Below are 72,089 nucleotides of genomic sequence, written 5' to 3'. Positions count from 1 at the left end.
TGTGATTTATCCCAGAGATGCAAGGATGGTACAACATATGCAAATCAACAAATGTATACATAGTATTATTAACAAAACAAAGGACAAAAATCATATGATTATCTTATAAATGCAGAAAAAGCATTTAATAAAATTCAACAATTTTATTACAATACTCTCAACAAACTAGGTATAGAAGGAGTATACCTCAACATAATAAAGGATATATATGAAAAACTCACCATTAACCTCATCATCAATGGGGAAAAGCTGAAAGTCCTTCCTCTAAGAAGTGGAACAAGACAAGGATGCCCACTTTCACCACTCTTATTCAACATAGTACTGGAAGTCCTACAGAGCAATCAGGCAACCGAAGGAAATAAAAGGCATCCAAATAGAAAAAGAGAAAGTGAAATTGTCCCTCTTTGCAGATAACATAATCTTATGTATAGAAAAACCTAAAGACTCCACCAAAAACTGTTAGAACTGACAAACGAATTTAGTAAAGTTTCAGGATATAAAATCAGCATACTAAACTAAGCAATGTTTTTATACATCAATAACAAGCTATCTGAAAAAGAAATCAAGAAACAATCCCATTTACAATAGCTACATAAAATACCTAGAAATAAATTATACCAAGGAGGTGAAAGACCTCTGCAACAAAAACTACAAAACACTGATGACAAAAAATGAAGAGGATGCAAACAAATCAAAAGATATCTCAGATTGTTATAATAACCACATTATCTAGAGCAACCTATAGATTCAATGCATTCCCTAAGAAAATACTGAGACATTCTTCACAGAAATAGAATAAATAATCCTAAAATTTATATGGAACCACAAAAGACTCCAAATAGCTCAAGAAATACTTACCAAAAAGAATAAAGCTGGAAGCATCACACTCACTACCCAACTTCAAAATATACTACAAGGCTATAGTAACCAAAACAGCATGGTATTGGTATAAAAATATACACATCAACCTATGGCACATAATATAGAACCGATAAATAAATTCATGTGTTTACAACTAAGATTTTTGACAAAGGCACCAAAATCATATGTGGGGAATGGAGACCCTCTTCAATAAATGGTGCTGGGAAAACTGGATATCTATGTGCAGAAGAATTAAACTGGACCTCTATCTCTCATTACATACAAAAATCAACCCAAGATGGATTAAAGACTTAAACATAAAACCTGAAACTATAAAACTACCAAAAGAAAACACAGAAGAAATACTTCAGGACATTGGTCTAGGCAAAGATTTTATGGCTAAGACTTCAAAAGCACAGGCAACAAAAACAAAAATAGACAAATGGGACTATACTAAACTAAAAAGCTTCTGTGCAGTAAAGGAAACATTCAACAGAGTGAAGAGACAACCTGTTAAATGGGAGAAAATATTTGCAAACGATTCATCTGACAAGGAACTAATATCTAGAAGATACAGGGAACTCAAACAACTCAACAGCAAAAAAACAAATAATTCCATTAAAAAGTGGGTAAAGGATCTCAATAGACATTTCTCAGAAGTTATACAAATGGCCAACACATATATGAAAAAATGCTCAACATCACTAATTATCAAGAAAATGCAAATCTAAACCGCAATGAGATCATCCCAGCCCCATTAGAATGGCTATTATGAAAAATGCAAAGAATAACAGTATAGAAAAGAGAACTGTTATAGACTTTGGGGAATGTAAATTAGTATAGCCATTATGAAAAAACAGTATGGGGATTTCTCAAAAAGTGGAAGATAGAGCTACAATATGATCTTGCAATCCATCCACTGCGTATTTATCCAAAAGAGGGGAAATCAGTATGTCAACTGGATATATGCACTGTCATGTTTATTGCAGCACTATTCACAGTAGCCAAGATATGGAATCAACCTAAGTGTTCATCAACAGATGGATGGACAAAGAAAACGGTTTATAGATACATAATAGAATTTAGCCATAAAAAGAATGAAATCTCATTTGCAGTAACATGTCACCTGGGCTGGAGTGCAGTAATGCAATCGTAGTTCACTGTAGCCTTGAATTCCTGGGCTCAGCCTCCCAAGTAGCTGGGATTACAGGCATGAGCCACCATGCCCAACTAATTTTTTTTTTTTTTTGAGACATAGTTTTGCTCTGTCACCCAGGCTGGAGTGCAGTGGCACGATCTTGGCTCACTGCCACCGCAACCTCCATCTCCTGGGTTCAAGCAATTCTCCTGTCTCAGCCTCCTGAGTAGCTGGGATTACAGGAGTGTGCCACCACGCCCAGCTAGTTTTTTTCGTATTTTTAGTAGAGACGGGGTTTCATCATGATGGCCAAGCTGGCCTCAAACTCCTGACCCCAGGTGATCCTCCTGCTTTGGCCTCCCAACGTGCTGGGATTACAGGTGTGAGCCACTATCCCCTGCCTTATTTTTATTTTTATTTTTTTGAGACAGGGTCTCACTATGTTGCCCAGGCTGGTCCTGAACTGCTGGCCTCAAGTGATCCTCCCACATCAGCCTCTCAAAGGACTAGGACTGTCATTTTGTTAAGTGAAATAATCCAGGCATAGAAAGACAGATATTGCATATTCTCACTCACATGTGGGAGCTTAACAAATTTATTTTATTGAGATAGAGAGTGGAATTATGGTTACCAGAGGCTGAGAAGGATAGAAGTGGGGGGTTGAGGAAAGGTTGGTTAATAGTTAGAAATACACAGTTAGATAAAAGGAATAAGTTCTAGTGTTTGATAGCACAGTGGGGTGACTATAGTCAACAATAACTTGTTATATATTTCAAAATAGCTGCAAGAGAATAAATGAAATGTTCTCAATACAAAGAAATGATAAAAGTTTGAGGTGATGGATATCCTAAATACCCTGATATGATCACTACACATTGCATGCATGTATCACATGGACCCCATAAATATGTTCAGTTATTTATGAATTTAAAAAGAATATTTATATAGGTAATACCAAAAAAGTAAAAATTATAACAGTGTAAAAGAGTGTTTAAATAAAAAGAGAAGGCCTCTTTTATTTCCTTCACACCTCCAATCCTAAAACCCAGATTTACCCACTATTTAGTTTTAAATTATTTTTACTGTGTATGAATATAAGTATATATGGATCATACTACTCTCTAGTTACCTTTTATATTGTAGTAATGTATATATATAACATGAAATTTACCATTTTAACCATATTAAGTACATTCACAATGTTGTGCACCAACATCCGTTAACACCATCCGTCTCCAGAATTTTTCTCCATCTCAGACAAACTTTCTGCCCATTAAACAATAACTCTCCATTTGCCTTCCCCCCACCTCTGTAACATCCATTGTACTTTTTGTCTCTATGAATTTGACTACTTCAGGTACCTCATGTAAGGGGAATTATACAATATTTGTCCTTAAGTGTGTGACTTATTTCTCCTACCATAATGTTTTCAAGGTTCATCTATGTTGTAGCATGTATCAGAAATTCATTTTCTGTGACTGAATAATATTCCATTTTATGGATATACTATATTTTGTTTATCCATTCATGTTTGCGGACACTTGGATTGCTTCCATCTTTTGGCTATTGTGAATAATGGTGCTATGAACGTTGGTGTCCAAGTATCTGTTTGAGGACTTGCTTTGAATTCTTTTGGGTCTATGCCCAGGAGTAGAATTGTTGGATCATATGATAATTCTATATTTACCTTTATGAAGAACTACCAAACTATTTTGCATTCCCCCAAGCAATGTACCAGGGTTCTCATTTATCTACCACCTCCCACACCTGTTATTTTCCTTTTTTAAAACAATAGTCATCTTAATGGGTATGAAGAGGTATCTCATTGTAGATATGTCTGTCCCTAAGCCAGTTTTACACTGTTTTAATTACTGTACCTTTTTAGTAAGTTTTGAAATCCGGAAGTGTGTATACTCCAACTTTGTTCTTTTTCAAGATTGTTTTGGCTATCGAGGGTCCTTGAAATGCCATGTAAGTGTTATTTTTTCTACTTCTGCACAAAATGCTGTTGGAATTTTGATAGGGATTGCATCTAATCTGTAGATCACTTTGGGTAGTATTGTCATCCTAACAATATTAAGTGTAGCAGTCTATGAATACAGGATGTCATTCCATTTACTCAGATCTTGTTTAGTTCCTTTCAGCAATGTTTTATGATTTTCAGTGTATAAGTCTTTCTTTTCTTTGGTTAAATTTATTTCTAAGTTTTGGTTTTTTTTTTTTTTTTTTTAGACGGAGTCTCGCTCTGTAGCCCAGGCTGGACTGCAGTGGTGCTATCTAGGCTCACTGCAAGCTCCGTCTCCAGGGTTCACGCCATTCTCCTGCTTCAGCCTCCAGAGTAGCTGGGACTACAGGCGCCCGCCACCATGCCCGGCTAATTTTTTTGTATTTTTAGTACAGACGGGGTTTCACCGTGTTAGCCAGGATGGTCTCGATCTCGTGACCTCGTGATCTGCCCGCCTCCGCCTCCCAAAGTGCTGGGATTACAGGTGTAAGCCAACACGCCCCGCCCATTTCTAAGTATTTTTTATGTTATTGTAAATGAAATTATTTTCTTAATTTCCTTTTTGGATTGTTCGTTGCTAATATATAGAAATGCAACAGATTTTTGTGTTTTGTGCAATTGCCTTTCGCATTCCCTCATTTCTTTTACTAGAAAACCATAATATGGCAGGGCGCAGTGGCTCAAGCCTGTAATCCCAGCACTTTAGGAGCCCAAAGCAGGCGGATCACCTGAGGTCAGGAGTTTGAGACCAACCTGGCCAACATATAGTGAAACCCTGTCTCTACTAAAAAATACAAAAATTAGCTGGGCATGGTGGCACATGCCTGTAGTCCCAGCTACTTGGGAAGCTGAGGCAGGAGAATTGCTTGAACCTGGGAGGTAGAGGTTGCAGTGAGCCAAGATTGCACCACTCTACTCCAGCTCCAGCGACAGAGAGTGAGACTCGGTCTCTAAAAAAAAAAAAAAGAAAAAGAAAAAGAAAAGAAAACCATAATATGGTTGTTCACCTGTCTAATTTATTAGACTGTCTACCGATTTTTATAGTGACCATATGTTTTATCATACAAGCCATAAGACTTTCCAGAGAGAAAGAGTGCTATCACACAGTGACAATAGGTGTTAATTTGAATTTTCCAGGGAAACCAAAATGTATGATCATCTTACCTACTATTGAAAGGATATGTATATAGCTTGGCTTTTTTGTTAACTTTCCTATATCACTAACACACTTTTACCTTAGTTCTATAGTAATTTATAAACACGTTTTATATCCTGAATCAGTTTGCCAGCTCCTTGAAGATAAAAATTGATTTCCCATTGCCTTTGTATTACCCAGTATCTAGAACATTGCCTTATGTCTGTTGGATGAATGATGACTCTTGTTTACCTCTACAGAAATTCTTGATTTTCTACCCACAGAGTCCCTCTGACTCAGTGAGAGCTTTCCACACAAAACCACTAAGAATAAATAAGGGGATGTGACCTAGGACCTACAGTAAACAAAACAATTAATCATAGAGTTTATAAGATCATCTTCAAACTACAGAACGCAGCAAGTCATACAATGGGATCCATCAAGGTGGCATAATCATTTCCAATTTTCACAAAGATTATAGAATGCTATTACTTTACATTAAAATTTGAATAAATGACTGGCTAAGATTCATAGACTCTGAAATCACTTCCAAAAGCAATGATTTATTTGGAAATTTGGGCTAATAGGCGAGTTCCACAGAAAATGTGATGTGTCCTCACGCATTTTAAAATATATCCAGGAATTATTCTAAATGGTAACCCACTTTAGATGCTCCATTGTCCTATTAGATCTCAAACAACGTACTATATGTGTTTTTATCCTTTGGATAACGAATAAAGAATACAGTTGGACTTCTATCTCACACCGTATGCAGAAAATTAACTAAAATAGATCGATAAACTAAATGTAACAACTAAAACTAAAAATCCCTTGGAAGAAAACAGAGGTAAATATGCATGGGCAGGGCGCGGTCACTCACACCTGTAATCCCAGGACTTTGGGAGGCTGAGGCTTGCAGATCACTTGAGGCCAGGAGTTTGAGGCCAGCCTGGGCAACATGGTGAAACCCTGTCTCTACTAAAAATACAAAAATTAGTTGGGCGTGTGGTGTGCACCTGTAATCCCAGCTACTTGGGAGGCTGAGGGAAGAGAATCGCTTGAACCCAGGAGGTGGAGATTGCAGTGAGCTGAGATAGCACCACTGCACTCCAGCCAGGGTGACAGAACAATATATATAATTTATATTATATTATAGTATATATTTAATATAAAATAAAATATATTTTATATATCAAATATATATATTTGATATATATCAAATGTATATCAAAAATATACTTTTTTGTGGAAGCAATAGACCAGGGCGAGGATCCCAATATACCTGCCCAGAGAAAACTTACATTATTCAAAGAGTATGCTCTTAGAACGTGTCCTTTAAAAGGGAAAACAGGTTTAATAGGGTTTGATATTTTTTATCAAAAATAAATAAATATGCATGGCCTTGGATTTCACATATCCATACTCAGCTGATGGAAAGTGAAACATTGCGGCCATTTGTAGAATATCATCTCAAGTTACAAGTGTGAAGCTCACTCATGATCACAATTTTCCTGGATGAACACCATACCAGTTTTTCTTTATAAGTCTTACTAGGAATAAATCTGGCTTTTCGTCTGTTCAGTGTATGACACTGTTAATTGGTATGCTTCTCAATTCCTGATGTTTTCTTCTATAGGAGGGAGTTTAATTAATGTGACACTCCTAGAAGATTCTTTCTACTTCTTTACAAACCCCATTAAAGCGTAGGTGGGGTGAAATCTGTTTAACGCATCTGAGGCGAATAAGCCAGGTCTATTAGGCCCAGAGCTTTTCTCTTTTCCCTTTTAAAGGAAACGTTCTAAGAGCACACTCTTTGAATAATGTAAGTTTTCTCTGGGCAGGCATATTGGGATCCTCGCCCTGGTCTATTGCTTCCACAAATGAGCAGATAAGTATATAGTTTATCTTTTACTATGTAAGAAACCACTCCAAAATTTAATGGCCGTATTACTTTCCTGTGGCTGCTGTAACACAGTAGCACAAACTAGTTGGCTTAAAACATCAGAAATTTATTTTATCACAGTTCAGGAGGTTAGAATTTCGAAATTAAAATTCTGTGTTCCCTTTGAAGGCTTCCGGGAAGAATCTGTTGCATGCCTTTTAGCTTCTGATGTCACCAGCAATCCTTGGTTTTCCTTGTAAACTCATCACTCCAATCTCAGCCTCTATTGTTACATGGCATTCTCCCTGTGTGTTTGTCTCTATCCCTCCTCTCCTTTTATTTTATAATGACATCAGTTGTGTTGGATTAAGGGCCCAACTTACTACAGTATGACATCATCTTAACTTACATATTAATTACATTTACAAAGACTCAATTTCCAAATAAGTTCACATTCACAGGTACCAGAGGCACCAGGGGTTATGATGTCGATATATCTGTTTAAGAAACACAATTCAACCCACAACAATGGCTTAAACAGCAAACATTATTTCTTATGATTCTGCTGGTTAGCTGGACAGGATATTCCAGTCTAGGGTGGCTCAACTGGGACTGGACGGTGTAATAAAGCCTCATTCACATTTCTGGAGTCTCATCTGGGACAGCTAAGATGACTTCCATAGCTAGGGCCTCTGTCCACATGATCTCTCACCTTTTCAAAGTCTAGCACAGGATTGTTCTCACAGTGATGGATAGTTTCCTAGAAGTGGGAGGCAGAGAGTGTCAATGTGCAATAATTTTCCGAATGTTTGCTTATACCACATTTTCTAATGTTTCACTGACCAAAGCAAGCCACAAGGCTAAGCCAAGATTCAGCGCAGAAATGGACTACCCAGGAAGGGATGAACAAATTGGGGCTACTGCTACAATTATCTAGCACAGTGGCTACATCTAGTTCTGAGGTTTGGCATTCCATAGTTCCATGCACCTTCAGATATAAGCCATGTCTTCTGACTTCACCATTTGTGAGAAATAAAGGTGACATTTTAATCTCTAAATGGAACTTCTTCATCTTTTTGCTCACTTTTTTTCAAAAATAACATGAATGATTTATTGGAGCCCCCACAACTTCATTCTCCTTTTTATATAACTTTGAATAAGTGATAACATCATTTATTCATTCAACAAACATTTATTGCAAATCTATTTTATGGCAGGCACAAGAGATATTGTGGTAAGCTAGTAAAACATAGTCCCTACCCAAAACAAGCTTATATTCCAACTCCCAGTTTAGAGGTCAGGTGATGGTGAAGACGAACTGCAGCTGGGGATAGAGAAGGGCCTAATCTTTTCATAATGTCTTTCAGTCAGTCTTCCCTCAGTGCCAATAGAAGAAAAGACAGAGTCTGGCCGGGCGCAGTGGCTCACACCTGTAATCCCAGCACTTTGGGAGGCCGAGGCAGGCGGATCACCTGAGGTCTGGAGTTTAAGGCTAGCCTCACTAACATGGTGAAAACCCATCTCTACTAAAAATACAAAAATTAGCCGGGCGTGGTGGCACATCCCTATAATCCCAGCTACTTGGGAGGCTGAGGCAGGAGGATCACGTGAACCCGGGAGGTGGAGGTTGCAGTGAGTTAAGATTGTGCCATTGCACTCCAGCCTGGGCAATATAGTGAGACACTGTCTCAAAAATAAAATAAAATAAAATAAAATAAAATAAAATAAATAAAAGACAGAATCTATGAAAAAATGTGCATAATTCTAGAGTGGTCAACAAATTCAGTATTTCCTGAACTGTTTTTATGCCCAAATTACTTTGGAGGCCATGCAACTGCCCAAATTGTACCAGTGATCTGGTTTCACCACAACTTGAAATGCTGGCCACAGGGTAATGCCACAAAGTCACGATTACTTTTTATTTTCCATTTTTTTGCAACAGCTTTATTGAAATATAATTCACATACCATATACTTCAAACATTTAAAGTTTGCAATCCAGTGTTTTTTGTATATTCATGAAGTTGTGCAACCAAAGCCCAATCAATTTTAGAATATTTTCATCACCCTAAAATGAAGTACCATGCTCATAAACAGTCACTCTCCATTCTTGCCCCCCAGCAATAAGCAACAACTCATCTATAATACTTTCTGTCAGTATGAATTTTTCTATTCTGGAAAATTCATACAAATGGAATCATACAATATGTGGCCTTTTCTGTTACTGACTTCTTTCACTTAGCATTATGATTTTAAGGATCATTCATGTCGTGGCATAAATCACTACTTCTTAACTTTTTATTACTGAATATTGTGCTGAATAGATAGTTAACATTTTGTTTATTCATTCATCATTTGATGGGCATTTAAGTTGTTTTCACTTTTTGGCCATTATGAATAATGCTGCTATAAGCATTCACATAAAGTTTTTGTGTGAATATGTGTTTTCATTTCTCTTGAGTATATACCTAGGAGTGGAATTACTGGGTCATATGGTAACTCTATGTTAAACTTTTTGAAGAACTGATAAACTCTTCTCCAAATGTCTGTAACATTTTACTTTCCCAGCAGCAGAGTATAAGGGTTCTAATTTCTCCACATCTTCAACAACTCTTGTTGCTATTATATGCTTTTTGATTATAGTCATCCTAGTGGGTGTTTGCCTTTAATTTTTACTATGTACTGGCACCTAAATTATGGTCATTAACTTAAATGACTACACTCTAAGACCTTACTACATTAAGGTGTGTTCTATGGCCCAGAAGTATAGACTTCACTTGGGAGCTTGACAGTAATGCAGAAGCTCAAGTTCCTACCCCAACCTACTGAATCAGAATATAAATTTTAACAAGATCCTCATGATTTCATGTACATAAAATACCAAGATCAGATAAATCCATAGAGAAAAAGTAAATCCATAAAGGCAGAAGATCAATAGTGGTTATCAGGGGTAGACTAAATGGTGAATGGAAGCCACTGTTTTTTGGGCATGAGATTTGTTTTTTGGGGATGAAAATGTTTTGGAACTAGATGGAAATGGCGGTTGCATAACATCGTGAGTGTCCTAAATGCTACTGAATTGTTTACTTTAAAATGGTTACTTCTATGTTATTCACTTCAATAAAAAAATATTGAGCTGGGTGTGGTGGCTCACACCTATAATCCCAACACTTTGGGAGGATAAGGCAGGAGGATCACTTGAGGCCGGGAGTTCAAGACCAGCCCTGGCAACATAGCAAGACTCTGTCTCTACAAAAAAAAAAAAAAAAAAAAAATTAGCCAGGTGTGGTGGCATGTGCATGTGGTCCCAGCAACTCAGGAGACTGAGGTAGGAGGATCACCTGAGTCCAGGGAGGTTGAGGCTGAAGTAAGCTGTGGTTGTGCCACTGCACTCCAACCTGGACGACACAGCAAGACCCTGTCTCAAAAAATATATATATATACACACACACATATAATATATAATACATATATGTATATTATATATAATACATATATATTATATAAAATACAAAATAAATGTATGTAATCTATATACAAAGACAGAGAGAAGTTACATTGTGTTCAGCTCTGTGTTAGGGCCAAGGTAGAAACCTCGTATTCAGATTTGGGATTTGGGGAGCTAAACATTTACTTGTGGGAATAAGACTAAAACACATGAAACAATCTGTTAACAAGCCAGAAGTGTGGGGGGTAGACAAGGCTGATTGATGCCCAGTGCCCAGCATTCATTCCTACATTCTTCTAATGTACTTTCCTGCACTGCAGAAGATGAAAAGCAAAAAATAAGAAGAAAAGAAAGAAAAAAGTTATTGTGTTTTCCAGACACCTTTGCCACTAGCGTTCTCTATACAAACTGGGTTCTGCCAATTTGATGCACTCACATGATATTTGGAAAGCAAAAGAGATGTGGAAGCCATATGCCTGCTATTGCAAGCACACTTGTGGAGATGTGAGTTGTCCTCACAAACCGCATTTCAGTATCCAGTCTTGCTTATTGGTAACTGTAGGCAGCTGCTGGAGTGGTGGTGGCAAGAGTCAGCATCCTCATGCCCAGTCACCAAATTCACAGGTGTTAAGAGACAGCAGAAGCAGCGGTAAAAGCCTCATGATCAAGATTTCCTGTTCCCTATGTTGCGGCTACAGCAGTAACCTCATGAGCTCAGCACTTCCAGTGGCAGCCTCCTTTCTTCCACCACCTTGACTGTGGCGGAAGTAGTGCACCTCCCATGATGGGAGTCATTCTGAGAAGTCGACTTGAACATGTGCTGCCAATCCTGATCACAGAAAGCCAAACTGGATTTTATGTCAGTAAAATAAAATTGCAGCACTATTTATGATGATGAAAAGTGGGAAACAACCTTAACTGTTTCTTGGTAGAAGAAAGGAAAAGGAACCTGTGGTGTATTCATACAATGGACTACAATATAGCCTATTAAAATATATGAAATAGGCCAGGCGCGGTAGCTCACACCTGTAATCTCTGCACTTTGAGAGGCTGAGGCGGGTGTATCACCTGAGGTCAGGAGTTCGAGACCAGCCTGGCCAACATGATGAAACCCCACCTAGTAAAAATACAAAAAAAAAAAAAAAAAAAAAATTAGCTGGAGGTGGTGGTACGCACCTGTAATCCCAGCTACTCAAGAGGCTGAAGCAGGAGAATCACTTGAACCTGGGAGGTGGAGGTTGCAGTGAGCCAAGATTGCGCCACTGCATTCCAGCCTGGGCAACAAGAGCAAAACTCCATCGCAAAAAAAAAAAAAAAAAAAAAAAAAAAATATATATATATATATATATATATATATATACACACACATATATATGAAATAGATCAACATATATCAACATACATACATCTCATAAACATACTGAATGAAAAACTTAAATTGTGAAAAAATACGAACAGCATGATTCTATTTGTATGCAAATTATTAGAACGCACAGGGCTAGAAAAACATCCAGAGGTGGGAAAACTAATCCCCAATGGCCAAATCCAGGCCTCAGCCTGTCTTTGTATGGCAAGAAAGCCACGAATGCTTTTTACAGTTTTGAAGGGTTATAACATTTTTTCTAATTTTAAAAGCAGAATATTCAACAGAGACCTGCAAAGCCTAAAGTATTTACTATCTAGCCCTTTACAGAAAAAGTTGGCAGACTTCTTTGTTTTGTGGAGACACATGCATATATTGGAAACATACATGAGAATGATACTTGCTGATTTCTGGATTAGTGGTTACCTCTGGGGAAGGAAAGCAAAGGGAAATATATCCGCATCATTCAGTTTCTTTACAAAAAGAGATTGGCAACAAGTATGGCAAAATGTTAACATCTGTTTTATCTTGGGACTGCATAGGTGTCTGCTATATTACATTTAGTTTGAATGTTTGAAATGCTTTATAATTAAAAGTAACATTTTAAGAAACAAATGAATAAGTGCATGCAAAAATATTGAAACCAACAAACAAAAACTGGAACAAGAACATACAAAATTGAAAAGTCACAGAGGCTAATGCTGCTGGACAAGTGTGGGGAGCTGGAGAAGAGGGATGGAGATTAAGAGGGGTTTCGGGCCTTATGGATGTCCTGTAAGAAAGCGGGGAGCAGGTGGCCGGGCACAGTGGCTCACGCCTGTAATCCCAGCACTTTGGGAGGCCGAGGCGGGCGGGTCACCTGAGGTCAGGAGTTCGAGACCAGCCTGGCCAACATGGTGAAACCCCATCTCTACTAAAATATAAAAAAATTATCCAGGCGTGTTGGCAGGTGACTTAATCCCCGCTACTTGGGAGGCAGCGGCAGGAGAATCATTTGAACCCCGGAGGCGGAGGTTGCAGTGAGCCGAGATCGAGCCATTGCACTCAAACTTGGGGGATAAGAGCGAGACGTCTCTCAAAAAAGAAAGAAAGAAAGAAAGTGGGGAGCAGGTGTGGGAATTTCCCCAGCTTTCTGCCATTTTGTAGTTTCCCGGATTACTGTTTTTCTCACTTCTTATCTGCTTCTCCTTAGTGATTAGTTATACAAACCTTATTGTGCTTTTCAAAATACAACTTTTGATTCTCAAATCCAATCAAATTTGAGAAACTAATTAAAGCTGCAGGTGCCTCTGCACAAGAAGAATGTATGCACCCACTTCGCAGGTGAAGATTTACATAATGAGACTAGAGGAAAGAATGTTCCACCTGGCCCCAGGAATCACAGAATTTCACAGGCTGTGAGCTGCTTCCTTTCACTTTCAGGTGATTTCTCTCTTGGCAGGTATACAGAAAAAAAAAACAAAAAACAAAACAAAACAAACAAAAAAAAAAAAACCCCTGAGGGGCCAGTCTTTCCCAGCCAATTTCCCCCTCTAGTGAAGTGTAAGAGGAGAATATAGAAGGTGTCAATTTCCCCCCTTTCCAGGCCAAACACTGCCTGGAATTCCCTTTTTACCTCCACTAAGGGCTTCTTGTCAGCCCCAAAGTCCCACTCTCACCCTGGACTCTAGTGTTGAGCTGGGAACTACAGCAGCACATTGCCACCTCAGCCTCTTTACTAAAATCACAGAATTGGAGAGAGAAGGAAAATTCTAGTGGGACAAGAGACATGTTTCCCAGATGGCCCAGTTGTTTGACAGATGCTGAAAACTTCAATGAGCGCCTTTCTCTCTATGGGATGCATGTGTTCATGAACTACACATCCTGCTGGTCTTGAAAGCTTCTAAAGAAGTTTCCACAAGACCTTTTGGTACCTTCCTCAGTGTTGAACACTCCTCCCTGTCCAGAACTACTTTATGAATACCAAACGTGGTTGTGTGTTTTTTCTTTTTTTCTTTTCTTTTCTTTTTGTTTTTGTTTTGTTTTGTTTTGTTTTGTTTTGCAATTCCAGTCCATAGCCTTTGAGTGCATCATTACTCAAAATGAAGTAGACTCTCTTAACATTCACTTTTCATTACTAAAGCCACTAAAGAGTTAACTCCCTGTGCTTTTCTTCTCTTGGCTTAATAATCCTCATGCCCCTAGCCATATTTTGTTGCTTTATTTTCATCCTGGTGCCTAGTCCATTGGCCTCTCTCCATGTTGTTCATGTTGATCCTAGAACCTGTATGGTGAGGCATTATGTGACAAATTGGGCTTGGTCTGGGAATTTGAAGGCCTGGGTTCTAGTGCTAGCTCTGTCTCTTCCTACCCGTAGGAACTTTGGCAAGCTATTTAAAATTTCTGAGCTTCAGTTTCCTCATCTGAATTATTATCAATTCAGATAATAATTGTCCTTACTGGGATACAGTCCAGACTAAATCGGATAACAGAAATAAAGGGGCTTTCTGAACTAAAGAGCATTATGTAAAAGTAAGCTATTACTCTAAAGTAAAGGTCTTTCCAGTGCTAAATAAAATAAGCATCAGATCTCCCCTGCTTGTTCACACAGTGATAGACTTGTCTGATTTTGCTCAGCACATTTTTTGAGCCATGGTATATTCCTTCCTCACAATCAGATTGTGGTTTGCCATGACCCCTCTATTGGAGACAAGTTTAGAAGCTGCTAAAACTTGTTGTTGGAAAGATTAGAAGTTGTACTATTTAAAGCTGCCCATCAAGGTGATGTATCTTGTCATATATATATACACACATATATGTATACACATGTGGCTGGGCACAGTGGCTCATGCCTGTAATCCCACACTTTGGGAGGCTGAGGTGGGTGGATGATTTGAGATCAGGAGTTTGAGACCAGCTTGGCTAACATGGTGAAACCGCGTCTCTACTAAAAATACAAAAAAATTAGCTGGGCATGGTGGCACATGCCTGTAGTTCCAGCTACTGGGGGAGGCTGAGACAGGAGAATCGCTTGAACCTGGGAGGCAGAGGTTGCAGTGAGCCAAGATCACGCCATTGCACTCTAGCCTGGGTGACAGAGCAAGACTCCGTCTCAAAAAATATATATATAGATATATATATACACACACACACACACACACACATATGTATAAATATATTCCTTGCCCACCAATTAACATAACTGTTCTCTTTATCAATAACTGTTTGAGATGTCTACATATCCCCTTCTCTCCATCTCCATCATTCTCATTTTACTCTAAGCAGACAGCAAATAAAGTCAAGATAAGAACAAGATAAGAGGTTATTCCATGTTTTCCAGTCTAGGGTCTTTCTGTGTTTTTGGTGGTTTCCTTAGGAATGTAATTTTTCATGTTTTCATTTCATTCATTGGGAAACAGCATTTTAGCCTTTTCGAGGTCCTCTTCTTGGAAGTTCATTCCATCTGCTTTTGTCACCTCTTACAGCAAGCCGCATTTCTCCTTTGAGAAGTTGACCATTGACCTAATTTTCAGGTACAATTTCATCTTCGTTCCACTGTGCTGGAGGGACAAATTGTTTTTCCACAACCCTTCTTTTGACATTGACTCTGAAGAGCCTATATCTTACGGGAGCAGAACTTGCCTAACTTCATCTTCTCTTTTCAGGATATTACCATATCAATCTCCAGAGGCTTAAATCCTCAAATTAAAACATAGACTCAGGGGGCTCAGGAGCACTCATATACTCTGTTCCTATTAACAATTGGGACTTTTCCTTGAGTCCCCTTTTGGAACAGGATCAAAGGGTCCCCATTCCAACGTCTTTGACTACCACCTAGCATCTGCTTCTAAACATATCCCTGTCAGAGATGAGTACATCTTCTGTATATCCTTTGATGGGATGAAAGTCAGGTAACTTCAGATAGACACGTAACTGGGGAATGATCAGAAGTTCTAAAAATTCTTAGGCTGGTGCCCCATGAAGAGTAAACAACAAATGTCATCATGACTGCTCCAAGACCATTTGCTGCAGAATGCATTTACCTAAGCTGCAGAAATTAATGGTGTTTACAGCATTCAAATATACAAGAGTTGTATGCCTTCTTCTCCAAATGTAATTATGGAGGGAAAAAAGTTGTAAGATTCACAGTTAAATTGTTTTAGGTGGCCATTACTAATGACCTAAAGAATGTTAGACAATACTTTTTTCTTTGGGCCACCTGTAACTCAATGTATTCCAGAAAGTAGGAATGTAGAAACAGCTAAAAAGAAAAGGCATATTCAGAGGTTCACAAAACAAAACAAAGAAATAAAAAACTCATATTGTTAACCTCCTGATAGAGCAGCCGGCCCAAACTTTGAAAAAGAAAGCTATCACTTATTGAAAGACTGAACATGTCAGTCTTCACACCTATGTATTAACCACCATCAAGTTTGTCTTGAGGTTATCTGAGCATTCGTAGACTCTGTATATAATAATAATTGGGATCTTTCATTGAGTACCTACTATGTGGCAGGCACGCTAGCAACATCATCTTTCTTAATCCTCATGAAAATCATCTAATTTAGGTGACGTCAGCCTCATTTTACAGATGCAGACACTGAGGCTGAGCAAAGCTTGCCCAAACTTCTACAGCTAGACAGTGGATTTGCTGAGATTCAGGACAATTTGACCCCTAATGTCCATGATCATTCCACACTGCCCTTCTACCTCTCTACCCTACTGAGATAATACTATGCAGAAATGTACTGTTCTTTCTCTGGGTTAACTTATAAGCTTTTAGAGCACCAGGTCCCAGGCCCTCAATTTTTTCTCTCTACCCTGAAGTACCTGATTTAGCAGCAGACTGTATCCTTGAGCTGCTCAGACATTGGTGAGTGAGTGAGTGAGTGCTGCAAATAAGAACTAAGTCCTTGTCCTCCTAAGAACTGTATCTGCTCCTTTGCTCAGCCCCTGCCATCACTTCTTATCTCCAGGGATCTAACCTGAGCGAAGGAGAAGAAATGAGGGCATCCATGAGCTAGAAGAAATACGTATAGATAAAATATTCTTTTCATTAGGTCAATTGAATTCCCATTTATTTGTTTTGTTGTGATTTTTTTGCCATAGCCCCTTTGGCCTTCTGGTGAAGTACATTGACCCTGTTTTAGTCCACTGGGGCTGCTATAACAAAATATCTTAGATTGGATAATATTTTTTTTTCTTGAGACAAGGTCTTGCTCTGTCACCCAGGCTGGAGTGGTGCACTGGTGCGATCACGGCTCACTGTAACCTCGACCCCCCTGGCTCAAATGATCTTCCCATCTCAGCCTCCCCCTGAGTAGCTGGGACCACAGGTACATGCCACCACACCTGGTTAATTTTGTAATTTTCTTTTTCTATAGATGGGGTCTCACTGTGTTGCCTAGGCTGGTCTTTAACTGCTAGGCTCAAGTGATACTCCCACCTTAGCCTCCCAAGGTGCTGGGATTATGGACGTGAGCCACCATGCCCTGGCGGGTAATTTATAAACAACAGAAATTTATTGCTTACAGTTCTGGAGGCTAAGAAGTCAAGAACAAGGAAGGCACCAGCAGATTTGGTGCCTGGTGAGGGTTCACTCTGCTTCATAGATGGTGTCTTCTAGCTGTGTCCTCACATGGCAGAAGGGGCAAACAAGCTCTCTGGGGCCTCTTTTATAAGGCCACTAATCCTATCCATGAGGGCTCTGCCCTCACGACCTGAACACCTCCTAAAAACCTCACCTGTTAATGCTAGTCCATTGGGCATTAGGTTTCAATATGAATTTGGGGAGGATACAAACATTCAGACTATAGCTGACCTCTTCTCAGAATAATCTTTATAAATGAATACAGTAACATACATAGAATTATGAAGGAAACTGATTATATGGAAAAGTTTATCAAAATTATTTTAAAAATCAACTTTATGATATAGTAATATGTGTGCTTCTTTTGTAACACATTAAATAATAATGATAATTATGGTGGGGCATCGTGGCTCACGCTTGTAATCCCAGCATTTTGGGAGGCCGAGGCAGGTGGACCATGAGGTCAGGAGTTCGAGACCAACCTGACCAACATGGTGAAACCCCATCTTTACTAAAAATACAAAAATTAGCCGAGCGTGGTGGCACGCACCTATAATCCCAGGTACTCAGGAGGCTAAGGCAGGAGAATTACTTGAACCTGGGAGGCAGAGGTTGCAGTGAGCCAAGATCACACCACTGCACTCCAGCCTGGGTGACAGAGTGAGACTCCGTCTCAAAAAATAAAAATAAAAAAACAAAAAATAATGATAATTAAAGACCTAAAAGCAGGTGTAGTAACAACCACAGTAGTGATGAGCAAAATAATATTTAAGTGTCTTTAACACCCTTAAGATGATATGAAAATATCTGTGGTTTTCACTGGTGTCAAAGTCCTAGGCACTGCTAATATTATTGTGGTCTCTTGCCTACACTTTTCAAGAACCCCTAAATTTTATCCATGGATACTTTGGAAGTGGATGGATCTCAAGTTAGGAATCCCTGGCTTAAAGAATAATAAGGCAAGAGGTTCAATTACAGAGCTTGTATTCAAAATAGTCCACCCTATGTTCTCTTGCCTCAAACAATTTAGAATTATAGCTCCCATAATTTTCATGCTGTTTCTTTGGATCTCTGAATGCTGTGAAAAGACACAGTCTGAGATTTACAGTTGTCTTTGATTAACTATCTCAGTTTAGCCTGTGTTCTGGGGGCATGTTTAATGAAACTAGCAGCCAGTTGTCTTCATTTCCTACCAAATTTTTATTACTGCTATTCAAATATTCCAATCCTGCCTGGCCCTGATTTTTCAGCTCAGCCTCCAACTTCCCGAAGGGGTCATTTAGAAAGCAGGTAGGGTCTTATCCCCCTGACACAGAGGCAGTGCTGGGCCCCAGAAACAAATTTAGGATCTGAGATGAGAAGGCCCAGACTTGAATTCTAGCTCCACCAGCTGCTCTTACAGGCTGCACAACTTTCTGCAAGACTCTTCGAGTCTCAGTTTTCTCATCTGTAAAACGGACACATTAGGAGTACATATCTCACAAAACTGTTGTCAGGAATCAAGCACATGCAGACACATAGTACATAGTAGCTGACTATTAGTACTAGCAGCCCTCTCTGAGCCTCAGTTTTCTCATCTGCGAAAGTGGAAATATAAACACTGTGTTATACTGGCAAGTTTTGAAGCCAAGTTGAAGGTACAGTGTTCCCTCCCCGATGGGCATATAACAAAACAATCTTTCCCCTTTCTCCAGGAGCTGGGGAATTTTTTTTTTTTTTTTTTTTTGTAAAACAAGGATGAGGTTTTAGAGCATTATAGAGAAGGAGGGGAGACGGTGGATGAATGAGGTTTGGGGGAGGAAGCAGGGAGTCATTTATTGCTGTAAGCCTCTGATTTCTCAAAGCCTCTCTGAGGACTGGCTACATTAGCATCACTGGAAGAGCTTACTAAAAAGATTTTCAGCTGGGCCCAGTGGCTCATGCCTGGAATTCCAACAACTCAGGAAGCTTTTGGGAGGATCACTTGAGCCCAGGAGTTTGAGGCCAGCAGGGATAACACAGCAGGGCCCTCATCTCTAAAAAAATGTTTTTAGTTGAAAAAAATATATATTTTCAGATTCCTACCCTAGTGATCATGATTCCTGAGCCCATTCCTCAAAGTAGAGGCTAGAACTTTAGAAACCAAATCTGTGGTCCTTAACCAAAGTTGATCCCACTTTAACCCCAAGGGCCTTGTAGAAATGGACAGAAGGCATTTTTTTTTTTTGTCAGAAGTAGGGACACTTAGTGGGCAGGGCCAGTGCTAAATGACAAGTATATTAGTCAGGGTTCTCTAAAGGCACAGAACTAATAGGATAGATGTATATATGAAAGGGAGTTTATTAAGGAGTATTGACTCACACAATCACAAGATGAGGTGCCACAATAGACTGTCTGCAAGCTGAGAAGTAAGGAAGCTAGTTCGAGTCCCAAAATCTCAAAAGTAGAGAAGTGAAGCCTTCAGTCTGTGGCTGAAGGCCCGAGAGCCCCTGGCAAACCACTGGTGTAAGTCCAAGAGTCCAAAAGCTGAAGAATATGGAGTACGATGTTCGAGAGCAGGAAGCATCCAGCACCACAAGAGAAAGGTGAAGGCCAGAAGACTTGCAAGTCTGCTCATTCCACCTTCTACTGTCTGCTTTTTCTAGCCGCGCTGGCAGGGGAGGGGATTGTGCCCACCCAGACTGAGGGTGGGTTTGCCTCTCCCAATCCACTGACTCAAATGTTAATCTCCTTTGGCAGCACCCTAACAGACACACCCAGAAACAATACTTTGCATCCTTCAATCGGATCAAGCTGACACTCAACATTAACCATCACACCATGCAATGAGCAGGATAGCCCCACACAATGAATAATTGTTCCACCCAAAATGCCAACAGTTCCTAAAATTATCTACCCACCCTTAAAAGGGTACTTTCATTGAAAAGCTAAAGGATAAGTTTTGCTCATAAGGAACTAACTGCAGCTGTTTAGCAAATATACCACAACCCACCCATCTAAAAGAGAGCTATCCTCTTGAACAGAGTCCCCTTGCGAAGCTGCACTCGTATTCCATATATACTTGCAGTAATTTTAACCTTTAAAAAGGTTTTTCTTTTGGAATTAACCACTCTACTCCCCAATAATTGTTACAGCTTTCCGTTTTTTGTTTGTTTTGTTTTGTTTTGTTTTTTGTTTTTTATTTTTAATTTATCTCAACAGCTAGCAATTATTCATGCTTTTGGGATGGTTTAATTTTGGGAAATATTCAAACCCCATTCCAAACACCAAAGATAAGACTGGTGACACTGTTTAGAGTCCAAATGAAATATGTCTAAAAAGTGACAAGATAATTTTTGTTTTCCCCTCCTGCAGCAAGTAAACTTGATGAGATGTGGAAAAATCTGGAGAAACAGTATTAAATGATGATCCAAAAGTTGATTAGCTCTTGAAATCATCAAGATTCGGCTATACTTACTGTTGGGGTTAGAATGACCACCAAGTAGACACATTATAGTTGGTTTTTTAAATTTTTAAAATTTACATACCCTGGGATTTCCTGGTTTTGCCATAATTACCATGTACTACTTTTATAACAGGGGGAAATCGATTCAAGTCTTAAAGTAATATTTTTCTCAGTATGTTCTATTCTTTCTTTCCCACCCTCCTCTCCTCCACCTTCCAGAAGGGGACACACCATCATGATAGCTTGCATTACCTACCACACACCACCATAAGAGAATCGCTTAATAAAGGAGCACACATCTGCTCACTGTGATGTTATCCAGCCGTTAACATGATCATTTTGAAGACTGTGCAGAAACATGGGAGCACGTATGTTTAAGACAAAATGCAACAGAAAAATTCAGACTATAAAATATTATTTACCTGGCCGGGCGCGGTGGCTCACGCCTGTAATCCCATCACTTCGGGAGGCCGAGGAGGGCAGATCATGAGGCCAGGAGATCGAGACCATCCTGTCTAACACAGTAAAACCCCGTCTCTACTAAAATACAAATAATTAGCCGGGCGTGGTGGCGGGCGCCTGTAGTCCCAGCTACTCAGTAGGCTGAGGCAGGAGAATGGCGTGATCCCGGGAGGCGGAGCTTACAGTGAGCCTAGATCGTGCCACTGCACTCCAGCCTGGGCGACAGAGTGAGACTCCGTCTCAAAATAAATAAATAAATAAATAAATAAATAAATAGATAGATAGATAGATATTATTTACCTAATGGTTGCGATCATGTGGAAAAATATGCATATGCATAAGTAGTCTTCAATGATACTAACCAAAACTTAAAATATTATTAAATAGGTTGTGGAGATTATGGGTGGTTTTCTTGTTATCAAAATTGTCCTGAATATTTTATATCATCCTTTTACTTATATTTTGAATGTAAAAGGGAGATATCTGTGTTCATTATATTTATTCCAATTATTCCAATAAAGCATTTTTGCCGTTTAAAAAATGCCCAGTGACTGATAACTCAGTATTAAATTGGAAAATACAATGTGATGATTACGTGGATTCATTTTATGCAAAAATCATACTAAGTTAGTGAAACATATACTGTAAAACCTTCTACTTTACCTACCATGGAAAACAACATTCTCTTCTCTTTCAGCGTATCTGGGGGCTGAGTGTTTGTGGAGTACTTTTACATTTTACATTTATCAATCTTTGAAAAATAAACAAAATGATTGAAAATAAAGATGCAAGATTTTTGCCTATTTTTTTGTTTGTTTTCCCCTTGAGGACTTTAAACAATCCACCTGAAAAAGTAGAAACAAACATGACTGTCTTTGAAAAGATCAAAGCCCAAATCAAATTATGATTTGTTCTCAATATTATAAGAAGTGTGGTTTAGGGCCGGGCATGGTGGCTTTTGGGGCCGGGCGTGGTGGCTCATGCCTTTAATCCCAGCACTTTGGGAGGCCGAAGTGGGTGGATCACCTGAGGTCAGGAGTTTGAGACCAGCCTGACCAACATGGAGAAGCCCCGTCTCTACTAAAAAAATACAAAATTAGCTGGGCGTGGTGGCGCATGCCTGTAATCTCAGCTATTCGAGAGGCTGAGGCAGGAGAATTGCTTGAACCTGGGAGGCAGAGGTTACAGTGAGCTGAGATCGCGTCACTGCACTCCAGCCTGGGCGACAGAGTGAGACTCCATCTCAAAAAAAAAAAAAAAAAAAAGAAAAGAAAAGAAAAAGAAGCGTGGTTTAATTACAAAGAAAAAAAAAACAATGATTTATGATTTCCATTTTCCAAATTATCACTATCTTTTTTCATGATTCTGTGATCTTGAGTAACACAGACTTTTGGCTTTTATTTTTCTCTGCCGCGACTACAAGTAACTAGAAATGCATGTCCTTTTAATGTAATTTACTATTTGGAAAGAGTCATATGATAATACATCTATTAACAAAGGAGATATGTGCCAGCCCCACATTTTGTTGCTAAAAACCTCATTACCAAAGGTAGAGAAAATATCCAGGATGAGGGAATGAGTCCAGAATATAGATTACCTCCCTGTCATGCCCTTGCAAACCACTGACCACTTTCCACCTAACTCCAACTGGCGTGTCCTCACCCTCTTCATAAGGTGGAGAAGAGGTGATAACTTCTACTTCAGCACAAGCCCCTACTCATCAGAGACCTCAGATGGAACCTCTTTTCCCCTAGTTGCCACCACCCTGACCCAACTGCAAATCAACTGGTATTTTCCCGAGTGCCTTCCATGCCCAAGAAGCCTGTGTAAAAAGGTGCTTTCTTGCCAGGCGTCGTGGCTCACGCCTGTAATCCCAGCACTTTGGGAGGCAAAGGCAGATGGATTTCTTGAAGCCAAGAGTTCGAGACCAGCCTGCACAATATGGCAAAACCCCATCTGTACTAAAAATACAAAAATTAGCCGGGTTTGGTGGCGCGTGACTGTAATCCCAGCTACTCAGGTGGCTGAGACAGGAGGATTGCTTGAGACCGGAGGTTGCAGTGAGCTGAGACTGAGCAACTGCACTCCAGCCTGGGCAACAGAGCGAGACGCTGTCTTTAAAAAAAAATAATTTTATATATACATATATATATAATATAAATTTTATAAAATTTAAAAAGATGCTTTCTTTACTCATTCATTCATTCACTCACTCAACAAACATTTATAGAGCACTTACCGCATGCCTTGTCATATTGGATCCAGGTTTCCTGGACTTTTTATTCTGCCTAAAATTCCAGTAGTTTTAACCTTTAAAATTTGTTGTTTTTTGTAATTGACTAGCCCACCTCCCAAAAATCATATACAAATTGTAGGGCTGTCACTAAGAAAAATGATACCAAAAATGTAAAAACAGAATTCAGTAACAAAATGAATATTTACCTAGAATTTAGAAAACATATTTTCAAAAGCTGAAATACCACAAACATTAGAAAATCCATTAAAATGACATAATATTTATATTAATTAACTGCTTCACACATATCTACAACATTTTTCTTTTTCTTTTTGTTTTTTGAGACAGAGTTTTACTCTTGTAACCCAAGCTAGAGTGCAGTGGCGTGATCTTGGCTCACTGCAACCTCCGCCTCCTGGGCTCAAGCAGTTCTCCTGCCTCAGCCTCCCAAGTAGCTGGGACTACAGGCATGCACCACTGTAGCCAGCTAATTTTTGTATTTTTTTTTTTTGAAGAGACAGGGCTTTACCATTTTTACCATGTTGACCAGGCTGGTCTTGTACTCCTGGCCTCAAGTGATCTGCCCGCCTTGGCCTCCCAAAGTGCTGGGTTTACAGGTGTGTGCCACCATGCTGGGCTCATTTTTCTTTCTTTTTAAGCTGCATATTCTTAGATTATCTCTTCCTATAACAATAATTTTACAATAGACATCTCCATAGAGAAAATAGAAAGGTAACTCAATCTTTCCTCTAGCATCATTAATCAAATTTTTATTATTATTATTGACAGTTTAGAAAAGTATTTTCAACATCAGAGTTCTTTATTATTAATATCACGTAACTTTTTATGAAAATAAGAAGAACATTATCAAGTATCTTTCATATATAACCTGCAATATTGAGAAGAATTCTCCACAGATCAGCTTCTGGTTCTGTACATTTCAACTTTGTTTCTCCTCCATTACTCACATACTTCCAATGATGAGCACCAAGGGACACATTCATATCAGGATATAAGCTCTAGGCCAGCAATTCCATGACATGTGCCAGGTGAAATGGCACAGTGAGTGATAGAGAATTTCTGCCAGCCATTCCTATCCTTGGCAGGTAACAATAACATAATTATACCCCTAGGTGACCGCAAATAACATAGATATATTCCACTAAACTTTGGCTAAATGTATCCCCATTTCAAATTCCCCTTAGCCTGATCCCCAAAATTCCTGCAGCCACTCAGATGCCATTCAACAAGAAGGAGGAGTGTGATGAAGAAGTCTAAATGGAAAGAGACAATGGCCTTAATCATTTGCAAATTTTGCAAAAACAAGACAAAATGAACACATTCCAAAGGCCCATCCTAGGACTTTGGGAGGGGCCATCTATGTGATGGGCCCTGAAACTTAAGCCTCATTTGCTTTATGGTAAATATGCCACTCCTGATTGTATAACTTTGAGTAAGTCACTTCATTTTTCTATTCTAACTGCTCTCTTATAAAAGGCTTAATTCTACCAATTCATTCATTCATTCGTTGATTCAACCAATAGGTACTGAATGTGTGCCAGGTCCTGTGCTAGGTACTAGCATCTGGATATTAGGTACTATGGATACAACTATGAACATCACACCACCACTTTTCTCAAGGATTTAAAGAAGGATACAAGAAAATTAACAATTACAATGCAAATAGGAAGTACTATGCTGGGAGACGTACAAGTTCTCATGAAAGGCTAGAAAGGACTCAAGTATGGTAACTAGGTTTCAACTTGAATAACTAGATGGTTACTAGCACCATTCTCTCTGAGATCTGGAAGACTGGAAGGGGTGCTGGCTTGTAGGGGAAGATGATTAAGTTTGGGGTATCTCGAGTTGTCAGCAGAGTGTAGTAGTCAAAGGCCTAGTCTCTGTTATCAAGGTGCCAATGAGACCAACTGTGTGACCATGGGCAAGTTGCTTAACTTCTCTGCCTCAATATCCTGAGCTGTAAAGCAAGAAAGTAATAGTAACTATCTCAAAGAGCTGTTGGGAGGAATGAAATGAGATAATACATGTGAAGTATTTGGGAGAAAATGCTTGCAAAATAGAAAACATTCCATAAACATTTTTATACTATTATACTGTTCTTCAGGCAGTTGGATATATTGTCTGTGACGGTTTATTTTAGGTGTCAACTTGACTAGATTAAAAGATATCCAGAAAGTTGCTAAAACATTATTTCTGCACCAATTTTACAAAATAGCAATTCATAGGACTATGTTTTGATAGATAGATAGATAGATAGATAGATAGATAGATAGATAGATAGGTAGGTAGATAGATGATAGATAGGCAAGAAAAATTCTTCCATACAGTAGGATGCTGACTAATAAATGTACAAAAATATAATATTAGAAAATTGCCTTTGGAAAAGGATATTTACATAGTCTCAATATATTTTCTCTCAAAATGCTTGCTTATTACAAAGGGAAAATAAAAACTTTTCAGTGGGAAAATCTGGTAGATGCCACTTAACCAGCAATTAAAATTAAGATCAACAGTAATGGGACAGCTCAAAGTGTCTCCTGATATGATACATTGACAAAAACACAATCTCAGTTCTGTGATATTCTTGCCAAAAATACATTACTGAATCTACTCATAAAGAATATCAGACGAATATAAACCGAGAGACTTTATACAAAATAACTGTGCTCTAAAAATGTCTACGTCATGGAAGACAAGGAATAACTGAGGAACTAGTTCCAGATTGAAGAAAACTAAAGAAACAAAACAGTTAAATGTGACACATGATCCTGGATGGATTCTGGACCAGATTAAAAAATATATTTTATTTATTGACTAATTGATTGCTATAAAGAACATTATTGAACCATTGGTGAAATTCGAATGGGATCTGTGGATTAGATGGTATTGTATAAATGTTAATTTCCTGATTTGGATGGCAGTACTGTGACTATGTATGAGAGTACCCTTATCTTGTAGAAAATACACACTGAAATATTTAGGGGCAGCAAGCATCATGCCTGCAACTTTACATTAATTCAGAAAAAATACTAATATATTTACTTAAAAAGAATTATTTTAAAAAACATATTACAGAGAGTTTAATTTATTCAAAAAAATTAGAATCAACTAATCAGAAGGAAGAGGAGAATGCATTATGTATATATAAATATTAATTATATATAATATATAGAAATATTAATTACATATATTATATATAAATATATATTTAAAGAGATTATAAAGCAAATGTAAATAATTGGGGAATCTGAGTGAAAACTATATAAGAGGTCTTTTTACTTTTCCTGCAACTTTCCTGTGAGTTTGAAATTACTTCAAAATGAAAAATATAAAAACAAAACAGCTGGATCCACATGTCAAAATAATATATATATAATACATTAAGTGCTTACTTTGGCAACACATATACTAAAATTGGAATGATGCGGAGATTAGCATTGTCCCTGGTCAAGGATGACACTCAAATTCATGGAGCATTTTTTATATATATATATATATAATTTTTTTTTTTTTGAGATAGAGTCTGGCTCTGTCTCCCAGGTTGGAGTGCAGTGGCACAATCTTGGCTCATTGCAACCTCTGCCTCCCCAATTCAACTGATTATCCTGCCTCAGCCTCCCAAGTAGCTGGGATTACAGGCACCCACCACCATGCCCAGCTAATTTTTGTATTTTTAGTGCAGATGGGGTTTCACCATATTGGTCAGGCTGGTCTCTAACTCCTGACATCAGGTGATCCACCCGACTCGGTCTCCCAAAGTGCTGGGATTACAGGCATGAGCCACTGTGCCCGGCCTGCATTTTATATTTTTTAGAAAGAAAAAGAAAAAAAAATACGTTAAGGAGTGGGTTGTCCACTTAATCAAACAAGTCTACTTTAAATACTACTACATCTAGCTCATTAACTACTTTGAGTAGTAAGAGATGTCAAGAAAACCCATTCATGAAGGATTTTAACGTAATTATAATGATCAGTGTAAAAGTATTGTTCCCCTCTTGACCAGTTCTTAATCATACAGAACTTCTCTAAGAACACTTCTAGAGTATTAAGTGGGCTCTATACCAATTGCTACTGATCAGCCATGTCAATTAGCCCTAAGCTAGAGGTACTGGGTTTATTAAGTGAACAATGGAAACAGGTGAGACATGAATAAAAAATAGAGAAGGTGACTGTAAGAGTAGCATTGACATTTGTTTTTGTCAGGGCTCAAAACATGATATCCCAAATATGGTGCCTTGGCATGCTGAGTATTTTGAGCTGAAGGAAACCTTGAAAGGGCCTCAGAAGTAAGAAATGTTCATTGACGAGAGTCTTAGAAAGTTTGAAGTCAACCAGGCGTGGTGGCTCACGCCTGTAATCTCAGCACTTTGGGAGGCCAAGGTGGCATCACCTGAGGTCAGGAGTTTGAGATCAGCCTGGCCAACATGGAAAAACTCCATCTCTACTAAAAAGACAAAAATTAGCCAGGCATGGTGGCACGTGCCTGTTAATCCCAGCTACTCAGGAGGCTGAGGCAGGAGAATTGCTTGAACCCGGGAGGCAGAGGTTGCAGTGAGCTGAGATCACGCTACTGCACTCCAGCCTGGGTGACAGAGTGAGATTCCGTCTCAAAAAAAAAAAAAAAAAAAAAAAAATGAAGTCAGCGTAGCTCTGTTAAATACATAAATATATAAAAATCAATCAAAAATGCTGCTGAGAACTCTCAAATGTTTAAAAGGAAAGGGCTACAAAATACCAACTATGGCAGTGATCTTGTGACTACTGTCATTATGTTCATTAATAATGTTCTCATGAGGCTGGATGTGGTAGCTCACACCTGTAGTCCCAACAATTTGGGAGGCTGAGGCAGGAGGATTGCTTGATGCCAGGGGTTCAAGATCAGACTGGGCAACATAGAAAAACCCTGTCTCCACAAAAAAAATAACAACAACAAAAATAGCTGGACATGGTGGTGCACGCCTGTAGTTCCAGTTATTTGGGAGGTTGAGGTGGGGGGATCATTTGAGGCCAGGAGTTAGAGGCTGCAGTGAGTCATGATTGTGCCACTGCACTCCAGCCTGGATGACAGAGCAAGACCTTGTCTCAAAACAATATAATAATAATTTTCTCGGCCGGGCGCGGTGGCTCACGCCTGTAATCCCAGCACTTCGGGAGGCCGAGGCGGGTGGATCATGAGGTCAGGAGATCGAGACCATCCTGGCTAACATGGTGAAACCCCGTCTCTACTAAAAAATACAAAAAATTAGCCAGGCGTGGTGGCGGGTGCCTGTAGTCCCAGCTACTCGGGAGGCTGAGGCAGGAGAATGGCGTGAACCCGGGAGGCAGAGCTTGCAGTAAGCCAAGATTGCACCACTGCACTCCAGCCTGGGCGACAGAGCGAGATATCGTCTCAAAAAAAAAAAAATAATAATAATAATAATAATTTTCCCATGAACATGATTGCATTACCTCTGCAGTGTGTCCAAATGGAATGAGACCAGGTTGTGAAGGTTGGAGAGAGAATGTTTAGGGATTTCTGTGTTGGTCTGGAAGCCAAAACTCAAAATGGGACAACAGTTTGGGACCTTATCTCAACCCTTGTTGAGATGCCTCGTGTGTGAAAATAATGAGGCTATACAGGCTGGAAGGGTCCCACTTAAGAGACTGCTACAAGATCTTGACTTTACAGAAACTGGCTAGTGGCAAAGTTAGAGCTTAAACACAGTTCTTCCTGACTCCAATCCCAGCCTTCTTTCTACTACACTACTCTGCCTTTTTGATGCAAAGAAATTCTTTTCACAAATCAAAGGTTTCCTTTAGAAGCCTGTGGCACCCTGGGAAAAATATTAACTTCCCATGCCATCTGTAGATGCTGGCACTTGTAGTAAGTAGTGGCAGTTAACATGAGCACTATTATTAGGGAAGGTGTTTATGCCACTTCTGTCCAACCTCGCTGAATGTTTACTCCCCAAATCTCAATAAAGCAAAACTAAATGGATCTAATACCCATTTCCATAATTCAAGTTGGAAGGACAATTACCAATGAGCAACATCAACAGAAACTCAAAGATCTTCTTTAAACACATCAGTCGCCTGAGCTATATTACAAGGAAAATCAGTCTTTTGTACAGGAGAAAAATCTCTGTGAGAAATATGCAGAGGAATCATTTCATTTCTTTGCATCTGCCCTCCTGGTGGGAGGTATCAGGGCTTGGGTAGCCCAAGAAGCTATAGGAAGCATATTACAGAGAGTTTAATTTATTCAAAGAAAATCAGAATCAACTAATCAGAAGGAAGGGGAAAATGCATTAATTAAACAGCTTTACTCATGCAGAAAAGCTGCCAGCGTGAGCACTTCAAATTACCTGGGCACACCTAATGCATTTGCATTTGCTCGGGAGAAATGTGTTCTGCCCTACAAAGCCACGAACATTTCATAATTCCATTTGAGCAAATAACAAAAGGGAATTGACAGCTAAGAACCACCTTCCACACTTGGGGGTTATAGCCTTTTCCTAGGAATTTTTAGCTCAAGTAGAAATGCTCTTCTTGACTAGATGTGGAGAGAGGAAGTTTTAAGTCTTCTGTAAAGTAAAAGGCTAAAAAAGAATCTCCCTCCACTCTACCGTTCGAACAAAGGAGGTGGGCTTTTACTGGCAGGAGGCTAACAGCATTCTTTTGTTAGATATTAACATAAAATAAGGCAGTAGAAATGGATGTCCATCAACAGAATTAGAAGGAACTAAGTAAGTTTCAAGAACAAAAGGTTTACTTATTTAAATTACAGGAGTTGAGAAACAGCTGGGAATGCAATTTCTTTCCCAGAGTTAAGAAACTACAAATAGTTAAATGTAATTATGTTGCATTATAATTTTATCGTTTCACATTGAATGTGTATAATCATTCTAACTAAAATAACCCTATCGGCAATACTTAAACATATATTTTATATATTTTATCTTAGCTTTTTTCAGTTCAGCTTATTCATCAACTAACTCAATATTTTATTTACGTATTTACTCCTGAGAAAGCTAATGTGACTTTAAAGCACCTGTTCTTACCCAACGATAACTACCTTAAAAATATTTTAAAGTTGCCTTATGCTTTTTATTACTTTACATCATGTGTTTATATTGCATTTTGCACAATAAAATATACTACAATTAGTAGTAGAGTTTATTAATCTGGAATTTTAGAGTTGAGAAAAATAGAAACGTCTGTTAGAAAACTTCTTAGAAGTTTGTTTTCTATTTCAAAGGAAAACATCAATTTGAAATGCAAAAGAACTGTAATAAAACCTAAGGTTTACACAACTTTGGTCTAATTTAATATATAATATATACGGTTTATACTCAAAGAGGAAACTTAAAAAAAATTAACATATATTGTCACCTAGTGCTTAGTTTAAAATATTCTATAATTTTGTCTAAAATGCCTTATCTGTACAAATTTTGGGATCAAGCTTCTAAACAGATTGACTGTCTTAGACCTACTTCTAAAAGTGCATTCTAGGATTTCTACACCATGAAAGATTGTGGTTAAAATGGTCAAGGATGAACTGTCAATACATATGCAGGGCATTTCCTCAGAATCAAAAAGACTAACGAAAGAGAAGTTAGGCAGAAAGTAGGTATATATTTCAGAGGTCTGGGAGAAGCCTTTCCTCTAGATTATGAAAATTTTTGGAAACTCAACTTTATTTTCACGCGATCTGATCACATTCGATAAAGCTCTTTCATGTGTTTTTACTCCCCAAACTAAAATAAACTGCTTTTGTGGAATATCTTTCTATGAATTCCTTGAATGCTATCATCATTGACTGTAGATAACAGACAATAATTTCAAACACTAATTTCAAAGCCACCAGTGAGTGGAGTGGCTGCTTAATTGCAAACACCTTGGCAGAACACTGTTGACCCTCTACTATTTAGGATCTTTCAATGCATTTAGGATCTTAGCGGGAAAAATATTCTATAGCAATGAAATATACTCAGGTATAAGTGTACTGATAAGACAGGCATCTAAAATATGAATGAAGGTTTGAATATTCAGTTTTAAATATGGTGATAAAAGAAACTACAAAGAAATGTCATTGATCTAATACTTGTTTGCACATTCTTCAGAGCTATGCATGAAGCATAATAGGATTTCTACGAACCCGAACAACAAAAGGTGTAAACTGCCTTTTCAATTGCAAACCTTGTTCATTTATTCCATTGGTAAAAGAATGTAAATCTGAAGTCATTTTTTTGTTAACCGACACCAAGTCTTTCTCATTAAACTTTTTTTTTTTTTTTAAAGAAACAAGGGTAAATAAAGGTCAGAATAAAGTCAAACTTCTTCCCCTGGGGGGGAGAAAAAGGCAGTATAAGGAAATTTCACTAAATCGTTCCTGTCAATTAGAATCTGACATTTAAATTAATTCTAGTGCTTGAGGTATTTTAACACACTTACAGTTATGTATAATTCAGGTAAGATAAATATGGGTACTTAAGAATCTCAACAGTACTTTCTATAAATCCTTGTAATACAAATGTAAATCAAATGATAGCAATATCTTTCACTGAGTTTGCATAAACCAAAACATTCATATATCTTGATTTAATTTCCTAGTAAACATTTAACTAAAATATGGGAGAATTAAGATATTTTGGGCTGAGTTCAGTGACTCACACCTGTAATCCCAGCACTTTGGGATGCTGAGGTGGGAGGGTCACCTGAGCTCAGGAGCTCGAGACCAGCCTGGGCAACATGGTGAAACCCCATCTCCACTAAAAATACAAAACTTAGCCGGGCGTGGTGGTGCATTCTTGTAGTCCCAGCTACTTCGGAGGCTGAGGCAGGAGAATCACTTGAACCCAGGAGGCAGAGGTTGCAGTCAGTCAAGGCTGTGCCAAGCCTAGGAGACAGAGTGAGACTCTGTCAAAAGAAAAAAAAAAAAAGATACTTTGTTCACTGTTATAATCATTACTAAAGAACTAAAGAATAAACTAGATAATCAATAGTAGGTGCTTAATAAATTTCAAACAAATTGTCCAATAGTCAACCTAAAGCCAAAAGGAAGGGAGGGGACCCAGCAGACAGAAGAAAGGAGGGAATGGTGAAAGTGACAAAAAAAGGCAGAGAAGTAGTGGAGAAAATATTTGTAACCACAAATTTGTTCATTTCTCTCAACTCTTTTAAAACATTATTTCAAGTGAAAAAAAGTCTGATTTTATTAATGTTAAATTCAGTTGCTAGCTGTGCCTGGCACTTGTAATCACAGTTACACTGTGAGGCTGAGGCGGGAGGATCACTTGACCCCAAGAGTTTCAGACCAGTCTTTTTTTTTTTACTATAAAGACACATGCACACACATGTTTATTGCGGCACTATTCACAATAGCAAAGACCTGGAACCAACCTAAATGTCCATCAATGATGGATTGGATTAAGAAAATGTGGCATATATACACCATGGAATACTATGCAGCCATAAAAAGGATGAGTTCATGTCCTTTGCAGAGACATGGATGAAACTGGAAACCATCATTCTCAGCAAACTATCACAAGGACAGAAAACCAAACACTGGGCCGGGCACGGTGGCTCACACCTGTAATCCCAGCACTTTGGGAGGCTGAGACAGGTGGATCACCTGAGGTCAGGAGTTCGAAACCAGCCTCAACATGGAGAAACCCCCGTCTCTATTAAAATTACAAAATTAGCCGGGTGTGGTGGTGCAGGCCTGTAATCACAGCTACTCAGGAGGCTGAGGCAGGAGAATTGCTTGAACCTGGGAGGTGGAGGTTGCAGTGAGCCAAGATCGCGCCATTGCACTCCATCCTTTCGGGGCTTGAACGGGTAATCCGTAGGAAAGTGGATGGTCAGGAAGAAAACACCTCCTTGGTAAGGACTGTCATTAGTCATCACCCACAGGTCCCGCGGAACACTGGGCAGGAGGATCCCTCTGCAAGTCGGTTAATTCCTTCTGGATCCGCTTTAGCACCCTCCTACCCTGCTGCCAGGGACCCGGGCGGCCCGCTGCCGGGTCAGCCGCCACCCCAGACCAGTCTTACCTGCACTTAAAGATCTTATCTGTAACTACCTCTAAGCACCAAGACTCAATACCTCAGTTAATTCAGAAGTAAATTTATCTGTTCCAGATTGGAGACTAAGGAGACATGACAACCAAATGCAATGTGGATTCTTACTCTGGACCAAAAACCTACACTGTCCAAAATGCAGTGGTCACTAGCTGTGTATGGCTATTGAACATTTGAAATGTGGATAGTCCAAATTGAGATATGCTCTAAATGCAAAATACACACCAGATTTTGAAAACATAGCATTTTAAAAAGAATGTAAAATATATTGTTAACATTAATTTCATCTGTTTCATTTTACTATTTAAAATATGGCTGGTAGAAAATTTTAAACTATATATATACAGAGCTGGTCTAGAAATCCAAGCTAAGGAGTTTGTACTTCATCCTCGGAAGCCATTGTAGGTCCTTGAGTAGGAATGTGAGATTGTTTTTTGGGGGAATTTAGTCTGGCTATGGCCTGGAAGGTGGCCAGGAGGAACAGCACATTACAAAAGTCCAGGAGGGATGTTCTGGACTAGGGTCATGGCTATGGGGCTGGAGACAAAAGATATAATACAAGAGACATTTAGATGGAAGTACCAACAGGTCTTTGTTATTTTCTGGATATAGAGGGTGGTAAAGAAAGTAGAATCTCTGTTTCATGATTTCTCACCTGAAAGATTGAAAGAATTTTGGTCTCCCTGACAGAAATGGAGTAATCACAAAGTTTTAGGAGTGATGAGTTAATATTTTTTAACATTTTATTTTGAAATAATTGCTGACTTACAAAAAAGTTACAAAAGTAGCTCATAGAGTTTTCATACACCCTTCACCCAGTTTTCCCACATGTTAACATTTTACACAAGCATAGTTTATATTAAAAAATCCCTAATTTATGAACTAATCTATAGACAAAATATTACTAGTTTCACATATAATCAATATAAAAATTATTAATAAGATATTTTATATTTTTTGTGGAGGAGATAAAGTCTTAGAAATCCAGTGTGTATTTCACACTCACAGTCCATCTCAATTTGGGGCAGCCACATTTCAAGTGTTTAAATAGGCATGTGTAGCTAGTAAGCACAGCATTCCTAGAGCATCCACAATCTACTCACAACCTTTCTTTTCAGCATTATCTCCTGCTGTACTGCCAAGAAAACTCTCTGCCCTAGCCAGTTTGTTCTGAGCCAGGATGGAAAAGGCTGACCTCATGTTCTTATTACCTCCCTCCTACGATCATAATAGACATTAATAATCATTCATATGACAGTTATCTGCTGAGTCTCTGAATACTTCCCAATATGATGCTCCAGACAACACCAAAAAATGACTAGAGTTGGCACTTAAAATGAAACCCTTTTTCCACCCATCACCTAGTCACTGTCCCCAGCAACGTCTAGCTCATTCCTACCTCTAAATTTGCTCCTGCAACTTAGCCATTCTAACCAATGCCTACTTGCCTTGAGAGCCAGACTCAAGTCTCCATTCATACAGTCCTTTCCAGCTCATATTGAACATTCTTTTTTTTTTTTTTTTTTTAATAGACGAGTCTCACTCTGTCACCCAGGCTGGAGTGCAGTGGCACAATTTTGGCTCACTGCAAACTCTGCCTCCCAGGTTCAAGTGATTCTCCTGCCTCAGCCTCCTGAGCAGCTGGGATTACAGGTGTGCACCACCACAGCTTGCTAATTTTTGTATTTTTAGTAGAGACGGGTTTTCACCATGTTGGTCAGGCTGGTCTTAAACTCTTGACCTCATGATCTGCCTGCCTCAGCCTCCCAAAGTGCTGGGATTACAGGTGTGAGCCACCGCACCTGGCCTGTTATATATTTTTCTATGCTCACATGGATCGTAGAAGAATGCTGTGCATAAAGTAGATGTTCCATGAAAACTTCTTGGTTGATAGAATGGTTATAACACACACTGTTTTTATGTCTTCTATCAATTACATTTAAGCCTAAATCTATTTTTTCGTAACTACTGCTCCAAAACCTAAAATGGTCATATGACTGATATCATGAACAGGCACAATATTTAAATTGGTCTCACAAATGTTTGCTTAATATAATCTTTTTTTTTGAGACGGAGGCTCACACTGTCACCCAGGCTGGAGTGCAGTGGCACGATCTCGGCTCACTACAACCTCTGCTGCCCAGGTTCAAGTTATTTTCCTGCCTCAGCCTCCCAAATAGCTGGGATTACAGGCACGTGCCACCATGCCCGGCTAATTTTTTTTTTTTTTTGTAGTTTTAGTAGAGATGGGGTTTCACCATCTTGACCAGGCTTGTCTTGAACTCCTGACCTAGTGATCCACCCGCCTTGGCCTCCCAAAGTGCTGGGATTACAGGTGTGAGCCACCATGCCTGGCCTTTGCTTAATATTATCTTATACTCGGTTAGATATTGGTCATCAGGCTCCAGGCCCTGCTCCATTACTTACTAGCATTGTGTTTCAAAGTAAGTCAGTCACATAAACCCTTAGATTTTGTTTTCTCATCAATAAAGTGAGGTTTATAATGCCTTACCTATCTTACATGATTGGTGTGGGTATCAAATGAAGTAGTATAGTATATACATAAAAGCACTAGACATTTGCAATCAGAGAGGCCTAGGCTTGAATCCAGGCTCTGCCACTTACTGTATATGTCACCTTTATCAACTTACTTGTTACTCAGTTTACTCATTTGCAAATATAGGCACAATAATATCTAAATCTCAGTGCTATAAGTGACTTGAGGTATGTGAGGAGCTTAGCACATTGCTACAGACATTGACGTCACTCAATAAGTGATATATTGCGAATGAGGTCAAAGTGCCATGAACGGGTGATTATTATTCATTATTAATCTTCCCAAAATAGTTTGATGTGAAAGCAAATGGATAACCATTTTCGACACACTGCATCATTGACTCCTTTCCACTAAATTCAAAAAAAGTCTTCTATGTTAGAGTTTGCAAACATATATAAGAGTGGAACAGTGATTAGAAATGAACTCCCACCTTATACATGAAATTCTTGATTTGACTTTTTAATAATCGCCATTCTGACTGGTGTGAGATGGTATCTAATCATGGTTTTGATTTGCATTTCTCTAATGATAAGTGATATTGAGCTTTTTTCATATGTTTATTGTCCGCATAAATGTCTTCTTTTGAGAAGTGTCGTTCATGTCCTTTGCCCACTTTTTGATGGGATTGTTTGTTTTTTTCTTGTAAATTTATTTAAGTTCCTTGAAGATTCTGGATATTAGACCTTTGTCAGATGGGTTTAAGTTGCTTGTAGATTCTGGATATTAGACCTTTATCAGATGGGTAGATTGTAAAAATTTTCTCCCATGCTATAGCTTGCCTATTTGCTCTGATGATAGTTTTTCTTTTCTTTTTCTTTTTTTTTTTTTTTTGAGACAGAGTCACGCTCTGTCTCCCAGGATGGGGTGCAGTGGTGCGATCTTGGCTCACTGCAACCTCTGCCTCCCAGGTTCAAGCGATTCTCCTGCCTCAGCCTCCTGAGTAGCTGGGATACAGGCGTGCACCACCATGCCCAGCAAATTTTTTGTATTTTTAGTAGAGATGCGGTTTCGCCATGTTGGCCAGGCCGGTCTCAAACTCCTGGCCTCAAGTGATCCACCCACCTCGGCCTCCCAAAGTGCTGAGATTACAGGCGTGAGCCACCTCGCCTAGCCTGATGATAGTTTCTTTTGCTGTGCAGAAGCTCTTTAGTTTAATTAAATCCCATTTGTCAATTTTTGCTTTTGTTGCAATTGCTTTAGGCAATTTCATCATAAAATCTTTGCCCATGCCTATGTCCTGAATGGTATTGCCTAGCGTTTTTATGGTTTTGGGTTTTACATTTACTTCTTTAATCCATCTTGAGTTAATTTTTGTAAAGCAGGGGTCCAGTTTCAGTTTTCTGCATATGGCTAGCCAGTTTTCCCAGCACCATTTATTAAGTAGGAAATATTTTCCCCATTGCTTGTTTCTGTCAGGTTTGTGGAAGATCAGATGGTTGTAGATGTGTGGTCTTATTTCTGAGATCTCTACTGTGTCAAGAAACAACAGATGCTGGCGAGGCTGTGGAGAAATAGGAATGCTTTTACACTGTTGCTGGGAATGTAAATTAGTACAACCATTTTGGAAGACAGTGTGGCAATTCTTCAAGGATCTAGAACCAGGAATACCATTTGACCCAGAAATCCCATTACTGGGTATATGCCCAAAGGTATATAAACCGTTCTATTATAAAGATACATGTGGGGCTGGGCACGGTGGCTCACACCTGTAATCCCAGCACTTTGGAAGGCCAAGGCAGGTAGATCACCTGAGGTCAGGAGTTTGAGACGAGCCTGACTAACATGGTGAAACCCCATCTCTACTAAAAATACAAAAAATTAGCTGGTGTGGTGGCACATGACTGTAATTCCAGCTACTCGGGAGGCTGAGGCAGGAGAATCGCTTGAACCCGGGAGGCAGAGGTTTCAGTGAGCCGAGATTGTGCCATTGCACTCCAGCCCGGGCAACAAGAGTGAAACTCTGTCTCAAAAAAAAAAAAAAATACATGCACATGCATGTTTATTGCAGCAATATTCACAATAGCAAAGACATGGAATCAATCCAAATGCCCATCAAGGATAGACTGGATAAATAAAATGTGGTACCTATGCACCATGGAATACTATGCAGCCATAAAAAGGAATGAGATCATGTCCTTTGCAGGGACATGGATGAAGCTGGAAGACATCATCCTCAACAAACTAACAAAGGAACAGAAAACCAAACATTGCATGTTCTCATTCATGAGTGGGAGCTGAACATTGAGAACACATGGACACAGGGAGGGGAACAACACACTGGTGCCTCTCAAAGGGGTAGGGGGAGGAAGAGCATCAGGACAAATAGCTAATGCATGCAGGGCTTAATACCCAGGTGATGGGTTGATAGGTGCGGCAAACCACCATGGTTCACGTTTACCCATGTAATAAACCTGCATGTTGAGCCGGGTGCAGTGGCTCATGCCTGTAATCCCAGTACTTTGGGAGGCTGAGGCGGGTGGATCACCTGAGGTCGGGAGTTCGAGACCAGCCTGACCAACATGGAGAAACCCCGTCTCTACTAAAAATAGAAAAAATTAGCTGGGCGTGGTGGCTTATGCCTGTAATCCCAGCTACTTGGGAGGCTGAGGCAGGAGAATTGCTTGAACCTGGGAGGCGGAGGTTGCAGTGAGCCGAGATCACGCCATTGCACTCCAGCCTGGGTGACAAGAGTAAAACCCCATCTCAAAAAAATAAAAAATAAAAATTAAAAAAAGAAACCTGCACATCCTGTACATGTACCCTGGAACATAATAAAATAAAATAAAATACTATTGATTTGTTATTTTTTAAAATTGTTTTATTTTACTTGAAATTTTGTCAATCAAATGAAATAGCTCTTCTAAATTGCCTATACATCTTTTTGGCTTTGAAGAAAGTGGTTAAATTAATTCCAAGAAAAAAAATATGATTTGAAGTGAGAAATGAAACTTTATATTTGTGATCAAGGAAGGATCTTCTATACGACCCTTACTCATCAAGTCATAGAATCATGAAATATATTAGTGGAAAGGGCTATTAGGGACAATCTGCCAAGCCCTTCATTGCATATGTGCAGAAATTGAGGTCCAGATAGGAGAAATAGTACAAGTTTACTTAGTTTGTGAAAAACACCAGGGCTAGAACTTCCATCTTTTGATTTTTTCTTTCTTTCTTTCTTTTTTTTTTTTGACGGAGTCTCGCCCTGTCACCCAGGCTGGAGTGCAGTGGCAGGATCTCGGCTCACTGAAACCTCTGCCTCCTGGGTTGAAGCGATTCTCCACCTCAGCCTCCCGAGTAGTTGGGATTACAGGCGCGAGCCACCATGCCTGGCTAATTTTGTATTTCTAATAGAGATGGGATTTCACCATGTTGGCCAGGCTGGTCTCGAACTCCTGACCTCAGGTGATCTGCCCTCCTAAGCCTCCCAGAGTGCTAGGATTACAGGCATGAACCACCTCTCCCGGCCTTGATTTTTAAGACTGTATTCTTTCCATTGCACCATGTCTCATCAGGTGGATAGGCACCCAAGAAAGACACCATTCTTCCTTCAGGACTTTGTAAGGCAGAAGTAAAAAGATTTAGAAAAAAACTTCAAATTGTGTACTTTGATATTGAACATTTACAGAAAATAACAATTCTTTAGCCAGATCCCATATGTTCATGAGCAGTCACTTGGACCAAACCTATAGGAGAAAATAAAACTGGCATAAATGTATACCATTTGTCATTGACTGACGTCTCCCACATCTTTTGCAATTGAATTATGTGACATGATGTACAGGTCTTATAAAAACATTTATTCCAAATCATTTACATTAGCTGTCGAGTCCTCGTGATAGCGATGGACTAAATGTCTTTAGAGGACTACGCACAAACTGACCTAGCATGTTTTCTCATTGCAAAAGCAGATATAATAACATCAGTCACCTGCTTACATTTATATTATAAAGTCCATCCAATTAGTATTTTTTCACTAGAATGCTAATTCTATGAGAACAAAGAGATTTTTGTCCATTTTGTTTACTGCTCTGCTCCATTGCCTAGAAGAACAGGTAGTATTTTCTGAGTCCCAGTTTCATATTTAGATTTCCTTCTTATCTTGACTTAATTCAATAATAGTTAAAATGAGACTATAATGTAATTATTGCATAAAAATAAGCAAAGTACCCAAGATGGAACTGTACACTAGAGATTTTCTCATTTTCTCATGAACTTATTGAGTCCTCACAGCAATTAGAGACCTTTCCAGGACTTTCTTAAGACGTAGTACTTCAGCCGGGCACAGTGGCTCACGCCTGTAATCCCAGCACTTTGGGAAGCCGAGGCAGGCAGATCACCTGAGGTCCAGAGTTCCAGACCAGCCTGACCAACATGGAGAAACCCCGTGTCTACTAAAATACAAAATTAGCTGGGCGTGGTGGCGCATGCCTGTAATTCCAGCTACTCCGGAGGCTGAGGCAGGAGAATGGCTTGAACCTGGGAGGTGGAGGTTGCTGTGAGCAGAGATCATGCCATTGCACTCCAGCCTGGGCAACAAGTGCGAAACTCTGTCTCAAAAAAAAAAAAAAAAAAAAAAAAAAAGATGTAGAACTTTTATGATTCTTAATCAGAAACGCCAATCAATGAGGAAGTGGGTCCAGAGTCTGTCCTGACGATGTCCATAAACTCACATCCTTCCATGTGTTTTATCTCTCTTTAAACAGTGAAATTAGTAATGGGAAAAATGTCTAATTGCATCTTTTATATAGCACCTTATTATATAAAGCAATGAATTCTAAATGAAGTCAAGTGAATTCTAAACATGAAGCAATGAAGTGTTTAGTAAAACCACGAGGAACCCATAGAATGCAAAAGGTGTTTACAAATAAGGATTTTTGTTTCTTTTCTCTTTTTTTGTGGCACCTGATGTTACAAATATGATTAATCTCACATAATTCTATCATATTTAAACTAGAAGCACAGAGTAGAACAAAGGGAAGAATACTAAATAAGATAGTGTGGTACTTAGGATGGGAACTGGAAGCTAGCAGTGGGAGGAGAGGTGGAGAGATGGGAGGAGCAGCTTTGCAAGTGGTTCATAAATAATGGCCTGCATCCCATCTAACAACATATAACAATAAAAGAGAGTAATACAATTTGTTACTGTTTAGAAATGAAATGAAATTTTAAAACGTTTCAAATGAGCAATTTTCTCTTCACATTAGTACTCTGGGGACTGATAGGCTTTTTCTTTTGTCTCTTCCGGTTGCCTTGAATGGTGATCAGCAATGCACGATCAGCCAAGTGGCATCAGCTCTAATACCATCATCACATGCCAGCCAGAGGGAATGTGAAAGGGGAAATGGGATTTGCCACTGCAAATGCCATCTCGATTAATAAATATCTGAGAACAAAATCTATCTTCCTCTTTTTGCATGCACCATGCCTTTTCAGTTATATTACTTGATAATAAACCCTCTTTTACAGCCTGTTGTGTTTCCAGGCAGCTGACAAGCAGATCAAATCTCCCCAAAAGGGTCATGTTAATCACCATTTCAAACAGCGATCTAAAAAAATGCATTCTAACATGACTTCGCAAAGGTATAATTCAAATGATTACCTCATGTGTTCCAAAGGGGAATCGGGTGCTGTCCTGTTTCCATAGCACTCAATTTCACAACATTTTGCAAAACTGCTCTGTGAGATATCTTCCTTCAAGAGCAGCAATATCACAGTCATAACTTTCTAAATTTGGGCCTGCAGTAATGACAGACTTTGAATGAATGCTTTCCTATGATATGGGAAAGAAGAATAAGTTCAAAAAATTAGACTTTTCTCAGCTTTAAGCTCTAAGCTACACTAAGCTGACTTGTCTTCCTTTTTACCTATGTGAAATGCTTATCCTTTGACTGGAATGAAAGGCCGAAATTCACTCTGCTTTCTGCACTGGCTGTTGTTTGAATATTTTTATAATGATTACTTTTAAAATCATAAAAGAAATAGAGAATATATGTTTTAAGAATATATGTCTATGTGTACACATTATTCTTACCCATGATAGAATCCTGTCTCAAGGAGGCAAAATGATAGTGAAGAGACATGAGTTCAAATTCGAAGTCTGCCAATAACTAGCTTTGTGATCTATGACTTGTTATTAAACTCTCCAAGTCCAAATTTCCTGATTGGCTAATGAAAATGTCTCTAAAGGCTTCTCTGGCTCTTTAAAACAAAAGGTAGTAAATAACTTCTGGACAAAAAAGAAGGCATTTGTCTTCTACATGTTGAGTTTCCAGATGTACTCTAACTTGAAATTTAAAGATATTTCATGTTATATGTTTGTTATTCGGGAATTTAAAAATCCAGTTTTATATTCAGTTATTTCAAATGAATAACAATTCAGTTTCATGATCAACTATTTTTAAATTGTCAGGGAAAAGTTCATTTTCTACTCTTTCTTGCCTTATGCTGTCTAAAACAGTAAAATTAAAATGAGTAGCATTGGAATCAATTTTTCTGCTCAGAAATTATTGACTTATAAAATTTTTTCTTCACCAGGATATTTTGCAATATTTTCTCACTGGGAATTGTATGTGTAAAAGAAAAGCTCAACTAACCTATGAAGTAGAGTATTATGATCCTTAAGTATTTTGTCTTGTTGTGAAACTCTGTTCTCATAAATCTGTTCTCTCATATCTTATATGCTCAACATGGCTGTTCATCTAGTTCTCTGTGAAGTGTCTGAGAACTATATCCAGAAGACCTAACCAGGGAAAGCCAATAAGTTCCAAGAAAACAAAACAAAAATAACCTTCCAAACATGATCCGGAGCCTAGCCAAAAGCATACAAGTTTCGGAAAGCTTAAACTGTACAAAGATTTTCCTAAGTAAGTAAATGTTGTTGTTATCCTTTCCTTTATGATTTCAGAGTTTTCTGGGGAAATATTCCTTTTTAAAGATGTTGTGGTTATACTCAGTTAATACAGTCTACAGGTCTCTAAATACTCTCTCTTGCATTCCATATCAAAGGTCTTCAGATATATATATATATATACACATACACACACACACATACACATATACATACACATATCTTCAGATACATATATAGGTGTGTGTGTATGTGTGTGTATATATGTGTGTGTATATATGTACGTGTGTGTGTGTATATATATATATATCTATACTCCTTAACATAAAGAGTAAAAATATGTCTACATTAAATACTAAGCAAAATATGGCTGGTCTGTATTTTTATTTTTGTGCATGTAAATAGCAGCAGTTACAAAAAACAACTAAAAATGACCATCTAAGACATCATAAAATGTGTCAGACTGTTAGAAAGCAAAGTGTAGAGTGTATTTACTAGATATGTTTGACCATGAAAGGTTCAGTGAGTCCCAGAATAAAGGAATGCCTCTCATGCAAGTCTTAAACAAGAGCCAATCCAAATACTTTAATTGGAAGTCTGGTATGCGTGTTTATTTTTAACATTTGACTTCAAGTGCCTAAGATGTGGATGACATATGGAAATGATTTTTTTCCTTGACAAAGTTTTGTTATTGTGACTTAGGTTGTAGTACTTATTCTTTTACAAGATGCCTATGACTCAATGGTTAGACGTGGACTGTCTTAGCTTTTAGCAGTTTACTTTTGCATAATGTATTATAACTAACTAGTGTTAATTTCCTTGTTCTTCACAACACATTAAGCTTAGAGGCAAACTAGAATCTAGAGTCTTGATCTAGCTAAAAAAAAAAAAAAAATGTTTTAACTGAGGATCCAGTAGTGAACAAAATAGATACATTCCCTACTGGTAAAGAAACAGCTCATGCAGGAGACCTGTGGCTGGGTCAAACTGATCTGTTATAGACTTTCAGACTCTCATAATATACAGTCATGCATTGCTTAAGTACAGGGGTACCTTCTGAAAAGTGCATCATTAGGCAGTTTTTGTCATTGTGTGAACATCACAGAGTGTCCTTAGGCAAACCTAGATGGTATATGGTGTGACTCCTAGGCTACAAACTTGTACATCATGTTACCACACTGAATACTGTAGGCAGTTGTAACACAATGGTATTTGTGTATCTAAACATTTCTAAATATAAAAAATGTAATGCATTGTGCTATGACAATATGACAGCTAAGATATCACTAGACTACAGGAATTTTTCAGCTTCATTATCATCTTATGAAACCACCACAATATATATGGTCCATATGTGACTGTATTTTATTGTACCACTTGTCAAAGTTGAAACTTTACATTTAGGTGTGTAATTGATTAATTAATACTATTAAGAGACTTCAATGATATCTTAAGGATTTTAGTCTTCACAGCTAACATCATACTTAACCATGAAAAGCTGAAAGTGGCCGGGCACAATGGCTCACGCCTGTAATTCCAGCACTTTGGGAGGCCAAGGTGGGTGGATCACCTGAGGTCAGGAGTTCGAGATCAGCCTGGGAAAAATGGTGAAACCCCGTCTCTACCAAAAATACAAAATTAACCGGGCATGATGGCACATGCCTGTAATTCCAGCTACTTGAAAGGCTAGGCAGGAGAATCACTTGAACTCAGGAGGCAGAGGTTGCAGTGAGCCAAGATCATGCCATTACACTCCATCCTGGGCGACAAGAGCAAAACTCCATCAAAAAAAGGAAGGAAGGAATGAAAGAAGGAAAGAAGGAAGGAAGGAAGGAAGGGAGGGAGAGAGAAAGAAAGAAAAAGAGAGAGAAAGAAAGAAAAAGGGAAAGAAAGAAAGAAAAAGAAAGAAAGAAATGAAGAAAGAAAGAAAAGCTGAACGCTTTTCCTCCAAGATCAGGAACAAGACAAGGATGCCCACTCTTAACAATTCTATTCAATATAATATAGGAAGTCCTCACCAGAGCAATTAGGCCAAAAAAAAAAGAAAGAAAGAAAGAAAAAGAAAAGGCATCCAAATTGAAAAGGAAGAAGTACAATTCTCTTGGTTTGCAGATAATACACCCTTACATACAGAAAACCTAAAGACTATTAGAACAAATTTAAAAATTCAGTAAAATTGCTAGATACAAAATCAACATACAAAAATCAGTAGTGTTTCCATACACTAACAACAAATATCTGAAAAATAAGAAAATAACCCCATTCACAAAAGCATAAAAAAACTTAGAAATAAATTTAAGAAACAAGGTGAAAGTTCTGTCTACTGAAAACTATAAAAATACTGATGAAAGAAATAGAAGAAAACACAAATAAATGGAGAGATATTCCACATATGTGATTCAGAAGAATTAATATTGCTAAAGTGTCCATAGTGCCCAAAGCAACCTACATATTCAATGCAATCTCCAGCAAAATTCAAATAATATTTTTCGAAGAAATAGAAAAAAAATCCTAAAATTCATATGAAACCGCAAAAAAAACCCCGAATACCCAAAGCAATTGCAAACAAAAAGAGCAAAGCCAGAGGCATCACACTACCTGATTCCAAAATATACTGAAAAGCTATAGTAATCAAAATAGAATGGTACTGGCATAAAAACAGGCAAATAGACCAAAGGAGTAGAATAGATAGCTCAGAAATCAATCCTCACATTTACAGTCAGTTGGTCTTCAACAAAGGTGCCAAGAACACACAATGGGATAGAGAGAGTCTCTTCAATAAGTGGTGTTGGGAAAGCTGGATATCCACATGCAGAAGAATGAAATTGGACCCTTATATCTCATCACATACAAAAACCAAGTCAAAATGAATTAAAGACGTAAAGGTTAAGGTCTGAACCCGTAAAACTACTTGAAGAAAACAGAGAAAAAGCTTCTTGGTGCTGGTTTTGGCATTTTTTTATATCACCCAAAAAGCATAGACAACAAAAGCAAAAATAGACAAATGGGACTGCATCAAACTAAAAAGCTTCTGTTCAGAAAGGAAACAACCAAAAGAGTAAAGTGGCAATCTACAAAATGGAAGAAAAATTTGCAAACCATATACCTGATAAGGGGTTTATATCCAAAATTTATAGGAAACTCAAAAAACTCAATAGCAAGAAAACAACCAAATTGAAAGTAGGGCAAAGGACCCAAATAGACATTTCTCAAAAGAAGATATAAAAATGGCCAACAGGTATATGAAAAAAATAAAGCTCAACATAACTAATCATCAGGAAAATGTAAATTAAAACCACAGTGATATATCACTTCACACCTGTTAGAATGGCTTCTATTAAAAAGACAAAAGATAAGTATTGGTGAGAATGTAGAGAAAAGGGAACCCTTGAACACTTTGATAAGAATGTAAATTAGTAGAGCCATTATGGAAAATAGTATGAAGGTTTCTCAAAAAATTAAAAATAGAACTACAATACGATTCAGCAATTCCACTACTTGGCATAATCTAAAGGAAATGAAATCAGTACGTTGATGGGATATCTGCACTTTCATGCTTATTTCAGCATTATTTACAATAGCCAAGCTATGGAATTAACCTAAATGTCTGTCAACAGATGAATAGATTGAGAAAATGTGAGATTTTACACACACACACACACACACACACACACAAAGCCTTACAAAATAAGGAAACTCTGTCATTTGTGATAACATGGATGAACCTGAAGTATATTATGCTAAGTGAAATAAGCCAGGCAAAGAAAAACCAATATCTTCCAGGGAGTTATAATCTTTTTGCTAGTGGAGGGTCTTGCCTCAATGTTAATGGCAGCTGACTGATCAGGATGCTCGTTGCTGATGGTTGAGGCGGCCGTGGCAACTTTTAAAAATAACAATGAGTTCCACGACGACAGAGCCCTCACTGAGCTGGCAGGCCCCTCCATGGATCACCGGCACCAAGGTGCTGTCCAGATCATTCATGTACTGTGAGGGAAGGGGCTGGCCATTTCTCCCTTCTTGATAGCTGACCTGATCTGAATCAAGTGTCACACGTAGTCCCAGTTTGGTCATTCCATCTTCCTTCAGAAGCTTCAGGTGAGGACAGAGAACAAGACAAAAAGCCTTGGTAACATGCTCAGTCAATCTGCTGTGATCTGCAGGATCACTGAGGCAATTGTGCTGGTCAGGATTTTCTGGGAAAAACACCTCTGTCCATCTGACGACTTTTCCATTTGCTTTACATTCTGATCCATGGAATATCTTCACATTTGTTATAGTCTCAATGGACTTCCCATCTATAGAACTTACGATGCCCTTGCTAATGTTCTTGTCATCATCCACCCATTGGATGTGGATGTGCTCCTGGGGATCCTCTGCGTGCGCCTTCCCACAGATGATGGTGAAGTCCTTCATCTCTCACAGTGCCTGCCTCAAGGAATCCATGTTCTCTGCAGTGATCTGGACCATAACGCCATCTTTCACAATACTGGATTTGGCAAGGTACCCAGAAGAGGATTTCAGAGTACCACTGAACACAAAGAAACTGGCACCAGTCACTTTTCTGGGCTGACTGTGAATACTGATAGCCTGGGTCTGATAGCTTCCATCGTCATTCTGCACACACACGAGAGTCTGCCTTTTCATTGAAGCAGGCATCTCCTGCCAGGACATGCTCATTGGACTTGTTCATGGCTTTCATCATCTCATTTTATCTGTTGCTGGGAATTTTTATGCTGGTTTTCCAAACTTCCATATCAACCACCAAACCTTGAACTACTGGCAAGGTATAATGGTAATTTCTGAAGTCTGCAAGAAGATTCATGATGGTATGCCCCGTCTCTCCAAATAATGGCTTCCGAAATCTCACACTGAATAGTGGGCATGGATAAAGTCAATATTCAGCTCCAAGTCTCAACATCAGATGGATAGGAAACACTTTAGCCCAAGGACTTTCCCATTTCTGGATAAGAATCCCAAACAAGTAAGGTGGGGTTGGGAGTACTAGGTCTTGCAGTGACTGGTAGGTAGATGTCACATATAAAAATCCACCATGTTTTTTACTGCTGAGGAGACTTTGACTGAAGAAGGAATGTCCCAAGTTGCCCATGACATTCCCTGCCAGAGATCCCGATAAAGTTGCACAACGTGATTAAAGATATCCTTTGGCAAACACTTTCCATCCAGTAGACACTGTAGAAGAATGACTATCTCAGACTGACCCACGGCATGCATTCCCTTGGCTGTAAAACACCAGCACTTCCTGTTCATATAATTTACAGTTTTAAACATTGACAACAAATTTGCATTTAAAACAAATACAAGTGGGTCAGGGCCACTGTCCTCCAACTGCTGCATTTCTGAAATAAATCTGTGATGGTTTCTCTTCCACAGCATAGTCTCCTTTTACATCAGTGGAGATGAGAATAGGAGGAAGGCCATCTTCAGGAATAAGGCTCATTGCACTTCCAACAGGACTTCTGACCTGAGTTATACTGCCAGAGAATACAGGAATATCCATCTCTGCTGGTAGAGGACTAGTAGTTACTAGCTTGACTGGGTTGTATGACACAGCCAGGGATCCTTCAGAGGAAGTTCCATTCATTGTTAATTTGGCTGCATCAGCAACTTCTCTTTTGCTATTTCCACCACATCTCAAGTTACTTCCTCCACTGACTTCTTGACCCTCTCAGTCATCCATAATGATTGGAATCAGCTACTTCACTACTCCTGTTAATGTAATATTTTAACTTCCTCCCATGAATCACAAATTTACTTAATGGCATCTAGAATGGTGAATAAGGAAAACCAGAGGTTTTTCATTTACTTTACCCAGATTAATCACAGGAATCACACTCTATACTAGCTACATATAGCCTTATAAAATATATTTCTTAAGACTTGAAAGTCAAAATATCTCCTTGATCCATGGGCTGCAGAATGGATGTTGTGTTAGCGGGCAGGAAAACAATATTCATCTTCTTGTACATCTCTATCAGAGCTCTTGGGTATATTGTCAATGAACAACAATATTTTGAAAGGAATCTTGGCTTTTTCTAAGTAGTAGGTCTCAACAGTGGACTTAAAATAATCAGTAAACCATGCTGTAAACAAATGTGCTGTCATCCATGCTTTATTGTTCCATTTTACAGTACAGGTAGAGTTGATTTAACTGATTCTTAAGGGCTCTAGACTTTTTGAAATGTTAAGTGAGCATTGGCTTCAACTTAAAGTCACCAGCTGCATTAGTTCCTAACAAAAGAGTCAGCCTGTCTTTTGAAGCTTTGAAACCAGGCATTGACTTCTACTCTCTAGTTATGAAAGACTTAGATGACATCTTTTTATATAAGGCTGTTCCATCTATATTGAAAATCTGTCGTTTAGTGTAGTCACCTTCCTCAGTGATCTTAGATAGATCTTCTGGATAACTTGCTGCAGCTTCTACATCAGCATTTGTTGCTTACTTTGTACTTTTATGTTATGGACATGGCTTCTTTCCTTAAACTTCGTGAAGCGACCTCTGCTGGCTTCCATCTTTTCTTCTGCAGCTTCCTCACTTCTCTCAGACTTCATAGAATTGAAGAGAGTTAGGGCCTTGGCCTGGATTAGGCTTTAGGTTAAGGGAGTGTTGTGGCTGGTTTGATCTTCTATTCAGACCACTAAAACTTTCTTTATATCAGCAATAAGGCTGTTTTGCTTTCTTATTATTTGTGTGTTCATGGGAGTAGCACTTTTAATTTCCTTCAAAAACTTTTCCTTTGCATCCACAATTTGGCTAATGCAAGAAGCCTAGCTTTTGGCCTATTTTGGCTTTCAACATGCCTTCCTCACTAAGCTTAATCATTTTTAGATTTTGATTTAAAGTGAGAGACTTGAGACTCTTCCCTTTAACTTGAACACTTAGAGGCAATTGTAGGGTCATTAATTGGGCTAATTTCAATATTGTTCTGTCTCAGAGAATACGGAGTCCCTGAGGAGATGGATAGAGAGGGGAGAATGACCAGTTGGTGGAGCAGTCAGAACACCTACAACATTTATCAGTTAAGTTTGTTGTCCTATATGGGCACCGTTTATGGTGCCCCAAAACAATTACAATAGTAACTTCAAAGATCACTGACCACAGATCATCACAACAGATATAACAATAATAAAAAAGTATGAAGTGTTGTTATAATTTTTTTTTTTGAGACGGAGTCTCACTCTGTCACCCAGGCTGGAGTGCAGCGGTGTGATCTCAGCTTACTGAAGCTTCTGCCTCCCGAGTTCAAGTGATTCTCCTGCCTCTGCCTCCCAAGTAGCTGGGATTACAGGCACCTCCCACCATGCCCGGCTAATTTTTGTATTTTTAGTAGAAAAGGGGTTTCACCATGTTGGTCAGGCTGGTCCCAAACTCCTGACCTCAAGTGATCCACCCGCCACGGCCTTCCAAAGTGCTGGAATTACAGGCATGAGCCACTGCACCCGGCCTGTTGTGATAATTACCAAAATGTAACACAGAGACACAAAATGAGCACATGCTGTGGGAAAAATATTGCTGATAGACTTGCTCGATGCAGGATTTCCACAAAACCTCAATTTATTTTTAAAAATGCAACATCTACAAAATGAAATGAAGTGAAGCAAATAAAATGAGGTATGATTATACTAAAAACCATTGAATTGTACAACTTAAATGGCTGTGTTTTATAATACCTGAATTAAATCTCAGTAAAGCTGTTACCAAAGAAAGTCTACTGCACTAGCTTGACTGAAGGTGCTACTAATAAAGATGGAGATAAGTGGATGAATTTGAGAGGTATTTTCAAGGTAAAATCAACAGGACATGTTGATGGATTTGATGTGGAAGTTGAGAGGAAGGAAAGTATTGAGGATGACTCAAATTCCTAGCTTACACAACTGTAAGTAGCTATTTTGGCACTCTGATACAAACCACTGGAGGAGGAGCAAGTTTGAGAGAAGCAATCTAAGTTCACACTCGGGCCAGTTCAATTTCAGATGCCCTTGAGATATCCCAGTGGAGATGTTGAGTTGGACATAAGGGTTTAAGGTTCATAGGAGAAACATGGGTTGGAGATACAAATCTTTATTTATGCTCCGGAGACACACTGAACATAAAGACATTGTAAGCCATGGGAATAGATTAAATCATTCAGAGAAAGAATACGGAGTGGGATGATAAAAGTATCTAGAACAGTGCCCTGGTGAACTTCAATGCTTAATAACCAAGTAAAGGAGGATAAATCTGCAAAGGAGCAATACAAAAGTGGGCAAATAAAACAAGGGGACTGTAGTTTCATAAAAGGCAAGGGCAAAATGTACTTCAAGAAGGAAGGGAAGATTGTCTGTATCAAATGCTACTGAGGGATTGAATAAGATGAGGACTGAAAATTATTTGTTAGACTTGGTGACTTGATTGTCATTGGTGACCTTAGTGAGAACCGTTTTAGCAGAGTGGTGTGGGTGGAAGTTTCAAGGACCATACAGTCAAAAGACTCACTGTTGTATTAGGGCTGGGGAGCTGGGGAAAGAAATTATCCATAAATGTATAGGAAGAACATGCTACTGTGATAAATATCAATGATTACTGACATATGTTTATTGAATTTCATATGCAGGTTCTTAATGTCAAAACATCATATTTGTATGCTTTCATAGGATTATCATGTTAGAAATGCTACACTATGAAATAGCCCACAACCTACCTTGGAGGTCTTTATAGACCACTCATGTGCTTCAAGCATCTGTGCTTAAGAAATCTATGCACCAAAATAACTGCTAGGAAAAAGGAAATTAAATTTAGTTATGGAAGCCTGAGGAAAAAAGTTACTTCTTTTCACTGGGCCTCAGAGTATTCAAATTTAAAATGATAAAGGTGGACTAGTCCACATTCAGCTCTCCCATTGTATCCACATCTATGGTGATTCAACTTGTAAATAAGCACCTCTATACCCTCAGTGTTTTCACAGAACACCTGTTTCCTGCCCTAATGAAGAAGACTTGGCTCTCTACAAAGACAATGAGCCTCACCATGCAGCTCTCTCCAATTAAAGCTGTTTGAGGTCTAAACATCAAATTCTGGGATGGATAAGGTCAGGTAGCATAGGGAACCAGCATCCTCCTGCCTTCCCATTGCCCTTACCAGGCCATTGCTCCAGCTTCATGAAAAGCCTCACTGCCCATGAATTTCACACCATCTGCAGATGCCATCTTTTACTCCTTCCCAGGATGATCATCTACCTCTCTTTTGGACATTTTCCTTCATTCACTGAGGACTCTGGCATCTGGCTTACCGGCATCCTCTGTACCTCAATTCCTGGCACCACTGGCCAGTTGGAAGAGCTATCTCACATCCTATACTCACATTCCTTCGCCTGTACAGTTCTCAGGGTCACATCCTGGATATTGTCACCTTCCAAAATTGCTTCACCTTGAAGTCATAGATTCATACATTCCATTTTCTGACCAAGACTGCCCATCTTTCAGTCTAGGCCTTCTCCTTGGTCAAGTCTCTACTCTAGGTTTCCATACACTCTGTTCATGACTCTACCTTATTACTTACTAGATCATATTGAAAGTCTGTTAATATGTCTGTTTCCCATGAGTACCTGGAGAGAAGAAACTGTTTCAGTCACCCTGCAGGTCTAGTATCTGGCACATGGTAAGCACTCAAATCTGAACAGATGTTTCTGAGTGACGTTTACATTCAAAGCACTGTGCTTGGTATTTGAGATCTACCCAAAGCTGAGTGAAAATAGGTTTTGACTGCAAGAAACTTAGAGACCAATAGAAGACGTAAAACAAATGAATTAAAAACAAAATTTCAAGGTGGAAAGTGAGAGGGGCCTCAAGAACTATAAAAATAAAATTCTATAAGATTGCTAATGCAAGAAAGATGGGGATGGAGAGACACAAAACACTCCTTCTGTGAGGGGATCAGAGGCACTTCATAGAGGATGTGACATCTGAGCTAATTTGGAAGAATGGGTTGGGATTTGGATATATGTAATTCTAGGAAGAGAGAACAGCATGAGGAAAGACACTAAGTTACAAAAGCACAAGGTGTATCTGAGGATCAACTGATTTAATGGGAGCAAAGGGTATGTGAGGAGAAAGTGAAAACAACTAAGTTAACCTAATTTTGGAGCAACTTATCTGCCCATTTTGATGTTATTTTGGTAGTGGGTAGCCATAGGTACAGTTCCTTGGTGTCTGATTTATCAATTAACCCTTAAGCCACATACCTTTCTTCAAAAGAATATTTCAAGGATCAAAAAGGCTCTTACAAAGGCTTTTCATCCAAGATGATATTTATTATTCCTACCTAAGCTTACCTTTTTTTTATAAACATGGTCATTGTTTCCTATAACAACGTGATAAACAGGTTTGTTTATTTTGTAAAGGAAGGTAAGGCCAAACAACAAAGATGGGAATCATTTTCAATTCTTTAAATACTTTAGATGATATTTTATTTCTATGAACATATTTTCCTGTTATTGTAAATTTATACTAAGTAAATAATGATGGCATTAACTGGCATTCTTGGTGTGCTTTTGATCATCTTTCTCAAAAAGCAACTGCCAAGAGAATTTTCTAACAGACATCACTTAACCACTAAGTGGCTGCAAGTGTTAAAGGCAATTAAGCAATCATTATTTAAGAAACACAATGAAAATTACCTAGTTTCTCTACTAAAGAACTTAAAACATATTACACACACACATACATTCATACCACAGGGACCTTGGATGTATTATTTTACTGTACATTTTAAAAACTGGACCAGGTCTTCATCATCAGAGGTGTTGATTCTAATCTTATTAAGAGTCCTCAGGCCAGGGATTCACTTCAGAATCCCGGCTCTGCCACTTATTATATGTGTGGTCTTGAGCAAGTTACATAACCACTCTGAGCCTCTCAGTTTCCACATAAGTAACAAGTAGATAATTTCACCTCCTTCAAAGGGTTTTTGTGAAAATTAAATTAGACAATGCATGCAAAGTGTTTAAGCACAGTGACTGACATATAAAATCTGCTCAATAATTGGTAACTGCATTGTTATTATAGACAAAAATAGACTTTTTGGCAAACAAATCTATTTTACATAATGGATTTGTATCTGCACGAAAAAAAAACCCTCTATATGAAACTGAACTGCCCTTAGTATTAGGCTCCTGTACATTTCCTGTCTTTTCCATCACTACATAACTAAACTATTGCCAGATTTAGGATGATACTAGTTTTGAGATGTTTTTAAACTCAGCCTGAAGGGATCATATATTCTTCTTTTAATAATACATCAAGCTCAAACTTTTCCAATGCATTCTTTTCTTTTTATTCTCATGAAACAGGCACTTCTTTCCCATAATTTCAATACAATGTCAAAGCAAAATGACATTTACTAGTCCCTGATCTGATCCACATGCTAGACTGGTCAGTCCAGATCTAAGTACACAGGCAAAACTGCTGAGCTCTTTGCAACCACTGGCATATCTCCAGATTACCAACAAGGATATACAGTTCTCTTTCACTGACTGAATAGGGAGCTATGTTAAGGCCCTGATGAAACTGGCAAAGTATAAATTACCAAGCTCTCTCTTGCCTCCCTTGCTTTTTAGAAAATACTACATATTTTCATAAACTAACATATTACTGAATGAAGTAAAGGAGGTGGGTGGTAAATAGAGATTATATTTCCCTTCCTGCATCAGGCATAAGACTTAGAAAACTTATGGCTATTCCCCTTTACCCACCCCAAGCATACACATGGACCCCACCCAACCAAACTCTGCACCCCCTGTCCCCACAAAAAAATGTTACGTAGAAACTTGGAATAGCCCTGTCTGGCTGGAATGGGAGTAATTATGTAATATCTTGGGGTTTAGAAATTGAGTTTAAGTCCATTCAACATTTATTGAGCATCTAGGCTGTAAGACTATTCTGTGCTTTATATTGAGGGGAATATAAAACTAGGTAAGGTTATGATTTCTACGTTCAAGAAATATGACAAATGAATTTTTATCCAGAGCAGTAATGCACTGTTTCTGCCTGGATTAGCTGACATCTGTTTGAGCCCTAAAATCTTCTGTATTGAGGGATTTTAATAATGAAAGCAAAATAGAAGATAGACCACCAGAGAAGGAAAACACGGAAAGATAGCAGATCTACCATAACAAATCCAATCAGATTGCAATATAAGTGAGGATTGTGGATGCTGAAACCAACCTTTAAAGGCAGCATAAAGCGGTAAGAGGGGCTCTGGGATCAGTCAAACATGTGTTCTGATCCCACTATACCAGTAACTAGCTGTTATCCTTAAGCAAATGATTCAATCCCTCAGAATCTGTTTTCTTTCTGTAAAATAGTAATATTAATAATATGATTACCTGATCCATAAGATTATTTTGAGGCTTAAATAAATTAATGCAGATAAAGCACAACACCTGGCACACAGTAAGTGCTCTGAAGTATTAACTATTAATATTATTATGATTAAGGCTTGAAGCCTTTCTGGTGAAAACGTACTGCTTAAAAGCTCACCTTAGCAAAAGAGACTTGTTTCTGAGACATCACTATCACTAGGAAGCCAGGAAAGTCTTACTCAATCAGGGTCTGAATATAGCTGTACCTGAAAATTAAGGTTCGACTTAGAAAACCCGAAAAGGAAGCCACTGCTTTTTACACCCCTTAAATAGAGATGCCTGCAATGTTCTGTCCCAGCACAATTTATTCCAGCTATCACAACCCAAATATACACTCAATAAACACTTTCATCAATTTGCCCTGGCATCACCCCTGAAACACTTAAAATATGGAATATGCTATTAGTACATTTTATCTTCTCCAGCTGTATTTCTAGCTTGTGTGTTCATCAACATCATCAAGACATACCCCTCCTCTTCCTTTTTTTTTTTTTTTTTTGGAGACAGAGTCTTGCTCTGTCACCCAGGCTGGAGTGCAGTGGCGCGATCTCGGCTCACTGCAACCTACGCTTCCCGGGTTCAAGCGATTCTCCCGCCTCAGCCTCCCGAGTAGCTGGGACTACAGGCGACTGCCATCACACCTGGCTAATTTTTGTATTTTTTTTAGTAGAGATGGGGTTTCACCAGATTGACCAGGCTGGTCTCGAACTCCTGACCTTGTGATCCGCCTGCCTCGGCATCCCAAAGTGCTGGGATTACAGGCGTGAGCCACCACGCCCAGTCACACCCCTCCTCTTCCTACACACACACACACACACACACACACACACACACACTGTAAGGCTCTGTCACTGTGCTGAGCACTTCATACTCAAATGCCCAAGCCCCAGTCCATGACTCAAGGGGATCTCTGTCCAGTTTGCAAGACAGGATATACTCAGCAAACAATAGCTTAGGATACCTTAGTGCCTAGTGGAAGCCAGTGAACAGTATAGAAGGTAAGGTCTGCAGGGCTCCAGAGGAGACAGAGACTGAAATATTCCCTGGCTTAAAGGCCTTCCAAAGCTTCCCATCTCACTTGGAGTAAAATCCAATGTCTTTACCATGGCTTGCAAGGCTCTGTACGATCAGGCTCCTTCCAAGTTGTCCAGTTTTATCTCCCCCCAACTCTGTACCCACTGGCTCTACTCCAGCCACAATGGCCTCCTTGTTGTCTGTTCAACAGGCCAAGCATGTTGCACCTAGGGGCCTTTGCAGCGGCCATTCTTTCTGTCTGTAAAGTTCTGTCTCTTGATCGTTGCATGGCTGATTCCTTGTCTCTGCTCAGGTCTTAATTCAATGTCTCTTCCTCAGAGAGGCCTTCCCTGACCCCTTATTTAAAGGACTTGCCCCTTCCCCCACCCCTGTCACTTCCTATCACATCATCCACTTTTATTATCTTCATAGCTCACTACTCTTTAGCTAAAATGTCCTCTTCTTGATTGTTTTCCTTCCTGCCTCTGGGTCTTTGCATACGGTATTTACTCTCCATGGAATGCCCTTCTCCTTCTCTTCACGTGGCTTTCTCAATCTTCAGATCTCAGCTGAATCTCACCTCCTCAGAAAGGACTTCCCTGATTACTTAATATAAAGCTGCCCATTCCGTCCCCCTGTAACACTACCATTAGTCCCCAGCAGCAGCCTCTTCACTTCCTTCATGACACTATGGCCATCTTCAATATTATACATATCTGTTTTCTTCCTACTCTCACCCTAGACTGAAAGTTCCATGAGGACAGGGATTTTTGTCTGCTTTGTTCACCACTGGGGTTGTCAGGGAAGGCTTCACTGAGAAGGTGAAATTTGAGCAAAGTCCTGAAGATGGGGCTAGTACTACTGTTACTAATACATTGAGTGCAGATATCCTACCTGACTTTTAAAGCCCTCCATAACCTGGACAGACCTTATCTAGATAGTCATTTTTCTCACTCATCCACTAGAACACACTGTGCAATCTCATCAGACCTGTCTCACTTATTCCTACCTAGAAAGTCTTTCATATTTCCTGACCACAATCTTTAAAATGCCGTGATAGAGGTACTATCATTACACTCATTTTACCCATGACGAAACTGAGGGTCAGAGAGGTTAAATAACTTGTCTAATTTCACACAGCCAGTAAGTGCTGGAGCAAGATTGGACCCCAAATCTATTTGAACTTCAGAGCCTGTATTCTTAAAATATTACAGGATGCCAAAAACATAAGAGAATAGGCAGCACGGAAGACATTTAAAAATGCATAAAGAGAGCAAAACAGATCCTCAATTAAGTCTGTTTGACTCCAAAGTTTGCTCATAACCTCTGTGTAGGGTCGCACATGTCCAGGTTTGTCTGGAAAAATCGTGGTTTACTTCTGTTTTCCCAGCCTAATTATCAACAGTGTACCCTTTCACTCTCAATTGTTGAGATTTTTAAGAAGATTTTATATATATATATATATATATATATATATTTTTTTTTTTTTTGAGATGAAGTCTCACTCTGTCACCCACGCCGGAGTACAATGGTGTGATCTCAGCTCACCACAACCTCCGCCTCCAGGGTTCAAGTGATTCTTCTGCCTCAGCCTCCCAAGTAGGTGGGATTACAGGCATGTGCCACAACACCCAGCTAATTTTTGTATTTTTAGTAGAGATGGGGTTTCACCATGTTGGCCAGGCTGGTCTCAAACTCCTGACCTCAGGTGATCCACCCACCTCGGCCTCCCAAAGTGCTGGGATTACAGGCATGAGCCACCGCGCCCGGCCAGAAGATTGCATATTTTACACTTAACAGCACATCTGGCCTTCCCAACTCTCACAGTGCCATTTCTCTCACTGTTGAGAAATTAAGAAAAATGAAAAAAGAAAAAAAAGTTCTTCTTTTGTGTTTTCTGGCACCACATTTCCATTATGGAAATGAATTGTGTTTTCCATATGTTACATTAGCATTCCTTGAAAACCATATTTGACAATAAGTGTATAGGAAGGAATGCATCTGTATGAGCAATAAACATTGGTTGAATACTACTGGAAAATAATAAAAATAAGTCAAATTTGGTTTCAATAAATGGTCTGTTTATCATTATAACCCCTAATACTCACTGAGAGTTTCATATGTGCTAGTCATTTTACATGCATCACTCCATTCAGTCTTCACAAGAACTATCATCGTCCCCATTCTTTTGTTTTTATATTTTACTTTTTTAAAATTGGCAAATAAAAATTATATTTATGGAGTATAATGGGATATTTTGATATATGTAGGCATTGTGGGATGATTAAATCAAGCTAATTAACATATTCATCATATCATATACTTAACATTTTTTGGTGACAAGAACATTTAAGATTTACTCTCTTAGCAAATTTCTTTTTTTCTTTTCTTTTTTTTTTTTTTTTTAGCAAATTTCAAGTAGACAATAAAGTATTATTAAGTATAGTCACCATGCTGTATATTAGATCTCTGGCACTTATTTCTCCTAGCCGAAATTCTGTACCCTTTGACCAGTATCTCCCCATTCCCTCTCTTACACCCAGACCCCAGCCTGTGGTAACCATCATTCTATTTTCTACTTCTATGAGTGTGAAGTTTCTAGATTCCACATATAATTGAGATCATGCAGTATTTGTCTTTCTGTGTCTAGCTTTTTTCACTTAGTATGTTTTTCGGGTTCATCCATGTTCTCAAAAAGGACAGGATTTTCTTATTTTCTAAAGCTGAATAGTATTCCCGTGTGTGTGTGTGTGTGTGTGTGTGTGTGTGTGTGTAGCATATAAAGAATAGTATTCCATTGTGTGTGTATATGTGTGTGCATGTATATAGCGTATAAACAAAATGCAACACACACACACATATATATATGGACATTGAGGTTGATTCCATATCTTGGCTATTGTGAATGGTGCTGCAACAAACACGAAAGTGCAGACAACTCTTTGACATGCTGATTTCATTTCCTTTGGATATATACCAAGAAATGAAATTGCTGGATCATATTGTAGTTCCGTTTTTAATTTTTTGAGAATCCGCCATACTGTTTTCCATAATAGCTGTGATAATTTGCATTTCTACCAACAGTGTACAAGGGTTCCCTTTTCTCCACATCCTTGCCAACACTTATTACCTTTTGTCTTTTTTTTTTTTTTTTTGAGCCTGTTGCCCAGGCTGGAGTGCAGTGGTGTGATCTCGGCTCACTGCAACCTCCACCTCCCAGGTTCAAGTGATTCTCCTGCCTCAGCCTCCCAAGTACCTGAAATTACAGGCGCGTGCCACCATGCCCGGATAATTTTTGTGTTTTTAGTAGAGACAGCGTTTCGGCCATGTTGACCAGGCTGGTCTTGAACTCCTGACCTCAGGGGATCTGCCGGCCTCGGCCTCCCAATGTGCTGGGATTGCAGGCATGAGCCACTGCACCTGGCCTCTTTTGTCTTTTTGATAGAAGCTCTTCTAACAGGTGTGAGGTGATATCTCACTGTGATTTTAATTTGCATTTCCCTGATGATTAATGATGTTGAACACTTTTTCATATAGCTGTTAGGTAGTCTATGTCACCTTTTGATAAATGCCTATTCAAATCCTTTGTCCACTTTTTAATTGGGTTATTTGGTTTCTTGCTATTGAGTTCTTTGAGTTTCTTATATATTTTGGATATTAACCCCTTATCACATGCATAATTTGCACATTTTTTCTTATCATTAACCCCATTTTAAGGATAAAACAACTTGAGGTTCAGGGAGGTAAAGTGACTTACCCAAGATCCCAAAGTTGCTGAGTGGCAGAGCTAAAATTCAAACCCAAATCAACCTGATTCTGAAGCCTTCGTGTTTAACCATAGGGAGGTACTACCCGTACTACATTGCATTGCCTCATAACTGCATTCAAAAGACAAAATCGGCTGGGCACAGTGGCTCATGTCTGTAATTCCAGCACTTTGGGAGGCCGAGTCAGGCAGATCACTTGAGGTCATGAGTTCGAGACCAGCCTGGCCAACATGGTGAAACCCCGTCTTTACTAAAAATACAAAAATTAGCTGGGCATGGTGGCATGTGCCTGTAATCCCAGCTACTTGGGAGGCTGAGGCACGAGGATTGCTTGAACCCAGGAGGTGGAGGTTGCAGCGAGCCGAGATCGTGCCACTGCACTCCAGCCTGGGCAATGGAGCGAGACTCCATCCAAAAAAAAAAAAAAAAGTCAAAATCACTACAGAATGCCCAATATTTATCATACAAAAGAAATACAAAAGGAAATGACTTCCCTAAAGTCCTACTCAAGCACTTTTAGTGATACATAAACATTTATATGATCTCCCTCCCAAATTATAGAAATGTAGCTAATGAAAAATAGCAAAACCTACAATGAAATGTTGTGTATTCAATCTCCTCTTTGCCTTTGTGACTGTATCCCCACCCAAGGCCACACATGGGAGGGAGCCCAAGTAGAGCACACCAGCAAATTTGCACTTGGGGAGTGAATGGAATACGATGTGGTGCAAACCCGAATTGTCCCACCTTCCTGCAAACAGTCACTATATTCAACTCTACCCACATCTCTGAACACCTGCTATGTGCTCACAACACTGGGCCAGTCACTGAGGATACAGAGGTGAAAAAAAGACAGTTTCCATGTTCGAGTCCCCACTTCCTGTGTTTAGAGGATGGAGGGAGAAAAGAAGAGGAGCAGTGCAAAAAAGACCAGTATAAGAGCTTCATTCCTCCTCTGAACTCCCTTAGCACATTTGCTGTACCTCTTTTCTGGCACTTTCACTTACTTTCTATCTGCTATTTTATAGAAAGGCAGTGTAGTGAATTAGCAAGCAGTGAGCTTGCCAACCAGACTTGGCCTTAAATCCCAGTTTCTCTACTTGAGCAGCTGGGTGACCTTGAATAAGTCATTTAACCTCCTTTGACCTCAGTTTCCTCACCCTGAAAATGAGATTTATAATATCTATCTTACAGGATTGTTGAAAGGAGTCAATTGGAAAGGTACTTTTGTAAAATGCCTCACATGGGACCATGAACATAGTAGTTATTCAATAAAGAGCACCACTTAATGTTCTTATGACATGTTTTATCTCCTGTACTAGCAGATGAGCTCCTTGTAGGCTCTACCTGAATGTATTTATCTGTGAATCCTCAGAATATTGAGCACATGGTCTTGCATATAAGAAACTCAAAAATAGCTGTAGAGAGAATCAAAGAATGAACAAATTATTATAGTTCAAGTACAGTAATCTGTGATCAAAAGTATTACAAACAATGTGATTGTAATTTCAAGGGATTCAAAGAAGGGCAGCAACACATGTAGTTATAGAAGGCAAAAGAGAAAATGAAGGGTCAGGAAAAGCTTTAAGGGAAAGATGGATATTGCTAGTGGAAGAAATGACATGGAAAAACATTTCTGCCTGAGGGGGTTTAAACCCATGTCTGTCTGGCTTCAATGTCTCACTGTTCCCAAAGTTATGCCAGACCACCCCTCCTATAGCTAAAGTGTAAAGTTGTGGCATACTAAAAAGCCAAGAAACGCAAGTCCCAGTCTGTCAAAGACTTGGGTTATCTTAGGCCTGGTACTTCACCTCTCTAAGCCTAAAGTTCCTCATCTGTAAAACTAGGACTTAAAAACAAGGACATCTATCTCCGTAGTTGTTTAGAGACATGTGCTCCACAAATGGCAGCAGCAATTTCTATTCTATTTTCTTCCCAGTGTTGCAAATGAATCTGCTCACACACGCTTCAAATTTGGCAAAGCAAGTCCGACATTTATGTGTACTAAGCTGGCCAGGCATCCCAGTTGCCTGGAATACTCGATTTTGCATAAAGCTTTGTATGTTGCTTTTTAGGCCAGTTTTGATAAATGCTATAAGATCTTGGAGCATCTGAACTCTTTTTGGCATGACTGGAACTTCATACTGCATGAAGTTGTGGTAAAATGAGATTGCTGGGTAATTTTATAAGATTTAGGATCATTAACAAATTTTGGGAAACATTTCCTCTAAAGGAAAATAAAATGAACTAAAAGCTGGCTAAAATGCTGATTCAGCTTGCTGATAGCAGCAGTCCTGAAGAAGAAAATGAGAGTATTGCCATCATGCAGTAAACAAGGAGCTAGACCTAGAAGGCGATGACACGGGGGCACCAATCGGGAGCTTTGCCTGTTCATTTTTATATCCAGTATTATTGGTTTCAAGGTAAATAAAGCTATAGACTATATCAGACAAAAAGGAGGGAGCTTCCAGAACCATGATGATATATTAAATTCCATCCCAGGCTCAATAAACTATGACTTATAAGGCTTGTAAAATCTTTACAGGGCTCCTGACAGCTCCACATGTGCTGATGGCCAGAAGAATGGAACCTTTTGCAAAACATCTGCTAAATCATGCATCTTGGCTTGAATGTCTCTGTCTGCCCATGATGACAAAATACAGAGTGGAGTGCATCGAGATTTGAGGGAGTAGATGTGGGTGTTTCTGCACAATATAGAGCCTCCTTATTTAAAGTGGCATTTCGTCATAGCTTCCATCTGTAAGATGCATTTTTGACCATATTGGATAAAAGCTGCTCTCTCTTAATTTTAACCATGCCTGAGCAACATGACTTTGTTTGCCACATATTGAATTATATTAAGGGTCTACTAGAAGACACAAAGCTTCTAGTAAGTTCTGAAAAACATAAGCTTGAATAGATTACACTCAACAGGCTAAAAGAGTTTCCTATTAATTTTAACTGGAGTTCATGTCTACATGGGAAAAAAATAGACTTTCACAGACAAGCAAATAGTTTTCCATTGTCCAGAAAAGTTGCAAATAAGAGTGACTGGAACTTTTTCATATCATGCTGAGTTTTGCTTCAGGACTCAAATGCTTGCGGGGTGAGAACATCATTGAGAAGTGAGCTGATAAAAGGGGCTTTCCTCTTTCACCTTTCCAATGCTATGTTGTAAATTTTCAAGGTTTTAAATAGTGTATTGCTCAGATGTTTGGCATGCAAGTAAGGAAAAAAAGGAATTAAAATGGTGTTCTTCCTTCTCTCCACTCTCCTCTCAGCTTTTACTAACTGCTCCACTTGCTGGCCTCACAGGACTGTGTAGTGTGGGAGAAGAAACATGCTTGGCTGAGACCCCTGAAACCGAAGTCAATACCTTCCACCCCTCCAATCTCTAATCATATCCTTGGGATTGAGACTAGCCAGGTTTAACAGTGATGCCACCTTTCCAACTGTCCACTGAATTTGCTTAGTTGATTACCTTCTAAAAATACTGGAGCAGGAGAAGGTGATTTCCAGTATGTCTGATTACAAGCACAAGAGAAAATTTTCACTGGCCCCTATCTCAGAAGATTGGATCCAATTGGAAAGCAACCAAATCCTAAAGTTCACTGGCCATTTACTAAGCATCTATCACATGCCAGGCACCATGTTTGGCACAGTATGTAGGTACAGCAGTAAAGAGGTGGCATGAGCATGAACTCATGAAGTTCAGCAGAGCAGATAGGCAAGCAACCAGATTAAGTGCAAGACAGAGGGATAACTGCTATGATAGGGGGTACAAAGGTGAGGCTGGTATAGTCTGTGCTCACAGCGAGCTCAGGGCCTAGTGGGAGATATGTACTAGCAAATAAACAATTACAATACAGAGTGATAGTCTATGGGAGAAGGGAGCTCAGGGACTGTGGGAGCACAGAAGAGAAGATGACTCCTTCCTCTATTTGGGGGAGATGGGAAAGGGCTTCACATAGGAGGTATCATTAAACCAGATCCTGAAAAATGAAATGGCTCAGGAAGTAGGAAGTTTAGGACTACAGCATACTAGCAATCACAATTTTCCACCTTCAAGTGACTGTGACCTTTGAGTAATGGCTGATGTAATCTTCACACAAAGAGCAGTAAAGAGTTAAATCTCACTTCTGCCAGTCCTTTTAAGGTTCTTGCAATCCCAGGGGAGGAAGGACTCTAATCCTGCCTCATAGCAGTAGTAGGAATGCTTCAAAGGGAGGAAACTAAGAAACATCAAAGACAGGGTGTGTTTCTGGGTAAGGGGAAAGAGCCCTGGGTTTGAGTTCCAGCTCCACCACTAACTAAGTAAATAATTAAATAAATAACTCCATGAGCTTCAAGAAAACTTTGGACTTTCTCTCAGACTCAGTTTCTTGATCTGTAGAATGGTAATAATCTTGTCTGCCTCTCAGTATGGTTATGAGGATCAAGTGGAATGATACAGCGAAGGGGCTTTGTAAACTATAAAGCCTCATACGAATGTTAGCTATTGTTTCCTAGAAGGGGAGTGGTGGCCAGAGGTCAGAGGAGCAATTGGGGTTTATTCCTGGTGTCCTCTACCAGGAAGCTGGTCTTTTTTCAGTGAAACAAGCAGGCTTCCTGAGGGAAATGCACAGCCCTTTCCATCATTCATGCAGAGAGTGAGAGAGAAAACAGTGTCCTGTGTGGCCAGGCAGCCTGGATGGCTGCCTTCGTGGTCTGAGGGATGATGCAGTGATTCCTGCTGTCTTGGTCTGGAGGACAACAGGAAGTACCCAGAAACCCATACAGCATAGTAAAGATTCAGACCAACTCAGAAGGGAAGGAGATGGGAAAGCTAAAACAGATAGAAGCTGAACAGGTAATAAAGAGCACTGTTAAGAGAGTGTGGGGGAAGCAAAGGCCTAACAAAGTGGAGCCAGCATAGCAAAGTGGTTAAGAGCACAGACTTCAGAGCACAAAGCCCTGGACCTCAAGACCCATCATACAATCTTAGATCAAGTGGCAAATGGGTTTACTAGTTTACTAGTTTACAATGATACATTGCCTCCCTGAACATGTCTTCCCTGCCTGTCCCATTGACTTTGGACTTGGCCATATAACCTGCTATGGAAAATGGAATATGAGTGGACATCACATATGCTACATATAAGCAAGGGAAAGCTTTAAATGGGTGCCATGGTTAGAATATGTCCCCCCAAAATTCACATGTTGAAATTCTAACACTGAAGGTGATGGTACTAAGAGGTGGAGCCTTGGGAGGTGATTAAGTCACGAGGGCAGAGCCTTCATGAATGAGATTAGTGCCTTAATAAAAGAGGCCCCAAGGGAGCTCATTCACCCTTTTCAACATGTGAGGACACAGCAAGAAGGTACTCTCTATAAACCAAAAAGCAGGCCCTTGCCAGACAATGAATCTTCCAGAGCCTTGATCTTGGACTTCCCAGCCTCCAGAACTGTGAGAAATAAATTTCTGTTGTTTATAACCACCCAGTCTATGGTAGTTTTGTTACAGCAACTTGAATGGACTAAGACAATGAGCTTGCATAATTTGGCTCTGCCCCTCTTATTCCTGTCCTATGAAAATAGCATGCCTTACATAGTGGCTACGCTTTCAGCCTGGATTCCAGAATGAGAAGAGTTGTGGGGCCAAGCACAGCCAAACTGAATAAGAGCCCAGCAGATCTACACCTGAACTGCAGCCTTCACATAATGTAAACAAGAAATAAATGGGAGTTTAACTTAAGGGTCCACAAACTACAGCCAATGAGGATAAATATGGCCCACACCTGTTTTTGTACAGCCTGTGAGCTAAAAATGGCCTTTACATTTTAAAATGGTTGAAAACGCATCAAAAGAAGAATGATATTTCATGGCACATGAAAGTTCCATGAAATTCACATTTACATATTCATCAATAGAGTTTTTTGGAACACAGTCATATTTATCTATTTACACGATATATATGGCCACTTTTGTGCCACAATGGGAGAATTGAGTAGTTGTGACACTGACTGTATGGCCCACAAAGATTAAAATATTTACTATCTGGACCCTTTTTTAAAAAAATTGCCAGACTCTAGTTTAAGCCCAGAGATATTGGGATTATTTGTTTGTAACCTAAGCAAAGATAACTAATATAGTAAAATACTTAAGTTCACCAAACCTCAGTTTTCTCATCTGCTAAATGGAAACAAAAATAGAACCAACATCATTGAGTTTTTAGAAAATTAAATAATATAGTGCATCTAAAACACTTAAGATGATGCCTGGCACTTAGCAAGCATTCATAATTATTATTAAGGGGTTGTAAGCTTCCTACAGCAACTATGAGAAAAAAGGAGAAAGACAAATGAAAGGAAAACAGAACATGAGAACAAATGTAATAAATTGTCACACTGACTTCAACCGGTTCATAAATCTGTTTCAAAATCATTCACAAGGTGTAGCTTGTTCATCAGATCTCTTTCAGGCTCAAGTCACATGTTAAGAGCCCCCACAGGGACATTGTTAATGTCAAAAATGTCTTCCCCTGACTATCTTTCTGCTCCTTGGGCTGGTCCCCAGATGGTAATCCATCTGGGACCCTCCTACTTGATAGCCAAAAATTGTTGAAGGGAAAATGAATAATGCCCTGAAAAGGAATGGTCACACTATTCTCCAATCCACATTGAATGAGGATTGGTAGTGCAACTGAATCCCAGTGGTTAGAAAATTGCACATAAATTATTTCAATACAGTTTTGCTCCTTAACACACACACACACACACACACACAGATAGATAGATTAGATAGATAGATAGATAGATAGATTAGATAGATAGATAGATAGATGGATAGATAGATAGATAGATAGATAGATAGATAGAGTCATCAATATAAATCGTCATGTTCCATGCTTACTCTATTGTGATCTTCATTCTCTGGGAGCCTAGAAGAAAAAAGCAGCACAAAGATTTAAAGGGTGATCAAGAAGGGCATTTCAGGGCCCTTTGGATCTCAGAAGAGAAAACACATTAAAATCCTTTAGAAAAGAACAAAAGTGCTAGACCATTCTACTCCACTGTTTCTGGAGCCCTGGGAGACCTTTCTAAAATTAAATTAATTCCCTCTCTCTCTTTCTAAAAGCAGATCCAGTGGCAAGCCTATGTGAGCCACCTGATTCAACTTCACATTTTCCCTGGAGTAATCTATGCTAGGCAGAATATTGAAAAGAATTCCCAAAGTAGTAGAGTTTGAGTTAATTACTTTATTTAACTTCTACAGTTCTAAAACTGAAGTGTCTCACAGGTGATCTTTTGAAGGCTAGATGATGTGGAAATATTTTAGTCATTGGCCAAATATTTTGTTCTTTTCTCCTTTTCCAGATGTAAAATCCATTAGTTGCTAAGGCTGCCTCTGTGTTGCTGTAAAATGGGAACCAGAGTGCTTTTCTCAGAAATATTAGATACTCCAAAAGTTTCTTTGGAAGCTCACCATTCAGAGCATCTGTAACATAAGGCTGAAAACTCAAAGGTACCTCTCCCTTGATATTTGCTATGAGGAATTTATCAGGCTCTTCTGAATCTGCTAAATCATCTTGACGGCTTGCTGCAGCGTTTTCAAAAACACATGCACTATTTTGTCATGGATATCACCTTTTTATTTTTTATAAAGAGTCTAAACAAGCTAAAAAGCTTCCAAGTAATTTGGGACTAAAGAGAAAAACATTTCCAAAAGGTCCCAGTGCAGCCCCTCTGCTGGCACCCCAGGACTGGCTCCACAGGGCTGAGCAGGCAACAAGACCTGTTATGCTGATTGCAGTGGCTTGGGTAGAACCCCAAAGACATTACTGCTTCTTTCTTACCTTTTTCGTTAAGGATGTGAGGGTGATCTGGCTGCAACATCTGTCACCCCATTGATCGCCAGGATTGACTGAGCTGATCTGGATGGCTCTGTGTGTGTGTGTGTGTGTGTGTGTGTGTGTGTATGTGTGTGTATATGTGTATATATATGGTATATAGTATACTACATATACATATATACACATATGTATATACACACGTATATATACACATATATACACACACGTACACATATACACACACATACATACAGTCATAAGATTATAACATATTTTTACTGTACCTTTTCTATGTTTAGATATATTTAGATACACAAATACTTAGCACTGTATTACAGTTGCCTACAGTATTTAGTACAGTAACATGTTGTACAGGTTTGTAGCCTAGGAGCAACAGGTTGTACCATATAGCCTAGGTGTGTAGTAGGCTATATAATCTAGGTTTGTGTAAGTGCACTCTATGATGTTCACAGAATGACAAAATTGCCTAATGACACATTTCTCAGAATGTATCTCCATCATTAAACAATGCACGACTGTATATATGTGTGTGTGTGTGTGTGTGTGTGCACGTGCACTTGTGCATATGGAATAAAAGAATGAATGAATGAACGAACCTATCAATCTATCAATGAATTCAGGTATTCAAAAGTAAATGAAACCAGCTATTCAGAACCTATGAAAGAAATGGCTAAGCATTAATTGCAGAGATTTGTATCTCTTCCTGGGTTTCTCAGAGCCTTTTGGTTAAATTTCTGGTTCTCTGTGATGAACTTGACAAGGAGGGTTGTTAAGCAGTGAGTGAGTGGGATTATGGGTACATAACCTACTACTTCATTTGCTAGGCAACTATAATTCTAGCAAACACACTACAGTGTGGCTGGAGAAGTATAAGAGATGTGTTCCTGCACCCACTAGGACTGTGAAAGCATTGCCTTCCTCTCCTGTCCTTCAGCTTCTGTCCTTCTTGGGCTGGCCCTAAAGAAGACTCACGTTCATCAACCCAATTGTGTCTTTGGCACCAAGAAACCTACTTATTATATCACCTTATCACCTTCTTGATCTCTCTCTCTCTCTCTCCCTCTTGCCTTCCTCTGCCCTGAATCAGAACAGGAGGTGATAGTCCTAGTGGTAGTGGTGATGGTAGGTGGGTGACATGGAATTGGGCAGTTCTGAGGGGTCTCAGTTGATTTCCTGATGGAAATTTAACTACCCTCAATTTTTTTTTTTTTTTTTTTTTTTTTGAGATAGAGTCTCGCTCTGTCACCCAGGCTGGAGTGCAGTGGTGCCATCTCAGCTCACTGCAACCTCTGCCTCCCGGGTTCAAGCGATTCTCCTGCCTCAGCCTCCCGAGTAGCTGGGACTACAGGCACCTGCCACCACGCCCGGCTAATTTTTGTATTTTTAGTAGAGACGGGGTTTCACCATGTTGGCCAGGATGGTCTCGATCTCTTGACCTCATGATCCGCCCACCTAAGCCTCCCAAAGTGCTGGGATTACAGGCCTGAGCCACGGGGCCCGGCCTTCAAATTTTTACCCAACTCTTACAATAGGTATGCACATTAAGGCGGCCCTTCCCTTTCTACAAAAATCCATCTCTTATGAATGACCTCAATCCTAACCCACTGCATTAAATTAGGGTTTTACTTATTGTAGTCAGTTCTAAATGTGGGTTATGCAAACAATGGATTATTTACAGAAGGTTTGAAAGTCTAAACTGGCTTTCTGCTTGTTCCCCCAACCTTCCACCCACCCTCACCCCAACACATACACACTCACACACCTTACCTGTTTTCTCTTAATTGGTGTGACCTCAAGCAATACGACCAATTTTATCATTAACCTATGAAAAAAATTAATTGGATGTCAAATATGTTGCGCAAAAGCTTCTATAATCCAATCAAACGTTTGGCTCTGGATTGTTTTGCTTGTATATGAGGTGATGAAAACAAAATGAATGTGTCAGGCACTGTGGGAATTGTTTCAAATTTCTGAAGCCAATAAGGTACCACTCTGTAAATTACTATTTCAGTATATTAAACACGTCCCTGGTCATCTTAATGAAGAAATATTTCTCCAAGAATGCCAGTTTACTCAGAGGAATAACTTCCCAGGTTAATAACTATTAGCATGTGATCACTTCTATAGGTAGGGAATATTTTATACTATATTGGGTTCATTGTTTAATTGGCTGGATGCTATTATGAAGCTGCTGAAAAGAAATAAACTTGCAATTATTGTTAACTATAAATCTTAATGATTTATATTAATAACTTGGGCCTGACTACATGTTCAACTGTGACAGTAAGAACAAAGTACTGGTAGAGCAGATAAGGTTCAATATTCAGGAAAGAGCATTTATTAAGAGGAGGAGACAACTTGAAATGATCAATCAGAGTGGATAATAATATGAACTGCTTCCAGTTACAAATTAATGATTTGATGACCGGGTGCGGTGGCTCATGCCTGCAATCCCCATACTTTAGGAGGCGGGGGTGGGTGGATCACTTGAGGTCAGGAGTTCAAGACCAGCCTGGCCAACATGGTGAAACCCCATATCTACTAAAAATACAAAAATTAGCCAGGCATGGTGGCATGCACCTGTAATCCTAGTTACTCAGGAGGCTGAGGCAGGAGAATTGCTTGAACCTGGGAGGTGGAGGTTGCAGTGAGCTGAGATCGCACCACTGCACTCCAGCCTGGGCGACAGAGCAAGACTCCATCTTAAAATAAATAGATAAATAAATAATAATGATTTGAACACTTCCGCAGAGCAGTTAGGAAATTATTTACATGTAGTAATCTTAAAATGAATCATCCCTCTCTGTGGTAATCTTACCTATCTGTCAAGTCCCAGCTCAAATGCTGACTTTATGAAGCATTCTTGGATTTACCAAAAGGACCATCAAGAAAGAACAGAGTGGACAAATGTCCAAGTATGGGATAGAGTTTGGCTTGTTCTTGGAGCTGAAAGGAGGTCAGTATCGCTGGAAACTGGTGAGCAAGGATGAAACTGGGAGCAAAGGGAACTGGCATGGTAATGGAGGCAGTCTTTACTGTGGAAGTATTAGAAAGTAACTGAAAAAACTTTACTCTAGGGGTATAGATAAGGGTAGAATTAGGTGGGAAATATGATCCCACCCACTTTCTCAAAGAGCATTCTTGCTGCAGTTTAAAGTACAGGTAAAGGGAGATAATAGTGGAAAGAAGACCAGTTAATAAGCTTATTGAGTTGGCCAGGTGAGAGATAATGGTAGCTTAGACTAGCGTTGTGGCAGTGGAGGTGTTAAAAAGTACACAGATTTACTACATTTTGGAGGTAAAAATGTCAGGACTTGATGAATGAAATACAAAGCGTGAAGTTTAAAAAATCAGTATGAAGGATATTTTTCAAGGTATGGACATTAATTGCTAGTTCTCTGGTTATGACACAGAGATAGAGAACCCTAGAGGCTCAAAAATAGCAGTTTGGGGATATCTTTTAATTAAGAGGTATTTGTACAATAAGGGTCAGTCAAATCACTTCTGTGCCAAAGCATCTAGGACTAATTTTGTTCCACTCAGCTGGACTCACCCTCCTTAGTCAAGGTTTAACCAGTGAATTTATTAAGAAATATTTATGGAGGGTCTATTGTGTGGCTAGTACTACTCATGATCAATGTGAGGGCAAAAAATAGCCCTCAAAAAGTAAACCAGAGCTTTTCTAAAGTCCAATTTATTAACTGGCATTCCTATTAGCAATACACAACCTTAAAGAACAAGCCACTCTCTAGTTAGAAATGATATTCTGGGTCAAGTAACATAGCTATTGATGAGAAAAAAAATATTTTAAAAATATACAAATTAGACAAATATTTCAATAGATGTAAAAATAAGTTGGATCTTGGGTTCAATGTCAGGAATTAGGGAAAAGGTGAAATAACATGGCAGGTAAAATAAACAAGGAATGTTATATTTGAAGCACTAAACTCTAAGTCAGTTATAGTTCCATTTCTGCTACTAACTTTTTGACCTTAAGCAAAAAGTTCCTTTTGTTTCTGGGCCACAGTT

At 39.1% G+C, this 72,089-nt stretch overlaps 1 non-coding gene and 1 pseudogene across 1 annotated transcript; one reads left to right on the top strand and one right to left on the bottom strand.

The window, feature by feature from the left end:
* The first annotated feature begins 26,927 nt into the window (after positions 1 to 26,927).
* LOC129025516 (U6 spliceosomal RNA) lies at positions 26,928 to 27,031 on the top strand. Its single transcript, XR_008497269.1, has one exon. It is a non-coding gene; the product is annotated as a U6 spliceosomal RNA (small nuclear RNA).
* A 19,820-nt stretch (positions 27,032 to 46,851) lies between these two features.
* Positions 46,852 to 52,215, bottom strand: LOC129024223 (zinc finger FYVE domain-containing protein 9-like; annotated as a pseudogene).
* Positions 52,216 to 72,089: the final 19,874 nt, after the last annotated feature.

The sequence above is a fragment of the Pongo pygmaeus genome, chromosome X (genome assembly GCF_028885625.2).
Source record: "Pongo pygmaeus isolate AG05252 chromosome X, NHGRI_mPonPyg2-v2.0_pri, whole genome shotgun sequence".
Taxonomy (NCBI): Eukaryota; Metazoa; Chordata; class Mammalia; order Primates; family Hominidae; genus Pongo; species Pongo pygmaeus.
Note: the sequence above shows the minus strand (reverse complement) of the source record. Positions and strands in the feature narration are given on the sequence as shown.